The following is a 72,089-nucleotide window of genomic DNA, read 5'->3' as shown; positions in this document are numbered from 1 at the left end:
ATTTATGTTTGCAGAGTTAGAACTTCAGATTTATTTTTTAGGTATACATTCAGTAGTAACCATTTTCTGTACTAAGAAAGTTTAGTTTTTCTTTAAAAAGTTGTAATTTGTACATAAGATTTTCTTTGTTTGTAGACTTTTTAATTTACTTGCCAAGCTTCATTATGCATTCTTTTTTTGTTTAGTTAAGAATAAGTAAAAATATTTTTTTTAGTTTGGTATTTTATCCAATATTTTTCAAGTAAAGTTTAATCTAAAATGAAATATTATTATACTTGCTGTGTTTTCTATTAAAATATAAGTTTGTTATATCTAAACTGTAAGCTACTTTAAGTTTTGACTTTAGAGCCTTTGTAAAACTTAATATTATTTAGTCTGCTTGTTTTACATTGAGTTTTTTACTTAGTCAAACTTTTTTTTTATCTTAATTGTATTTTAAAATTCTTTAAAGTTTCTTTACTGAGTAATGTAAGTTATTCTTTAAAAAATTTCAATTTGTACACATTATTTTATTTCTTTGTAGACTTTTTAATTTACTTGCCAAGTATAAATAGGTTTTTTTTTAACTAAATATTAGTAAAATAATTATAAACAGTTTGATGTTTAATTAATCTTATATTTTGTAACTAAAGTTGAGGCTAAAAGAAATATTATTGCATTTGCTGTATTTTCTTATTATAATATTAGTCTGCTTAATCTAAATTGTAAGTTAGAGACTTCGTAAAATTTGATATTTATGAGCTTGCTTATTTTACTTTTGTGTTTTCAACTTAGTAGTTAACTGTTTTTTTTCAAACATCAACAGTTTTAATTAGTTATAAGTTGATGCTCGTTTATTTTTTTCATTATTTAGCAGTAAATAAGCAATTATTTTCTACTTAGTAAAATAAATTTTACTTAAAATAAACTTGCAGTTTGTACAAAACCTTTTTTTGTTTTGTTTGCAGACTTTTTAATTTTCTTGCCAAGTCTAATAAGACATTTATTATTTTGTTAAGTTAAACATTAGTAAAATAACTATTCTTAGTATGATGGTTAATCAAATATTTTTTAAATAAAGTTGAGGCAAAAAAGAACTAATAAAGTTGCTGTATTTTTCAATATAATAAAAAGTTGTTTTATCTAAATTTTTTCTACTGTTAGTTTAAACTTTAAAGCCTTCTTAGAAATTAATACTCATAAGTAAGCTAACATTTTTTGAGTCTTTTAAATTAATTAATTTTTTTTTTCTATTCCTATATTTATTTTAATTTTCAAAGTATATACCTTTTTTTTTTATTTGTTATTTTCTTAAATATTTTTTTTTTTGAAAAAATAAATGTTTTATTTTTTAACAAAATTTCCCAAACTTCATTAGCAACTTAATGTAATTGTTATAGAAAAAGGTTTATTTAAGATAAAAAGAGTTTTAAAGTAGGGGATTTTTTTTAAATTCTGCACCACCTAAAAAAAAATACCACGCGACGCCACTGGAAAGTACTATAGGTTAGATGTATAACACAGTATACACAAATCATACAAACTTTCTTTTTAGATATATTTTTTAAACCTATTTTCTGTTTAACAACTACCTTTAAAAATTCAAGTAGCATAGTAAAATTTTATTGTACCTAATAAACTAAACAACCTTAAAAAATTCTTTTACTTGTATAGTTTAACATTTTAGTAAATGTAAAAGTTTTATTTTTAAGTTTAGTACGTGTTCTAACACATCAATTTAAAGACGTTACAATTCAAAAATTCTGTAGCAAAAACAATCATGCAGCAATTAATTATTTAATGACTATTTTAATTGTACTTTCTTGAATACCATCTTTGATTTTAGTTTTATTATTTCTGCAACATTTTCATCACAAGCTTTTTATTCATACATAAATGTGAAAAGCCATAAAACGTAATAAAAAAAATTAAGATTTTTTTGTTTGTTTAATAACTTGAATTTTTAAGAATATAAAACAAATGTATTAAGCTACTACAACTTTAAAACATTAAAATAAGCTCTTTGTTTAGATAGTTAATATCAAAAATTTTATGATTTAATAAGAGAAGTAAGTTTAACTTTGATTTTAAGTTTTAAAAATTTTTACTTTATAGAACTGAATAACTTGAATGAACAATAATTTATTTCAATATTTATACCAGTAAAACTATTTACATGTTGGAAAAACAATATCGAGTGTTTGATTAATCTTTTTAGTTTCGTTTTTTTATTAAACTTTGCTTTATACACTTTTACACCGATGTCAAAACAATTAAAATAATTCCAAAATAAAGTTATAAATTTAGCTTGAATTTTCTACGAATCTAATGCGTATTTACTTTTAATTTTCAATTTAGTTTTCAAACTTGAGTTTTATATATTACAGAGTTATGTATACTTATAACTAAAAATGGATTATTGAAACATATTCAAATGAAAGTTTAAAAAGGTTTAGTTTGTGCGAAAGTAACGCTCAGTGCAAAAAAAAAGCTTTTATAAAAATACACTCAAGAATATACAGAAAAACGGTGCAAAAGTGACGCCGTACAAAAATGACCAACCGTGCAAAAATAACGCACCGTTAAATATTGACGCCGTGCATTTCTGACCCGCTCCGGATAAAAACAGTTTTAGAATTAAAAACTTTAATTCGGTTTTTAACAAAAATCGGAACATAAATTATAAAAAATTGAAACACTTTTGTTTGTTTAATGTTGAAACGTAAACTTTAACATTTCTAATAACCCTTAAAATAAAAGCCGACTAAACGTTAAACATGATAAAAAATACTCAAAAACTTTACTTATTACATTGAATTAAAACTAATAGCGACTTAGCTTAAAAAAACAGCTAGGATAACTAAGAAATCTTAAACTCAGTATAAAGCTATTACTTATAAAAAAGCTTTACTTTTTTGACCAGTACACTTAACATATTTCTGTTTAACTTCAACCATAGATAAGTATATCATAGCAATTTAAACAAAACAAAATATGCAAGCCAAACCAAATTCAAATGTCAAGTAAATTCAAATATTGGCTTTTACCATTTTAACGAGAATGGATAACAATACACAACAAACTTTGTTATTTTTTTAAAAATAATTAAAAATTTAAAGAAATAGTTTTTAAAAGTTTTCATATAATAACCAGAGGTAACTCAAGGCTACAGAGTAGCATAAAAACAATCAAGTACTATATATAGTTGATTTAATAATAAAGTTTAAGAAATTCTGTAATTTTAACAGCTAGTTATAAAACTTTGTTTTAAAAAAATATTAATCTTTCTACTCCGATGGCTTTGCTATTGGTTAAAAATACTCACTAGTTCATATAAATAACTACACAAGAAAAAAAATCATTTACAAAAACTAACAAAAACAATAAATGTAAAAAACTAAAACATAACAAATCATGCAACAAGTAGACAGTTGTAAAATTCACTTAAAATATAGGTTGTAAAACCAAATAAAATATTTAAAATAAAACCAGATTAGTATGAAACTATTCAAAGTAAATATTCTACTTAAATCTCCATTGGTTCACTACTTTCAATTTTTCTTCGAAATAACAGAATATGAGGTTCTAAAAAATAGGAATTACACTTTGAGTATTATTAAACTTCACTGGAGTATTTAACATCCAAGTAAAATTATGTTTAAATTAGAATAACTGTTCAAACTAAAGCCTTAAAATATATCAAAAATGTATATGATCAAAAGCTTTAAGCTTAAAACTTAGTTTACTTTGTTAACTTTAATATAATCAGCTATTTATATAGAGCATTAAAAATTATAAAGTTTGTATAATTTTTTGCTCAAATTTCAACCACTAGAAAAATAACCTATTTTCATCGAAAAATACGGCTTTTAGTGCAGTTTTATTAAAAGGATATTTATAAAATGTTAGCAGACACATTTGCTTAGGTTTTTATTAAGCGAAATAACATATTTATATTTAATGTGAAAAGATAACTGTGAAATATTATATAAAATTTATTTTAAAGTTTGGCATTTTTAAAGATTGAAATTAAATTAAATACTCTAAAACTCGCCGAACGAATAAGATTTATCTTATAAATGTTTTATAAATTTCTATTACTTTTCTAAAAAGGAAAAAAAAAATTATATAAGATATGATAACCATGTAGTTACTATAGTGAGTTTACAAATTTTGTGTTCAAAATATTTTCAATATTCAATTAGTAATATTGTTAGTTTCCAGATATTAACTATAATTTCAAACCAAACTTAATTATATAATTACTTCTAATAATATTTATGTACAAAGTCTACGGTTTAACAAAATAAGATTATTCTATCTTGTAATTATGATAAAAAACATCGTTTAACTGTGATTGAAAAAAAAACTTTAACGTAATCTCACAAGCAATCAAATCCTTTATAAGATTGTTTACTTGCAATCTGTTAAAACACAAATAGTTAGTTGACATAAATATTGAAATCTAATAAAAAAACATGCTAATTTTATTTTAATATAAAAAACAAGCTTTACTTATTACGCTAACACGATTAATGCTCTGTCATATTTCAACACACTTGGTTATTAAGCCTTCTGAATTTTTTAGTAGTTAAGGACCAAACTTATTTACAAATATACATTAACAACAAATAAAGCAAACCAGGTCCATGAATCATGTAATGAACCCACCCCATTGACTGCTGAACCCCCAAGTTTCTCCACTCTGTCTCACTGAGCAGGTGAGTCTTCGGCAGAAGCCTTGCGATCTGGGAAGGCAGAAACACATGCCTGTGGATAGAAACTTTTGTTATTTTATTACAATATTTTAAAGCTAAATATAGTTGAGTACAAACTACATTTACATAAAAGTTTCCAGTAAAACAAAGCAACAATGGTTTTTGTTTAAAATCAGGTAGATTGTGTTAATTAGAGATAAGTTATTACTTCCAGACAAGCAAAACTGGTTGGAAAATGAAACTAATTGTTTTTGTACACAAATACTTAATAAAGTACTTTTTCTGCCACTAAAGTTTAAACAGCTCTTTGGAATCTGTAAACATTAAAGTAAATTTGATGAAAGCATGGAAAATTTGTAAAGGAAATGTTTAGATTATAGGTTTTCTAGTTTGAACTTAATTTAAAAGGCTCAACACTTTATAAACAAAGCAGAGACACATACATTTAATAAACAACCAAACACTGCTTTACAAATGCCTTAAGTAAAAGTATATATTTTTTGCTCTGATTGTTATTTACAAACATCAAGAACTATAACACCTAATTTAAAAATGATATCATAAAAACTAAATAAAAACAAATTGTACAGATTCGTTAACACACAGAAACATATAATGGTACAATAAAGGAAGATTACTGTACAATTTGTTTGTATTTATATTCCAGTGAAGTAATTTCACTAGAATCTTTTGTTAGCAAACTATTAAACCTATATTTTGAACAGTTATCATAAAAACTACCTATAAATACAATTTGAATAAATATAATATAGTTTATATCTATAAGTTATCTAAATTTTAAAATATTTATCCTCCTTTATCTAAAATTTATTTAATTGAACATTGATTAAATCTATTTTACTTTAATAAACTTATTTTATATTTTATTCTTTCAAGACTTTATTATGCAAACTAAGTTTTGGTCAAAGACCTGGTCAGTGCTTACATAAAAAAATCTAAAAAGATATGTTACAGCCATGGAAAATAGTATTTAAACAATTAAATGAAAATATTATTTTACATAAAAAACAAAACAAATTAAATTCTAATCTTAAGGTTGAATTTATGCTTAAGTTTAAACTTTAGTTTAGTTTCAAAATCAAAATAACGTTAAAAAACGCATAATAGCAATAAGAATCTAGATGTAAGCTTCTTTTATTCTTTTAGTGAGTTTTCAAAACAAACATTGCTTAAATAAAAAATTAGTTATAGTAGTAAAAGAGCTTTAAGTTAACGTACATTCTAATGTAGCTAATTTTAGTTGTGACGTAGCTATCAAAATTTTAAAGAATTATATGCTTGTAATAACTATAAACTTTTAAACTTTGGTTGAATGCTTTATCATTGTTATTATTACTTATTATACGATAACAAAAGTGCTCAAAAATTTTGGTCTAAGGATCCGACGTACAAAGGAACACTTCGGTTATCGAGTCGTACACCACATGCTTGTTCAATTTCAAGTTTTTACATATTTTTTTTTATTATCTAAATGTTTAAATCTTTAGAAATAAAACAATCAATTAAACGAAATAAAAGAAAAGAAAACTAAACGAATTTAGTACTGTAACATCTCGCTTATCTACGCACATTGTGTCCACAGAAAAAGTGCGTAAAGATGCGAGAGGTCGTAAAGATACGATAGGTACTAAATATACTTACTATAATGGCTATTTTTCGATATAACTTCTTGTTAAAAGCAGACTGGGGACTTTCCTACTTTTAACAACTTGTTTACTCTATTTATAGATATGAAAACAAAAGATAAAACTATACATATATTAAAAATAAAAAATTTAACTTTATATAAAATAATTTTACTTGCAGAAAAATTTCACTAACTTTATTAATAAGTAGATTTTATCTTTATCTTTACTTATATGTAACTTATTTGATACTTAACATTTATACTCTATTCTACATAGCAAATTTAATTTATAATTAAGCATTTGTTTACAATTAAGAAATGGTGTGGTGACTTTATAAATATTTGTTTCTATAGTCTTTTACAAAAATATGCATTTGGTACTGTAATAGATTTCTTCTTTTGAACAAAAATATAAGAAAAATGTTTAATATAAATTGTTTATGTTACTACATTCAAAGTCTAAAGATATAGAGAGGAGAATTAGCTTTAATAAACATAACTTAAATTAATAATATACTATAAACCTAATTTGTGTAATATTAAAAAAAGTTAAAAATTTTATTTTATGAATTTTTAAAAATTCTAAAATGCGTAACTAAACGAGAGTGCGTAACGTCACGAAAGCGTAAAGATGCGAGAGGTTACTGTATTAAAAAATGTACTTAAAAACATGTCATATTAACATAAGAAATATTTTTTTTTCTATATAACATTTAAAATAACTTGTAAAAGGAGATAAACAATATTAATATCAAACATGTGAATACTTGAATGATAGGTTACAACTTCTTTGAAGAAGGTAAAAATTTAATACGTTGAAATATTATCAGTAATTCGTGCTAAAAGTGTAAATTTTCTTTCATATTTAATAGTTTTTCTTGAAGAGTAAAAATATTTTTCATTTGAAAAGATAAATAAACTATTGTATAATTTTTTAAAAGCTTTATAGAAGTAAATTCTACCATAACTGACCTTAACTTTTATAAATGAAAACATAAAGATAAGTACTGTAACATTTATGCACTTAATAAGAAAAAAACATTTATAATGAGTAATAATAACAACAACAAGTTTCATTCTATTTAAAAAAAAATTATATTTTGAATACTTGTCCAATTCTAAAATTGTAATAACATAAAGTAAACAATATTCGCAAACACAAATAATAAGATTTTTTTTGATTTTCTTAGAAATAAATATTTTTTAACATAAGTTTGCTTGAAACAGTTATCTTAGCTCTATATTTAAATACTTAATTTTCTCTTAAAGTATATACATCTAAACAATTTTTTTACATTGGCATGCTAAAAAAAAGAAAAAGTTTGTAAGTATTCTGAACTTAATTCAAAATAGTAGCCTTAAAAAATAATCTAAATAATAACCAGATAGAAAAATTATATAAAAAACTTTTAGTTTTCAGAAAATAGTAGCTACATAAAAACATTTTAAGAGCATGCGTAAAACTAATATTACGGACAACTTATGTTTTGAAGTGTAGTTTTTTGAAGTTGGGGTACGAATAGAAGAGTCCGGATCGTTTATTCAAGTTATCCCTTCTGTCGGCTTTGGAAATCGCAACTTTTTCCAGTATACAATACTGCATTACCATGTGGGTTTTTGGCTTTGCCTATATGATGGATTATTTCCCAGTCTATTTTATAATCAATGTTGTTATTTTTAAGTTTCCAGATGTATTTTGATATTTATGTGCTGTTTTCTTTGTAGATTCTAAAATCACTGATATGATTGTACCATTTTTTTTGAAATCTGTATGTTTCTGTATATTTATTGAACAAAAAATAAAAGCGCTCAAATTTTTGGTCAAAAGATCGGGTGTACAAAAAAACCTTTCGGTTATCGAGTCATACACCAGGATACAGTTTAAAGTCATGTCCAGGACTAATTCCTACTCGTTGAGCCCAAATAGTTTTTTGTTTTCTCATTTCATTGTCGCTTTATATATTACATTTTCAGCTAAGCATTTGTTATTGAGGGTACACTTATTTTTTGTTTGACAGTTGCAAAGTGTTTCGTTTTATTCATCAACTTTTGTTTTTTAAAATTTAAGAATTTAAAACTACAAATTTATTTTTGTATAACTTTTGTATTAATGTTTAGAAAAGTGCAGTTCATTTCGAACCTATAGCTGATGATTAAAAACAATTTTAATATTTTTATGAAACAAATGTTATGTGCTTTTTAAATTCGAACTTCTGAAATAAGTTAATTATGTATGTTTATAAAAGAAAGACATCAACCCTATTTTCACAACCAAAATGTGTATTTTAAAAGAACCAAAAATACTATTAAATAACGAAAATAGCAACAAAAGAAAACTAAAAATAATAATAATAAATAAAGCCAAATAAAATTAAAACATAAGTTAACTTGCACAAAAGTTGTTTTTAAGACTAGTAAACTAAAATAATTGAATGTCATAATGTGTTTACTTGTGGTTGTTTGAACAGGTAATGCGTAGAAACTTAAGTAATCAAAACAAACATTAGTTGATTTTTTTTGTATTATTAATATATATGTTTATAGAAATAATTGATTATTTTTAAATTTTGTTTTTTTAATGTTTATTAACCTTTATAAACTCTGTATATAATTGAAATGTAGCTCATTTTATTAAATATCAACATTTATAGTAGATATGTGTGTTTATATTCATACTTGTTTTTGTTTCAGATATTTCTTTGTAATGGTGATTGAAGTGCTTCCACATGATAAGTTTGTGGTGAGAATTGACGAAGAGAAACAAAAGGTTTTTAAGGTTGTACAACTCAGTCTCAACAAATATCGTAACGAAAGCTTTCCATGGTTGGCACAGAAAACTATCCAGATCACATGATGGCAATGTACGTCATTAGCATTCCTTATTGTACTGTAAAGGTTACAAAAGATTCAAGCAGTGTCAATACTGGTGAAACAAATTTAGCTTGACAAAGGTGAATTGAGTATAGAATAGCACATTCCCATTCATATAGTCCCAATATATAATAAGGTGATACTTGCCTTGAGTTGTTTAAAATATTTCAATGTGCCAGGGAAGCTTGAGAAAGGAGTACTCCAAAGTGCTTCAAACAGGGCTGCCAATAGTTATTTCTAAACTTCTTCCAGGTTTTTTGAATTTCTTCTAGACTTAAAAAACAAGTTTTTTGGTTAGCTTTTATTATAAAACTTAACTTGAGGTAAAAAAAAACTGTTTTAAATAGAATAACAACATTAAAAAGATACTGTAAAGCTACCTTAAATCTGTTTTTAAATGAAAATAAAATGATACAATTTATTTTAATGTTATGACATGTTTTTCATATTTAATTGAAATTTTGTTACTTCACATGTAAATATAGTTCAAAATTACAGATTTTTTAGTAACTTTTGTTTGAAATTCAAGTTATATTTTTTGAAAAATTTTTAAATCCAGTTTTTTTCAGTTTTTTTGCTTAAATTGTCAAATTCCAGGCTTTTCCAGGACTCCAGGTTGTTGGCAACTCTGTTTAAATGATTTGGAGGGTTGTAAAACAATTGAATTGTAGCTCATTTTAATATATATCAATGTTTATATTATATATGTGTGTTTATACCTGTACTTGTTTTTGTTTCAGATATTTGAACACAAGAAATTTTTCTTCAGACTCCAAAGAAGTTGTTCATATTTTATACGTAGCACAATGGTCTTAAATAAATAACTTGTTTGTGTATTACTGGTTTAAAGATATAAAATTTAAATATAATAAGTTAACAACTTTACAAGTAATATTAAGAGTACTTTTAACATATCTAAGTTTATGTTTTGTGAAAAATAACAATTATTTTATTTAGTTTTAGCATAAAACTCAAAAAAAAAACCTGTACTCATAAGAACCATCACTGTACTTCTGAGAATACAAAATTTTAGACTGAAGCTGCTGCATGTTTTTCTTCAATACTTGAAACTCAGCTTCACTCATTTTTTTTTGTTTTGTAAAACTTTATTTAACAATAAATAGTCTTGAAAATTTTTTGAGTAACTATGACTACGTATAGCTAGCAACAATATTCAAAACAATGTTTTCAATAGATAAATATTAAACAAACAAGTGCATAAAAAAAGTGTAAAAGTCAAAACTTTTAATGTATTTCGTTTTATAATATTTTGTCCTGATAAACTGTATTGAGACTATTACAAAAGCTATAATTTTTGCTGACTTGATGATTATGTTTTCATGCTCCTAAAACAACATAGAAAGACTTAGAATCACCATCCCTAAGTAGATACTCGTACAATAGGTTTCTAGAAGACTTGCCAATTATACCTTTTTTAACAGCAACTATTACTATTTTAGTGGAGGGTAATTTATAAGTTTTACTATAAATACTATCAGCAATATTTTTTTTTTCTAAATGAAAAGTATCTCATCACTCTTTTTGACTGTTAGGTGTAAGAGTGTCAATAACTTTATAGTCAACAAAATTGTCATTCTACTGATTGCTCTGAAAAGAAATATACCTGCTTTTTAGGTGTAAACAATTCTACAATCACCCTATTTTGGTGGATACCATTTGTTTTCAAATAAATAAGAGCGTTACTAGTGTGATACAGCTAAAAAATGTCAAATGAATGATTTCTTTTAACTGTAAAACGATGTTAGATATGTTTTAGCTAAGTGCAATGAATAACTCTCTGATGTTTAGTATTGTATGAGTAGGGTAGTGCTGGGATATTTAGCTACAGAACAGCTTCAATTGCGTGAAGTTGAAGCCAGCAACATCTGAAGCAAAAGACTGATTGATTAGAGAAACAGGATATTTTTAAAAACTGTCTTTATCTCTTTAGTCATTCCGTTTAACATAAATAGCATTTCATTTGGGATCGGTTTATATGCTATTTCAATACATCACTTGTTCTCTTGTATTTAACCTTCTCCAATTCAACATCCTCTCTAAAGTTTAATTTATCAACTAAGTTCTTAAATCACTTTCCCTGAGTATGTATAGAAAAAAAATATTGAGATTTGCTGGAAAATTTTAAAAATTATTTTAAAATCTATCTTCTTCATTAAGGCCATAGGGGGGGGTCCACTTTGTTTTTTACAACTTGATCTTATTTTGTAGAATTTATTCTGAGCTATCAGACACTTTTAACCGCTTAAAAAAACTCAAAGTAACTTTTTAGATATAAGCGATCAAAGAAAGGGCGTTCAATAGGTTCCTTATGGAAGGCGAAAACTAAAAACACGAAAAAAGACTATTTCACTAAAAATCTATCTCCTCCTTCATTTTTTGAGTAATCTTTCTCAAATTTTTACAGAATGTGTATCATTAAACTTTAAAGAGATCTATTGTAGGAATTTTTTTAATTTTGAGTAAAAAAAAAATATTGTCAAAAAACTACCCTTTTTTTTAGTTTTTTGTGGATAAAATTTTTATTTTTCAAAATTTCAATAATTCCAACATTAGGATTCTTCAAAATATTAAAAGGAACAATTCCTAAAAATTTGAAGTCTCTAGGTCAAAAAATGAAGGAGGAGATAGATTTTTAGTGAGTTTTAAAATTTCCGAGAAAATTGACCCTGAAAAATTTGCGGTCCATACTTTTGTATCGGAAACTTTTTACAAAAAATAAAATATCTCAAAAGTTAAATGATATTTTTAAATTCTATAAAAACAGGCTTGTAGTTTGTATTTAAAGCTTTCATATAAAAGCCAAAGTTATTTTTTGTAAAAACTGAAGGAGGAGATAGATTTTTAATGAAACATTCAATTTTTGCCCTATTAGTTGCCTTCCATAAAAAACCAATTGAACGCTCTAACTTTGGTTACTTATATTTCAAAAGTTACTTTGAATATTAACAAGCACTTAACAGTAGCCAAGTAGCTTATCCAATTATGTAAAAAAAAAGTGCTCACACCTTCTTAGTTTTTTTAATAACTTTTACTACATCAAATTTGATACACTGATACTATAAGATACTCCACTCTTACTAACAAATAAAGTCATCTATTTACAAACAAAAGTTAAACATGTACATCAAAAATAACATTATTGGTTAAGAAGTTAGTAATATCTACTTGGTACAAATAACAAAATGTACTTAAAATTCTGTCAGAAATTCAAAACCTTTAAAGCATTTAAGCTTGACTTATTGCTAACAAAACCAAACTATTATTAAGAAAAATATTCACATCCATGTTTTACTTAAAAATAAATTACTCTTAAGCTTGTTTTTTAGAAACATGGTAGTTTCCTAGCTTTTGAAATGCTTCTTCAGAAAAAATCTTTAATTTAATCATGTACTCAAAAAATAGGAGATTTTCAAAATTTTTAAATATTTAGAACTTTTTTAAACATTTGAACAGAAAAAACTGACATTCAGAAATTTTTAGGCTTCAAACTGAAAAAAAATAGTTATTTTGCTAATTTTTCTAAATAAACTGATAATTTTGAAATATATACAAAATTTACATTGTCACAAATTATGGCTTACTTTTAGAAAGAGGAAAAAACCAGATATCATTAATTTAAGTAACTACAAAAGGCTTTGGAGTAGTTAGGATATACCTACTAAGATTTTTATATCATAATGAAATTAATTTAATGTTCTACAAAACAAGCTCTTAGTAAGATGGTTTATACACTGTGAGATAATTTAAATTAGACTGTACTTAGTAGTATTTTTTTTTTTTTACTCTAACTTAATATTTGATCTTGAAATTGCATTTATAACATGTGATAAGAGTTTATACAAGATTGACTTTTTGTACAAAACATATATGAACATAACAAAAGCTATTGGTGTTTTAATTCATATGAAAGTAATAAAAAATATATAGTAAATTTAAAAAATGTGTTCTGTAAGATATTTGAAATTTGACAGGAAAAGTTGAAAAATGTATTTAACTAAACTTTTGTCAAAACTTAATTTTTTCAATGAAAAAAATTAGTAATCACTTTCCTTTTTACAACCATAATCATTTTGGAAAAGTTAAGCAAGCAAGTTATATTATGTGTAATTTTACCTAACCATTTAAAATAGAGCATTTATAAATCTAAAAACACAAAAGAGTATTATTTTAAAATAAAAATATTTAAATTGACCTTTCATTCATAAAAACATTGTTAAAATCTAGTATAAAATCACAAATGACAGTAAAATATTGAAAATAAAAAAAAGGCTGCACACTTAAAATAACAGCCAAAAGTGTGCTCACTGCCATATAGGTAAACCCACATTACAAAATAAATTTTCTACTGACTATTTACACACTACACTAAAAGATCACTTAGAGCTAGCAAAAAATAAAAATAAAAAGCCCACTTAACTTTTGCTAATATAAAAAATAAAACATAGAGTCTCAAATTAGCAGGGTTGCCACTCTTTGAGTCAAAAAATCTTCCCTAAATGACTAGAAACTTCCCTGAGTACCCTACAACTTCCTGAGTTTTCCTAAGTTTTTTTCAAAAGCTTAAAAATTTTATTATTCATTAAAAAATTACAATATTAATTCTAAGATAATTGAAGAACTAGCCACAAGGCTAAAAAATTTCTAAATAAGCATTTAAAAACAAAAACTAATAAATATTTTGAACAAAATTAGAATTAAAAAAAATTTCTCTGAGATTTTTGAAAAAATCTTAAAATTTCAATGAAATATTTAGAAAAAACAAAATTGCCCTGAGATAAAAAAAAGAATCAAAACTCCCTGAGTTTCTCTGCGATTTTTTATAACTTGAAATTTCCCTGAGTGTCAGGCAACCCTGAGTTTGTACAATATTTGACCTACAACATCAAGCTTTTGTAAAATTTAGTAAAAAAACAGTATTAAATGTTGCAAAAATTTGTTTTTTTTAATAAACGTAGAACTGGAAGCAAGACAAATTCAAAAAAAAAAGGAATTATTGGTAACTTTTTATTTTTAAAGCTAACAGACAACTTTAAGTCAATTCAAAGATTTACTGATATATAATCAATGCAAGCAATGAAGTTTTTTTAGAAGTTTTTTATAATTCTAATATTAGATTATGTTTACATTTACATATTTTGTTTATATGTTTTTGTAAACCCCTAACTTAAAAACTTTAAAAAATAACTTTGCAAACTAATGAAAACTATTAAAAACTTTACAACTGCAGCCGACCATTCTGGAGGAGTATTGTTCAAACGTAAAGATATTTCCTCAATATTTGCTGAGTTGTCAAAATAAAAAGCTTTTTTTCCGTATTTTTTTAGTTTTTAGTCATTAAAGATTTATTATTTCCTGGACAAGACGTTGAAAGGTATCCGTAGTGCGCGACTCGATAACCGTAAGGTTCTTTGTGCACCAGGTTTATGACCAAATAATTTAAAAGTCAGTTGATATTACATTGCTCACATACAGCTGTAACACACAAAAATCTTTCTATTATGAATATACAACAACAAAAAAAGTATACAAAAAGTACATTCTATTGTATTTGTGTATGTAGTTTAGAATTTAGATACTTTTAAATAATAGCTTAAAGTAGTTAAATCAGTGGCTTTAACATTGATGAAAACTTAAAGCGTATTATTAATAGAAAGTATCTACTCACACTTAGTCTTTAGTTCAACATGTACTTAACTTAAGCCAAACTTAATTTTTAAGGTTAACCTGTTTTACTGCAATGAAAAACGCTAAAACTTATAAAGAACTTCCAAAAAAATGGTTAAGCAATTAATTCTAGGCTAGTCCATTTCACGCGAAGCCAATAAAATACACTATATTAGTTTTTTTAAGTTATGACCTAAATAAACTATATAAGTATTTACAAGTTCTGAACTAATGTAAACAAGCTCTGAATTAAAAAAAATGATAATTAACTAACTATATTAGTACAAAATCTAATTATATATAGTAACTATAATATATACCTAACACAAAAAATTTGTACAAAAAGGAATAGATTCAAGGTAAATTTCAAATTATTTTTTGTTATATATTTGTATTAGTAAAAGGAACAAACTTTTTATAATAATTAAAATTATCTTGTTGAACTACTTAAATTAGAGCTTAAAGTTTATTAGTTATTATTAAATAGTGAAGAAAATTACTTTTTTACCAAAATTATTTTTACTTAGTCTAAAATAACTGATGAAATTTATAGTGTTTTGCAAGCTAGCTGCATGAAAATAAAACTTAAAACTTTTAAAATTTAAAAGCAGTTAGTTGCAATATTTTTAGTACAAAACTAATAGCCCGTTTGCAGCCGAAACTGTCTTAATAGGGCTTGTACAACCAAAAAAATAAAAAGATAAAATACAAAAATTTGATAATAATTTAATAAAATGCTTAAAGAATATTTATATAATTAAACTTGCTAAATCTAATAGTTCAAAACTACAAATCGCAAAATTGTATTACTTTTAGAGTTGTTAATAAAAGAAAACAATTAAAAATATAGTCATATAGTTTGACATTAGACCTATCCAAGCGAAAATAACAAAATTTTTATGTCGATGTCCAACAGGCTATTTCAACAATCGCGAACTTTTCTTATAGATTTAAAAAAAAAAAAAATCATACAATTTTTAATATATATACAAACTCTAGGTAAAAAATGGTTGCTAAATGAGTCAAGACAGTCTTTTAAATGATGTAATATAACTTATTAAGTATCTTAATGATTCATAAGTTTTCTTCCAAACTATCTTACAAATATTTAATTGTTGTCTAGAACATTTTACTTTATTTCTGTTCTTCTCGTTTCCCGTAATTTGATGTTAATTTTCCATAGAATTGTATCCGTATTTGATATAAACCTAAATCTAACATGGTTGATATATCTAAAAATAAAGTTTTCGACGTTTAAACTTTAAAATAATATTGTACCTTTATAAGGGAATAAGTTATAAAATAATAATGACATTGATCTAATAAGTGAATGGAATGATCTAGCAAAGAATCAAGAAGTGATCAATCGGATCATAATTTTCGTATACGAACGGATAAGATTTTTTCGGATTCGGATGCGGACGGATATTAAGTAATAAATAGTATCCGGATCCAACCGCATCCAGCTAAATCTTATTGTTATGGATCCGGTAGTTCACTGAATATACTTTGGTCATTTATTTTTTTGCTTAAAAAGGTAAAGGACATGTTTGACAGTTTTATAACTTATACTAGATATTCTGAATTTTATGATGAAGAGCAAAAAATAAAAAAAGGTCTTAGGCGTATTTTACGGTAATTTTTAAGTTTACACTAGAGATTGTGAGAAAACATGAAACTTACTATAGATATTTTGGAGTTCAGGACAAAAGTAAATAAAAAGTGTTAGGCGTATTTTGGAATAGTTTTTGAACTTACAATTGCAAAAACCTCAGAGAGTTATCGGATCTGATCGGATCAAAAATTCAAAACGAAATTTTGAATCAGATACGACCGGATCCTTTTTTGGAATGAGATTCAAATCCGGCCAAATACTAAACTTTTAGATCCGGTAGATCACTGAAATAAGGATTTAAAAACAGAATGATATTAAAAATTCTAGTTGAAATATTTAAATAAATACTTGTATAAAACACTTTTCTATTCTACAAAAATATAATTAAAGTAAAGTTGTCTTGTGTGTGCTTTCACATACCTTTGACTTCAAATATTGTTATTTAAACTGTTCAGGTCTCCGTTTTCTCAAAAACTGTAAACTCCGTGGAAACAGATTATTATTTTAAAATAGAACAAACGTATATCAGTTTCAATAAAGCAAGAACTTTGTAAATTGCTACAAATGTTATATTTAGCATAGTTATCCAAACTATTATCTAAACCAGTGCTTCTGAAATGAGGTTCCGCGGAACCCTAGGGTTCCGCGACGCCTCTCAGGGGTTCCGAGAAACTTTTCGAAACTTAAAAAAGAAATTTGAAAGAAAAAAATACCAAAAATCATAAAACTTCAAATAAAATGGAACACATAAAATGCAAAACATATATAACTATAGCATTTATTGATCTGCTTAGTATGTATCTAGCGGTAGGACTTTTAATGGGTGTTTATTATTAATAGGTGTCCTGGTTGCGCAAATTTTTGCAAGTTTTTTGAATTTATATTTTTAGTGAAGTTGTGAAAATACTGGTATTATCACTAAAGCAAACAATGTAGGAGCAATCAAAACAAATTATAAATGTTTACACAATAATACTAAATAAAAAATCTTTATCAGAAACTTATTCTGGTATATTATATTGTGCTGTAAAAATGCTTAAAAAGATGTCTATTAGCTTGATTTAAAATTTGTTATGTATTAAACTTATTTTTTACTTAAAAAATGATACAAACATTTAAAAAAAACTCTGGTCAGGCGTATAAAATTCCAACAGAAATTGAATTTTAATTAGTTTTTTAGATACACATGATAAAAAATGATACTCTAATTTTTAAAAGTCTTTAAAATTTTAACAGAAATTGATTTTTTGGTAAAATATTATGTAAAATTAAATAAGGGGTTCCGCGGAAAAGTTGAACTTTGGAAAAGGGTTCCGCCACTAGAAAATGGTTCAGAAGCACTGATCTAAACAATAAGTTTGTTTTTTGATAAAGTTCATTGCAAAATTATTTTTCATAACACTTATTTCAATTTTCAAAATAAATTACTCTAAAATTAATTTACTAATGCACTATAATAATTAATAATCGTAACTCTTATTTTAAGTTTCAAAATAAATTATTTTAAAAGTTCTTTATTAATGTAATATAATTACGCATTTTAAAATATTCAAAACATATTTTAGTTAAATGAAATTAAATATCATAATAAAATAGTTTTAAGTCAGGTAGTTAAAGACTATAAATTGTATTAATACTAACAAAAATAATTATGTATAAGTTTTTTAACAAAAATTAGAAAGTTTTTAAGTAAGATTTTCATTAAAAAACTTTTAAAAATGAAGTTGATCAAACTACTTTATTTTAAAAGTAAAGTCAGACCCTTGGTTTAAAATAAAGTTGAAACTTTAAGGTATAAAATCCAAAATCAATCAAGTACTCAGTTTGATTGATATTTGAAACTTACTATTTATTTCCAGCAGTTAAAAGCATTTTAGTTGAAAATGTGATTAATAAGACTTTAAATACTTTGAAATGCAGACACCATTTTAGATAGTACTGCATGATGCCATCACCAGAAGTGCTTAAAATACTTAGCCAAGTTTTAAACATTGTAGTACTTACTATGATTTCTGATAAGTTTTATGTTACTAACAGGTTAACACAATTTAAGCAGACTTACAGCATTTTAAGATTTATCAATAATTATTATTTGTCGGCAAATTAATACCATTCAGAAAAGCTTTCAAGAGTATACAAATCTTACTTATGACAAATTAAAAGTGTAAACAAACTTAACATATTATAAAGTAAATGCAATTGGCTTAAAAATATGTACAATGAATAAGTAATGTCTTAAAATCATAAAATCGTCAACTAAAATATAATTCATTAAACTAATATAAAAAACTATAGTAAGCTAGTTAAGGTGCGTAAAAATCTCAATATATACAAACTATTTTACTTTAACTAATTTAAGCTAATATTGTGGTAGGTTTTTGATCTGAATATCTTCATAGAAAATGGCTGACAGAAAGATTGAAATCTTCCCTTTTGAAGTTCGTATGCATAACATTAGTAACAATGATAATTATAATGACACATTTCTGGTACAAGGAAGGACGATGATTGTCGATTTGATGACCATGGCACTTGACAGTTATAATGCAAGTAGAAATTCCGCAGCATCTCTTCATCCTGATTCTCCGTTCATCTTATCAGCAGATGGGTCTCGCTTTCCACCTAAAGGATCGACTGTTGCAGTCATGCAAACTTGTAAGGAGCTTGCTGAGCATAGGAGAAGAGAGAACCCAAAAAGTAATTTTACCCGTGTTAATGCTCAATTAATCGCTGAAGAAAAAAAATAATAAAGTATTCAGTTGCTCTACTATATTGTGTTTGCTTTGTAACTAAATTTTGTTGGTAATTGTTTTTTTTTTGTTTATTTAATGCTCAGTTTGAAGTTTTGTAATTCGTTAATAAATTTATATTCTAGCTAATTATTGTTTTTGTATATAACTCAAATTAGTAGCTTAAATATTTTTTCATTGAAAGTGCATGCAAATAATAGCCGTAGATTAAAAGTCAACAATTAAGTTATGAAAAATACATGTAAAACTTAAAGCTATTAAAAAATCAAATCCGTATTATAAGTTTTCTTCGAAAACTAGTCATGGCAGTTGAACAAATATCTATAAGAAAAATTCGCGATTGTTGAAATAGCCTGTTGGACATTGATGTGAAAATTTTATTATTTTGCTTGATTAGGTCCAATGTCGAACTATATGATTTCATATCAAAATGTTATTTTTAATAACGACTCTAAAAGTAATACAATTTTGCGATTTATAGTTCTGATCTATTAGATTTAGCAAGTTTAATTGTAAATATTCTTTAAGCATTTTATTAAATTATAATCAAATTTTTGTATTTTATCTTTTTATTTTTTTGGTTGTATAAGCCCTATTAAGACAGTTTCGGCTGCAAACGGGCTATTAGTTTTGTACTAAAAATATTGCTTCTAACTGCTTTTAAATTTTAAAAGTTGTAAGTTTTATTTTTATGCAGCTAGCTTGCAAAACACTTTTATCAGTAATTTTGGAGTAAGTAAAAATAATTTTGGTTAAATAGTAAAATTCAATATCGTAAATTATAATGGTAAATTTATAAATATAATTTAATAGTATAATTTAATAATATTTGGTAAATAAATAAATTTTAATATCATACTAAAACAGTTTAAAGTTAAGTAGTTATAAACTGTAGTGTTAATATCAAAAATAATTATACTTAAGTTTTTCTATAAAAAGTCGAAAGTTTTTAAGTAAGTTTTAAGAAATTTTAATAGAATATTGTTTATTAGCTTTGCAGTTTTTAATATGGAATATTAAAATAAAAGCTTTTTAAAAAAATATATAACTTATTTAAACTGTATTAAACTTAAAATACAGTTTAAATTTAAATTAAAAAATACTATCTTCGAACTTAAATAACTAAATAATTGATAGCATATTGATACTAATGATTATTAAAAGTTACGCTGGTAAAAGAAATATATTTTAAAAGTCAATAATTTTAGTGTAAAACAAGTAAAATGAATTTTTGTGTTTTAATAAGTAAAAAGAGCTTGCTTTTTAAAATGTTTATTTGCTTTGAAGACTAAAAGTTATCTAAGTAAAATCAAATGTAAGTAAATAAAAATAACTTAGTTTATAATAATAATATAAAACTCTCTAAAAAAATACCCCTAACGCTGTAATTTTGCAATAGTATTAGAGATGCTGAGTTACGACTGCTAATCTTCGGAAAATAGTTATCATTGAAAAATTTGATCGGGCAACTGATACGTTTGCAAGGGTCGGCTGAAGTTGTAAGGTTTTCGAAACTTTTTTCTTCAATAACGTTATGCGAAGGAGGTAAAGCGATAATACAGCGATATATTAAGAACATTCACACCCTTTTTCCAAACCCACCTTTCGTAAAAACATAGAAAAAAAATTAAAAAAAAAGTTTTATTTATTAAAATTTAAAATAGAAATAAGTAAATATTAACCAATCAGTCTTGTTTGGTCCGCAGCTAACGTATTTTCTATTAAGAGTGTTGATACTAGCGTATTTTCAATGTTACAATCTTTATATGTTTCTCTTTCAGCCAAGTCTGAAATGATCTTGTAAACTTTAACTAATGTTTATCTAATGTGATTACTTTATTCCTAGACAAAACCTATAGAGCATGTGAGACGAGAGAAACTAAAAAGTCTGTCTGTCTGTTTGCACGCTTTTTTGACAACTGAAGAAAAAAGTTAAGAAATATTCTTTTAATTTATGTATGTTGGGTTGGTTGTGTTCCTAAGTTTTGTCCGATTTTTGTAAAACTCGGCTCAATGTTTTATACATTTTCAATGAATCACTTCTCAGGCAAACTGTAGTGCTTTTGTTTGATATACAACACTAGCTTATTAAGTAGTTTGATTTTTTCTCTCGTACTTAAACGAGCCATTGATAACCACAGATTTAAAAGCATATAATATTTTTTTCTCAATTAAGTCAGTACGTACAGTGCAGAAGTATAACAGCGTTAACAGTTGACTTTTAGGTAAGTCTTGTTATTTGAAAAAAAAAATCATACACTTTTTAATATATATACAAACTCTAGGTAAAAAATGGTTGTTAAATGAGTTAAGACAACCTTTTAAATTATGTAATATAACTTATTAAGTATCCTAAAGATTTATAAGTTTTCTTCCAAACTATCTTACAAATATTTATTTGTTGTCTAGTACATTGTACTTTATCTTGTTCTTCTTGTTTCCCGTAATTTGATGTTAATTTTCCATAGAATTGTGTCTGTATTTAATATAAACCTAAATCTAACATGATTGATATATCTAAAAATAAAGTTTTCGACGTTTAAACTTTAAAATAATTTTGTACTTTTATAAGGGAATAAGTTATAAAATAATAATGACATTGATTTAATAAGTGAATGGAATGATCTAGCAAAGAATCAAGAAGTGATCAATCGAATCATAAGTTTCGTATACGAACGGATAAGATTTTTTCGGATTCGAATCCGGCCGGATATTAAGTAGTAAATAGTATCCGGATCCAACCGCATCCAGCTAAATCTTATTGTTATGGATCCGGTAGTTCACTGAATATACTTTGGTCATTTATTTTTCTGCTTAAAAAGGTAAAGGACATGTTTGACAGTTTTATAACTTATACTAGATATTCTGAATTTTATGATGAAGAGAAAAAAATAAAATAAAAAGGTCTTAAGCGTATATTACAGTAATTTTTAAGTTTACACTAGAAATTGTGAGAAAATATGAAACTTACTATAGATATTTTCGAGTTCAGGACAAAAGTAAATAAAAACTGTTAGGCGTACTTTGGAATAGTTTTTGAACTTACGATTGCAAAAATTTCAGAAGTTATCGGATCTGACCGGATCAAAAATTAAAAACGAAATTTTGAATCAGGTACGACCGGATCCTTTTTCGTAATGAGATTCAAATCCGGCCAAATACTAAACTTTTGGATCCGGTAGATCACTGAAATAAGGATTTAAAAACAGAATGATATAAACAATTCTAGTTAAAATTTTTAAATAAATACTTGTATAAAACACTTCTCTATTCTACAAAAATATAATTTAAGTAAAGTTGTCTTGTGTGTGCTTTCACATACCTTCGACTTCAAATATTGTTATTTGAACTGTTCAGGTCTCCGTTTTCTAAAAAACTGTAAACTCCGTGGAAACAGATTATTATTTTAAAATAGAGGAAACGTATATCAGTTTCAATAAAGCAAGAACTTTGTAAATTGCTACAAATGTTATATTTAACATAGTTATCCAAACTATTATCTAAACAATAAGTTTGTTTTTTGATAAAGTTCATTGCAAAATTATTTTTCATAACACTTATTACAATTTTCAAAATAAATTACTCTAAAATTTATTTACTAATGCACTATAATAATTAATAATCATAACCCTTATTTTAAGTTTCAAAATAAATTATTTTAAAAGTTCTTTATTAATGCAACATAATTACGCATTTTAAAATATTCAAAAAATATTTTATTTTAATGAAATTAAATATCATATTAAAATACTTTAAAGTCAGGTAGTTAAAGACTATAAATTGTATTAATAATAACAAAAATAATTATGTTTAAGTTTTTTAACAAAAATTTGAAAGTTTTTAAGTAAGATTTTCTTTGAAAAACTTTTAAAAATGAAGTTGATCAAACTACTTTATTTTAAAAGTAAAGTCAGACCCTTGGTTTAAAATAAAGTTGAAACTTTAAGGTATAAAAACCAAAATCAATCAACTACTTAGTTTGATTGATATTTGAAACTTACTATTTATTTCCAGCAGTTAAAAGCATTTTAGTTGAAACTGTGATTAATAGGACTTTAAATATTTTAAAATGCAGACACGATTTTAAAATATACAGCATGATGCAATCACCAGAAGTGCTTAAAATACTTAGCCAAGTTCAAACATTGTAGTACTTACTATGATTTCTGATAAGCTTTATGTTACTAATAGCTTAACACAATTTAAGTAGACTTGCAGCATTTTAAGATTTATAAATAATTATTATTTGTCGGCAAATTAATGCCATTCAGAAAAGCTTTCAAGAGTATACAAATTTTACTTATGACTAAATAAAAGTGTGAACAAACTTAACACATTATAAAGTAAATGCAATTGGCTTAAAAATATGTACAATGAATAAGTAATGTCTTAAAATCATAAAATCGTCAACTAAAATATAATTCTACAAATTTTACAACTTTTTAAGGTAAATTTGTAAAACTAGCCTAGTACTCTAGAAGGAGTCCGGTTGAAACATTAAGGTACTTTCCCTAATATTTTCTCAGTCAGCAATTTTTTTAAAGGTTTATTTTTTGTACTTGTACCCTTATCCCTAACTAATTTTACCCAAGCACATAAAAAAATAGTTTTTGAACTAAAAAAAAGACTTTTAAAATATTTGGTCATAAACCTGGTGCACAAAGAACCTTACGGTTATCGAGTCGCGCACTACGGATACCTTTCAACGTCTTGTCCAGGAAATAATAAATCTTTAATGACTAAAATTTAAAAAATCACGAATAAAAAAGCTTTTTATTTTGGTAACTCAGCAAATATTGAGGAAATATCTTTACGTTTAAACAATACCCCTCCAGAAGGGTCGGCTGCAGTTGTAAAGTTTTCAATAGTTTTCATTAGTTTGCAAAGTTATTTTAGTTTTTAAGTTAGGGGTTTTACAAAAACATATAAACAAAATATGTGAATGTAAACATAATCTAATATTAGAATTATAAAAAAACTTCTAAAAAAACTTCATTGCTTGCATTGATTATATATCAATAAATCTGTGAATTGACTTAAAGTTGTCTGTTAGCTTTAAAAACAAAAAAATACCAATAATTCCTTTTTTTTTTGAATTTGTCTTGCTTCCAGTTCTATGTTTATTTAAAAAAAACAAATTTTACCAACATTTTATACTGAGTTTTTTTACTAAAATTTACAAAAGCTACATGTTGTAGACCTAATTTTTGTACAAATTCAGGGTTGCCACACACTCAGGGAACTCAGGGAAATTTAAAGTTATAAAAAATCGCAGAGAAACTCAGGGAGTTTTAATTCTTTTTTTTTTAACTCAGGGCAATTTTGTTTTTTCTAAATATTTCATTGAAATTTTAAGATTTTTTCAAAAATCTCAGAGAAAATTTTTTTAATTCTAATTTTGTTCAAAATATTTTTTTTTTTGTTTTTAAATGCTTATTTAGAAATTTTTTAGCCTTGTGGCTAGTTCTTCAATATTCTCAGAATTAATATTGTAATTTTTTGATAATAATAAAATTTTTAAGCTTTTGAAAAAAAACTTAGGAAAGCTCAGGAAGTTTTAGGGTGCTCAGGGAAGTTTCTGGTCATTTAGGGAAGATTTTGTGACTCAAAGAGTTGCAACCCTGCAAATTATGAGACCCTATGTTTTATTTTTTATACTAGCAAAAGTTAAGTGGGCTTTTTTTATTTATTTTTTGATAGCTTTTAATGATCTTTTAGTGTAGTGAGTAAATAATCAGTAGAAAATTTAATTTGTAATGTGGGTTTACCTATATGGCAGTGAGCACACTTTTGGGCTGTTATTTTAAGTGTGCAGACTTATTTCTATTTTCAATATTTTACTGTCATTTGTGATTTTATACTAGATTTTAACAATTTTTTTATGAATGAAAGGTCAATTTAAATATTTTTATTTTGAAATAATACTCTTTTGTGTTTTTAAATTTTTAAATGATTTATTTTAAATGGTTAGGTAAAATTACACATAATATAACTTGCTTGCTTAACTTTTCCAAAATGATTATGGTTGTAAAAAGGAAAATGATTACCAATTTTTTTCATTGAAAAAACTAAGTTTTGACAAAAGTTTAGTTAAATACATTTTCAACTTGTCCTGTCAAATTTAAAATATCTTACAGAACATATTTTTTAAATTTAGTATATATTTTTTATTACTTTCTTATGAATTAAAACACCAATAGCTTTTGTTATATGCATATATGTTTTATACAAAAAGTCAATCTTGTATAAACTCTTATCACATGTTATAAATGCAATTTCAAGATCAAATATTAAGTTAGAGTAAAAAAAAAAATACTAATAAGTACAGTCTAATTTAAATTATCTCACAGTGTATAAACCATCTTACTAAGAGCTTGTTTTGTAGAACATTAAATTGATTTCATTATGAAATAAAAATCTTAGTAGGTATATCCTAACTACTCCAAAGCCTTTTGTAGTTACTTTAATTAATGATTTCTGTTTTTTTCCTCTTTCTAAAATTAAGCCATAATTTGTGACAATGTAAATTTTGTATATATTTTAGAATTATCAGTTTATTTAGAAAAATTAGCAAAATAACTATTTTTTTCAGTTTGAAGCTTAAAAATTTCTGAATGTCAGTTTTTTCTGTTCAAATGTTCAAAATATCTAAAAATTTTGAAAATCTCCTATTTTTTGAGTACATGATTAAATTGGAGATTTTTTCTGAACAAGCATTTCAAAAGCTAGGAAACTACCATGTTTCTAAAAAACAAGTTTAAGAGTAATTTATTTTTAAGTAAAACATGGATGTGAATTTTTTTCTCAATAATAATTTGGTATTTGTTAGCAATAAGTCAAGCTTAAATGCTTTAAAGGTTTTGAATTTCTGATAGAATTTTAAGTACATTTTTTTATTTGTACCAAGTAGATATTACTAACTTCTTAACCATTAATGTTATTTTTGATGTACATGTTTAACTTTTGTTTGTAAAGAGTTGACTTTATTTGTTAGTAAGAGTGGAGTATCTCATAGTATGAGTGTATCAAATTTGATGTAGTAAAAGTTATTAAAAAAACTAAGAAGGTGTGAGCACTTTTTTTTTACATAATTGGATAAGCTACTTGGTTACTTTTAAGTGCTTGTTAATATTCAAAGTAACTTTTGAAATATAAGTAACCAAAGTTAGAGCGTTCAATTGGTTCTTTATGGAAGGCAAATAATAGGGCAAAAATTGAATGTTTCACTAAAAACCTATCTCCTCCTTCAGTTTTTAAGCTTTTTTTTATTTTTTTCAGAGTAGTCTTTGGTAAATTTGGAACAACTTGTAGAAAACAAATTTTAAAATTTTTGTAAAAAATTATATTTAATAAATAAACAAAATAAAGAATTTTTAATATTTTGGTTATGTTTTTTTTAGTATTTTTTAAGTCTGCTTCAAATTTACCTTATATTTTACCTTTATTTCTCAGTTTAATCTGAACTAAATAATAAAAACAATTTCATTTCTAAGAACTTTTTTCTATTTTTAGTTTTATTATTAATGCTTACAATAGAATTTTTTCTACTGCTGCAAAAAAACATTTTCTAAAAATTGAAGTTAATGAAGAAGATAGATTTAAAGTTAATTTTTAAAAATTTTGAAGCAAATTTCAATAAATTTTTTTTCTATACATACTCAGGGAAAGTGATTTAAGAACTTAGTTGATAAATTTAAACTTAGGAATAGATGTTGAATTGGAGAAGGTTAAAAACAAGAGAACAAGTGATGTATTTAAATAGTATATAAACCGATCCCAAATGAAATGCTATTTATGTTAAACGGAATGACTAAAGAGATAAAGACAGTTTTTAAAAATATCCTGTTTCTCTAATCAATCAGTCTTTTGCTTCAGATGTTGCTGGCTTCAACTTCAAGCAATTGAAGCTGTTCTGTAGCTAAATATCCCAGCACTACCCTACTCATACAATACTAAACATCAGGAAGTTATTCATTGCACTTTGCTAAAACATATCTAACATCGTTTTACAGTTAATAGAAATCATTCATTTGACAATTTTTAGCTGTATCACACTAGTAACGCTCTTATTTATTTGAAAACAAATGGTATCCACCAAATTAGGGTGATTGTAGAATTGTTTACACCTAAAAAGCAGGTATATTTCTTTTCAGAGCAATCAGTAGAATGACAATTTTGTTGACTATAAAGTTATTGACACTCTTGCACCTAACAGTCAAAAAGAGTGATGAGATACTTTTTATTTAGAAAAAAAATATTGCTGATAGTATTTATAGTAAAACTTATAAATTACCCTCCACTTAAATAGTAATAATTGCTGTTAAAAAAGGTATAATTGGCAAGTCTTCTAGAAACCTATTGTACGAGTATTTACTTAGGGATGGTGATTCTAAGTCTTTCTTTGGTGTTTAGGTTGTTTTAGGAGCATGAAAACATAATCATCAAGTCAGCAAAAATTATAGCTTTTGTTATAATTTAATTACATTTATCAGGACAAAACATTAAAAAAAGCGAAATACATTAAAAGTTTTGACTTTTACACTTTTTTATGCACTTGTTTGTTTATTATTTATCCGCTGAAAACATTGTTTTGAATATTGTTGCTAGCTATACGTAGTCATAGTTACTCAAAAAATTTTCAAGACTATTTATTGTTAAATAAAGTTAAAAGAGTGATGAGATACTTTTCATTTAGAAAAAAAATTATTGCTGATAGAAATTATAGTAAAACTTATAAATTACCCTCCACTAAAGTAGTAACAGTTGCTGTTAAAAAAGGTATAATTGGCAAGTCTTCTAGAAACCTATTGTACGAGTATTTACTTAGGGATGGTGATTCTAAGTCTTTCTTTGGTGTTTAGGTTGTTTTAGGAGCATGAAAACATAATCATCAAGTCAGCAAAAGTTATAGCTTTTGTAATAGTTTAATTACATTTATCAGGACAAAACATTAAAAAAAGATTACATTAAAAGTTTTGATTTTTACACTTTTTTATGCACTTGTTTGTTTAATATTTACCTGCTGAAAACATTGTTTTGAATATTGTTGCTAGCTATACGTAGTCATAGTTACTCAAAAAATTTTCAAGACTATTTATTGTTAAATAAAGTTTTACAAAAAAAAAAAAAATGAGTGAAGCTGAGTTTCAAGTATTGAAGAAAAACATGCAGCAGCTTCAGTCAAAAATTTTGTATTCTCAGAAGTACAGTGATGGTTCTTATGAGTACAGGTATATATTTTTTTGAGTTTTTTGCTAAACCTAAATAAAATAATTTTTATTTTTCACAATACACAAACTTAAATATGTTAAAAGTACACTTAATATGTTTTACTTGTAAAATTGTTAACTTATTATATTTAATTTTGTTATCTTTAAACCAGTAATACACAAACAAGTTATTTATTTAAGACCATTGTGCTACGTATAAAATATGAACAACTTCTTTGGAGTCTGAAGAAAAATTTCTTGTGTTTAAATTTCTGAAACAAAAACAAGTACAGGTTTAAACACACATATATAATATAAATATTGATATATATTAAAATGAGTTACAGTTCAATTGTTTTACCACCCTCCAAATCATTTAAACAGAGTTGCCAACAACCTGGAGTCCTGGAAAAGGCTGGAATTTGACAATTTAAGCAAAAAAACTGAAAAAAACTGGATTTGAAAATTTTTCAAAAAATATAACTTGAATTTCAAACAAAAGTTCCTAAAAAATCTGTAATTTTGAACTATATTTACATGTGAAGTAACAAAATTTCAATTAGTTATGAAAAACCTGTCATAAAATTAATTTAGAAAATTTAGAAAATTTTAAAATTTCATTTAAAAACAGATTTAAGGTAGCTTTGCAGTATCTTTTTAATGTTGTTATTCTATTTAAAACCTCAAGTTAAGTTTTATAATAAAAGCTAACCAAAAAACTTGTTTTTTAAGTCTAGAAGAACTTCAAAAAACCTGGAAGAAGTTTAGAAATAACTATTGGCAGCCCTGTTTGAAGCACTTTGGAGTACTCCTTTCTCAAGCTTCCCTGGCACATTGAAATATTTTAAACAACTCAAGGCAGGTACCACCTTATTATATACTGGGACTATATGAATGGGAATGTGCTAATCCTTATTCAATTCACCTTTGTCAAGCTAACTTTGTTTCACCAGTATTGACACTGCTGGAATCTTCTGTAACCTTTACAGTACAATAAGGATGTTAATGACGTACATTGCCATCATGTGATCTGGATAGTTTTCTCTGCCAACCATGGAAAGCTTTCGTTACAATATTTGTTGAGACTGAGTTGTACAGCCTTAAAAACCTTTCGTTTCTCTGCGTCAATTCTCACCACAAACTTATCATGTGGAAGCACTTCCATCACCATTAACAAAGAAATATCTGAAACAAAAACAAGTATGAATATAAACACACATATCTACTATAAATGTTGATATTTAATAAAATGAGCTACATTTCAATTATATACAGAGTTTATAAAGGTTAATAAACATTAAAAAAACAAAATTTAAAAATAATCAATTATTTCTATAAACATATATATTAATAATACAAAAGAAAATCAACTGATGTTTGTTTTGATTACTAAAGTTTCTACTCATTACCCATTTCATCAGAACAATAATAAAGCAAATGATAAAATTTTTTAAACAACCACAAGTAAACACATTATGACATTAAATTATTTTAGTTTACTAATCTTAAAAACAACTTCTGTGCAAAATAACTTATGTTTTAATTTTATTTGGCTTTGTTTATTATTATTTTTAGTTTTCTTTTGTTGCTATTTTCGTTATTAAATTGTATTTTTTGTTCTTATAAAATACACATTTTGGTTGTGAAAATAGGGTTAATGTCTTTCTTTTATAAACATACATTATTAACTTATTGCAAAAGTTCGAATTTAAAAGGCACATAAAATTTATTTCATAAGAACATTAAAATTGTTTTTAATCATCAGCTATAGGTTTGAAAAGAACTGCACTTTGCTAAACATTAATACAAAAGTTATACAAAAATAAATTTGTTGTTTTTAATTCTTAAATTTTAAAAAACAAAAATTGATGAATAAAACGAAACACTTTGCAACTGTCAAACAAAAAATAAGTGTCCCCTCAATAACAAATGCTTAGCTGAAAATGTCATATATAAAGCGACAATGAAATCAGAAAAAAAAAACTATTTGGGCTCAACGAGTGGGAATTAGTCTTGGACATGACTTTAAACTGTATCCTGGTGTATGACTCAATAACCAAAAGATTTTTTCGTACACCCGATCTTTTGACCAAAAATTTGAGCGCTTTTATTTTTTGTTCAATAAACATACAGAAACATACAGATTTCAAAAAAAATGATACAACCATATCAGTGATTTTAGAAACTACAAAGAAAACAGCACATAAATATCAAAATACATCTGGAAACTTAAAAATAACAACATTGATTATAAAATAGACTGGGAAATAATCCACCATATAGGCAAAGCCAAAAACCCACAAAGTAATGCAGTATTGTATACTGGAAAAAGTTGCGATTGCCAAAGCCGACAGAAGGGATAACTTAAATAAACGATCCGGACTCTTCTATTCCTACCCCTACTCAAAAAACTACACTTCAAAACATTAGTTGTTAGTACAGTGCTTCCTCGCTAATCCGGCCAAGTTGGGCAAGATTTTTTTGAAAATACGGTCGGATTTGTCTTTGGCCGGATAAGAACAAAATATCGCTTTTTTTACAAATTATCTACCTTAGTTATATTATGAATGTATATAACAAAACGTACTATAAAATTTCTGTTAATTTAATTTATTTTACTTTATTCAAAGAAAAAAGAATTAAAGCAGACAAAACTAAACGAAACAAAATTTTATAAGTTCTAAATTAGTGGAAAAAAACTACACTGTTAATACTTTTACTAAATTAAGATTTTTTTGAAAAAAGAAACAATGGAAGATTGTTTTTCAGTGCTTTCTCGTTTCTTAGCAGAAAACTCACGGAGGCTTTTTCTAATAGTATTGGGCCAGTTATTGGACAATCCTTTCCACGTTCCTGACGAAACCAAATGTGAAGGGCGCTGTCTAGCTTGTCAAAGACGCCTCCCTCTACTTTTTTTGCCGTTTTAGCAACTGCAATTAGTCCCAGCTCCTCCTTTTCGGCTTTAAACTTTTTGAACTTTTCTTTGCCTCTCAAAATGTCATTTAAAGTTGACTTACCAATGTTAAACTGGCTCATTATAACAGCTTTAGGCACATTATTGTTTGCCATTTCGCAAACTTTTAACTTGTTTTCAATTGTTAGTTGAACGCCTTTTCTTTTCTTTGCTGTCTTATCCATTTTTTAACCAGATATGTTGATTGTAGTATATTAAAGTGTAACTTGCTTAGCAAAGACAAAAAAAATTGCAAATGAATAATAAACAAGTTTGTTACAACTGAGCGGGAAAAGTATAAAAAAAAAATTTAGGATTATACAAATGATACTTTATTATGACGTAACGATACATTGCTTGCATACTTATAAAACGTAAATTGAATACTTTTTCGAAGTAAAATGAAATTAAACGCTATAACGCTAAAGTATATTTAGTGACTTCTCGACTAAAACCGGCCGGATTAGCGAGGAACCGGATTAGCGAGGAAGCACTGTAATATTAGTTTTATGCATGCTCTTAAAATGTTTTTATGTAGCTACTATTTTCTGAAAACTAAAAGTTTTTTATATAATTTTTCTATCTGGTTTTATTTAGATTATTTTTTAAGACTACTATTTTGAATTAAGTTCAGAATACTTACAAACTTTTTCCTTTTTTTTAGCATGCCAATGTAAAAAGAAATGTTTAGATCTATATACTTTAAGAGAAAATTAAGTATTTAAATATAGAGCTAAGATAACTGTTTCAAGCAAACTTATGTTAAAAAATATTTATTTCTAAGAAAATCGAAAAAAATCTTATTTTTTGTGTTTGCAAATATTGTTTTTTTTTATGTTATTACAATTTTAGAATTGGACAAGTATTCAAAATATAATTTTTTTTTTAAATAGAATGAAACTTGTTGTTGTTATTATTATTCATTATAAATGTTTTTTTCTTATTAAGTGCATAAATGTTACAGTACTTATCTTTATGTTTTCATTTATAAAAGTTAAGGTCAGTTATGGTAGAATTTACTTCTATAAAGCTTTTAAAAAATTATACAATAGTTTATTTATCTTTTCAAATGAAAAATATTTTTACTGTTCAAGAAAAACTATTATATATGAAAGAAAATTTACACTTTTAGCACGAAATACTGATAATATTTCAACGTATTAAATTTTTACCTTCTTCAAAGAAGTTGTAACCTATCATTCAAGTATTCACATGTTTGATATTAATATTGTTTATCTCCTTTTACAAGTTATTTTAAATGTTATATAAAAAAAAATTATTTCTTATGTTAATATGACAAGTTTTTAAGTACATTTTTTAATACAGTAACCTCTCGCATCTTTACGCTTTCGTGACGTTACGCACTCTCGTTTAGTTACGCATTTTAGAATTTTTAAAGATTCATAAAAAATTTTTTTTAACTTTTTTTAATATTACACAAATTAGGTTTATAGTATATTATTAATTTAAGTTATGTTTATTAAAGCTAATTCTCCTCTCTATATCTTAAGACTTTGAATGTAGTAACATAAACAATTTATATTAAACATTTTTCTTATATTTTTGTTCAAAAGAAGAAATCTATTACAGCACCAAATGCATATTTTTGTAAAAGACTATAGAAACAAATATTTATAAAGTCACCACACCATTTCTTAATTGTAAACAAATGCTTAATTATAAATTAAATTTGCTAAGTAGAATAGAGTATAAATGTTAAGTATCAAATAAGTTACATATAAGTAAAGATAAAGATAAAATCTACTTATTAATAAAGTTAGTGAAATTTTTCTGCAAGTATAATTATTTTATATAAAGTTAAATTTTTTATTTTTAATATATGTATAGTTTTATCTTTTATTTTCATATCTTTAAATAGAGTAAACAAGTTGTTAAAAGTAGGAAAGTCCCCAGTCTGCTTTTAACAAGAAGTAATATCGAAAAACAGCCATTATAGTAAGTATATTTAGTACCTCTCGTATCTTTACGACCTCTCGCATCTTTACACATTTTTTCTGTGGACACAATGTGCGTAGATAAGCAAGAGGTTACTGTACTAAATTCGCTTATTTTTCGTTTAGTTTTCTTTTCTTTCATTTCGTTTAATTGATTGTTTTATTACTAAAGATTTAAACATTTAGATAATAAAAGAAATATGTAAAAGCTTGAAATTGAATAAGCATGTGGTGTACGACTCGATAACCGAAATGTTCCTTTGTACGGGTGCACGACTATTCAAATTCGGACAACTCAAATTCTGACAATTCAAATTCTTAAAAAAATGTTGAAAAGGCCAAAATTAAAAAAGTAATGTATATTTGTTAAACATAAAAAATATATATGCAGGTTCTTTTAATATCTACAAGTAGTTTTTTTCTTTTTGCAAAACATTAAATATTTTTTGAGATATGGCTTAAATAGAATAAAATACATAGTTATTTTTAGTATATTTAAAATATCTTAAAAAATGTTTGAAATTTAGTAAAAAAGAAAAAGTGGCTTGTTGATTTTAATAAGATCAACATAGATAGTTTTTATTTTTATCAAATATAGTTTACTTTTTAAGATATAGTATTTTAAATATTTTTTTGAGAATTTGAATTGTCGGAATTTGAGTTGTCATGTAACCCCTTTGTACACCGGATCCTTAGACATAAATTTTTGAGCACTTTGTTATTGTATAATAAGTAATAATAACAATGATAAAGCATTCAATCAAAGTTTAAAACTTTATAGTTATTACAAGCATATAATTCTTTAAAATTTTGATAGCTACGTCACAACTAAAATTAGCTACGTTAGAATGTACGTTAACTTAAAGCTCTTTTACTACTATAACTACTTTTTTATTTAAGCAATGTTTGTTTTGAAAACTCACTAGAAGAAAAAAAGAAGCTTACATCTAGATTCTTATTGCTATTATGCGTTTTTTAACGTTATTTTGATTTTGAAACTAAACTAAAGTTTAAACTTAAGCATAAATTCAACCTTAAGATTAGAATTTAATTTGTTTTGTTTTTTATGTAAAATAATATTTTCATTTAATTGTTTAAATACTATTTTCCATGGCTGTAACATATCTTTTTAGATTTTTTTATGTAAGCACTGACCAGGTCTTTGACCAAAACTTAGTTTGCATAATAAAGTCTTGAAAGAATAAAATATAAAATAAGTTTATTAAAGTAAAATAGAGTTAATCAATTTTCAATCTAAATTAAATTTTAGATTAAGGATGATAAATATTTTTAAATTTAGATAACTTATAGATAAAAACTATATTATATTTATTTAAATTGTATTTATAGGTAGTTTTTATGATGTCATTTTTAAATTAGGTGTCATAGTTCTTGATGTTTGTAAATAACAAACAGAGCAAAAAAAATATACTTTTACTTAAGGCATTTGTAAAGCAGTGTTTGCTTGTTTATTAATTATATGTGTCTCTGCTTTGTTTATAAAGTGTTGTGCCCTTTGAATTAAGTTCAAACTAGAAAACTTATAATCTAAACGTTTCGTTTACAAATTTTCCATGCTTTCATCAAATGTACTTTGATGTTTACAGATTCCGAAGAGCTGTTTAAACTTTAGTGGCAGAAAAAGTACTTTATTAAGTATTTGTGTACAAAAACAATTAGTTCCATTTTCCAACCAGTTTTGCTTGTCTGGATGTTTAGGATTTAATAACTTATCTCTAATTAACACAATCTACCTGATTTTAAACAAAAACCATTGTTGCTTTGTTTTACTGGAAACTTTTATGTAAATGTAGTTTGTACTCAACTATATTTAGCTTTAAAATATTGTAATAAAATAACAAAAGTTTCTATCCACAGGCATGTGTTTCTGCCTTCCCAGATCGCAAGGCTTCTGCCAAAGACTCACCTGCTCAGTGAGACAGAGTGGAGAAACTTGGGGGTTCAGCAGTCAATGGGGTGGGTTCATTACATGATTCATGGACCTGGTTTGATTTATTTGTTGTTAATGTATATTTGTAAATAAGTTTGATCCATAATTACTAAAAATTTCAGAAGGCTTAATAACCAAGTGTGTTGAAATATGACAGAGCATTGATCGTGTGCTTTAGCGTAATAAGTAGAGCTTGTTTTTTAATATTAAAAAAAAAATTAGCATGTTTTTTTTATTAGATTTCAATATTTTTGTCAACTAACTTTTTATGATTTAATAGATTGCAAGTAAACAATCTTAAAAAAGATTTGATTGCTTTTGAGATCACGTTAAAGTTTTATTTTTTAATCACAGTTAAACGATGTTTTTTATCATAATTACAAGATAGAGTAATCTTATTTTGTTAAACCGTAGACTTTGTACATAAATATTATTAAAAGTAATTATATAATAAGTTTGGTTTGAAATTATAGTTAATATCTGGAAACTAACAATATTACTAATTGAATATTGAAAATATTTTGAACACAAAATTTGTAAACTCACTATAGTAACTACATGGTTATCATATCTTATATAGTTTTTTTTTCCTTTTTAGAAAAGTAATAGAAATTTATATAACATTTATAAGATAAATCTTATTCGTTCGGCGAGTTTCAGAATATTTAGTTTAATTTCAATCTTTAAAAATGCCAAATTTTAAAATAAATTTTATATAATATTTCACAGTTATCTTTTCACATTAAATATAAATATGTTATTTCGCTAAAAAGAAACCTATAGCATATGTGTCTGCTAACATTTTATAAATATCCTATTAATAAAACTGCACGAAAAGCCGTATTTTTCGATGAAAGTAGGTTATTTTTCTAGTGGTTGAAATTGGAACAAAAAGTATTCAAACTTTATAATTTTTAATGCTCTATATAAATAGCTGATTATATTAAAGTAAACAAAGTAAACTAAGTTTTAAGCTTAAAGCTTTTGATCATATACATTTTTGATATATTTTAAGGCTTTAGTTTGAACAGTTATTCTAATTTAAACATAATTTTACTTGGATGTTAAATACTGTTCCAGTGAATTTTAATAAAACTCAAAGTGTAATTCCTATTTTTTAGAACCTCATATTCTGTTATTTCGAAGAAAAATTGAAAGTAGTGAACCAATGGAGATTTAAGTAGAATATTTACTTTGAATAGTTTCATACTAATCTGGTTTTATTTTAAATATTTTATTTGGTTTTACAACCTATATTTTAAGTGAATTTTACAACTGTCTACTTGTTGCATGATTTGTTATGTTTTAGTTTTTTACATTTATTGTTTTTGTTAGTTTTTGTAAATGTTTTTTTTTTCTTGTGTAGTTATTTATATGAACTAGTGAGTATTTTTAACCAATAGCAAAGCCATCGGAGTAGAAAGATTAAGTTTTTTTTAAAAACAAAGTTTTATAACTAGCTGTTAAAATTACAGAATTTCTTAAACTTTATTATTTAATCAACTATATATAGTACTTGATTGTTTTTATGCTACTCTGTAGCCTTGAGTTACGTCTGGTAATTATATGACAACTTTTAAAAACTATTTCTTTAAATTTTTAATGATTTAAAAAAAAACAACAAAGTTTTTTGTGAATTGATATCCATTTTCGTTAAAATAGTATAAGCCAATATTTAAATTTACTTGACATTTGAATTTGGTTTGGCTTACATATTTTGTTTTGTTTAAATTGCTATGATATACTTATCTATGGTTGAAGTTAAACAGAAATATGTTAAGTGTACTTGCCAAAAAAGTACAGCTTTTTTTAAGTAATAGCTTTATAACAAGTTTAAGATTTCTTAGTTATCCTAGCTAATTTTTTAAGCTAAGTCGCTGTTAGTTTTAATTCAATGTAATAAGTAAAGTTTTTTAGTATTTTTTATCATGTTTAATGTTTAGTCGGTCTTTTATTTTAAGGGTTATTATAAATATTAAAGTTTACGTTTCAACATTAAACAAACAAAACTGTTTTAATTTTTTTATAATTTATGTTCCGATTTTTTGTTAAAAACCGAATGAAAGTTTTTAATTCTAAAACTGTTTTTATCTGCAGCGGGTCAGAAATGCACGGCGTCAATATTTAACGGTGTGTCATTTTTGCACGGTTGGTCATTTTTGTACGGCGTCACTTTTGCACCGGTTTTCTGTATTTTCTTGAGTGTATTTTTATAAAAGCTTTTTTTTTTGCACTGAGCTTTACTTTCGCACAAACTAAACCTTTTTAAACTTTCATTTGAATATGTTTCAATAATCCATTTTTAGTTATAAGTATTCATAAGTCTGTAATATATAACACACGAGTTTAAAAACTAAATTGAAAAATTAAAATTAAACACGCATTAGATTCGTAGAAAATTCAAGCTAAATTTATAACTTTATTTTGAAATTATTTTAATAGTTTTCAAATTTAAGTACTTAATTGTTTGACATCGGTGTAAAAGTGTATAAAGCAAAGTTTAATAAAAAAACATAACTTAAAAGATTAATCAAACACTCGATATTGTTTTCCGAACATGTAACTAGTTTTACTGGTATAAATAACGAAATAAATTTTTGTTCATTCAAGTTGTAATTCTGTGAAGTAAAAATATTTGAAACATAAAATCAAAGTTAAACTTACTTCTGTTATTAAATTTTTGATATTAACTATTTAAACAAAAAACTTATTTTAATATTTTAAAGTTGTAGTAGCTCAATACATTTATTTTAGATTCTTAAAAATTAAAGTTATTAAACAAACAAAATAATCTTAACTTCTTTCATTACGTCTAATGGCTTTTCATATTTATGTATGAATAAAAAGCTTGTGATGAAAATGTTGCAGAAATAATAAAACTAAAATCAAAGATGTTATTCAAGAAAATACAATTAAAATAGTCATTAAATAATTATTTTCTGCATGATTGTTTTTGCTACAGAATTTTTGAATTGTAGCGTCTTTAAATTGATGTGTTAGAACACTTACTAAACTTAAAAATAAAACTTTTACATTTACTAAAATGTTAAACTTTACAAGTAAAAGAATGTTTTAAGGTCGTTTAGTTTACTAGGTACAATAAAATTTTACTATGCTACTTGACTTTTTAAAGGTAGTTGTTAAACAGAAAATAGGTTTAAAAAATATATCTAAAAAGAAAGTTTGTATGATTTGTTTACACTGTGTTATACATCTAACCTATAGTACTTTCTAATAAAACATAATTTACTATTGTAAGTGTAACCACCTGACCTGATGGTATTATAGCCAAAAGGACTAGGATTAGAACCAACTGGTCTAATATGGTTACGTGGGGAAAATGACATGTTAAGGACAATTGGGGAAAGTTAAGTGTAATAATATTATTATTGCCTTACTAAAAACTATTTAATTTTAAACGTGGTGTATTGGCTTATAATCAAATGGTGTTAGGTCTTGGTGGCAAAATTTATATAAAACCAAAATTTTCTAAAAATAAGTAAACCAATAACTTTTTAATAGTAATAGAAAATTCATAAATTTAGTTTTTGATCTTCTTAATAGTCTGTTTTGAACTTAAACGAAGTATTTATGTTACGATTAAGTTCAAAACGATTGAACAGGCATACAAATTCATTACTAATATTTAACTACTAAGTTTGATATAGCGTTTATGTTAAAATTAAATTCAAAACGATTAAACACACACACAAAGATATTTTGCTACTTTTTAATTACTAAATTAACTTAAAAAATGTGTTACGTTACAATTAAATTCAAAACGATTAAAAACACAAAAATTCCAGAAGAGAAACTACAAAAAAACGTTACTAACTCTTTACACAACGATTGGAAGTTTCGGGATAGGACCCGGAAATGAAAGAAACAATCAGATATTAGATCTGGACAATGAAATAATGTAACACTGGCCGAATATAGAATGGTTGCTGCTAAGTCCAGCGAAAATTTGTACTTCGACAGAAACAATGAAAAAGGCAACGTAACAATATCAAAATAGCAAGCTTCTTACTGAAATGATAAAGCAGATAGAAAAACTTTGTAACTTAATAAATTATTTATAGTGGTTTTTTGAACAAAAACGAAAAATTTATTGAAAATGTTTTTGCTTCAAGGACCTGGATACGCAAAAAGACCTCTCGATCATCGAGTTGCACACCCAACCTAATCGAAATTATAATGAGCTGCAAATAAAAAATAAACTTCACAGTCAAAATTTGAACTCTAAAACGAAAAACTCAATGAAAAATTAAAATATTAAGCTTAACATCATTAAAAATTAAAAAAAAAATAATTATAGAGATACAATACTGGCAACTTTGCCCTTTACATTATGGGAAGCGCGGTGCATTAAGCAAAACTAAGCCTTGACGCAGAAATGATTCGAGAGAATTTTCTTTTTTCTCGGAAAAATTTTTATTTGCGGGAAACCTTCTATACTTTAATTAAGTACTTGTGTAAAACAAACTTCAAGGCTGGAAAAAGTAATTTTTTACAAAGATGGTAAATGTGACATACTCGAAAGAATATATACTTATTAAAAAGACAGGTTGAGGACACTGTCCTTACATTAGGAACTGTATAAAAATAATTAAGACTTAAGTTTATTTAGAACTATTTTGTTGTAAATTATGTCTTGCGTGTTTTAAATGTAGTTTTTCATAAATACGGATCTAAGCTACTTTTGTAGTCAACTGGGTAGATTTACTGAAAAAATTAAAGTGTACGAACCAAGGAGTCAATAAAAAACTTGTCAAATTCAGTTGTTTTTACAATAACAGTGTTTTGAAAACAAGACATTTGTTATGCCTTTTAAAATCATATTATATGGTTTATAATTTTGTATAAAGTAAGAATACTTATTAAGCGTAATTTCTATAAATCAACAAGTTTTTTTGGAGTAACTTAAAAACATAAGTTAGAACATTTATTATTACCTTGTGTAAAATTGACGCCGTGCAAAATTGTCCCTTCGTGCATATTAGATTTCTACCCATTTTTTTCAAATGTTAATTCATATTACAGGATTTCCTAAAAACAATTTTAAGTAGAATTTGATAATTTAGGCACTTTAATTTAAATTTTCTTAAAACTTAAATTTCGATCAAAAATCCTTATAATTTAAACTAACTTTACATGTAAAGTAACAAAATTTAGATTAGATACGAAAATCTATGAAAAAAAATATTTAATATTTATTTTTTTTTCATTAAAAACACACTTTAAGTTGCTTTACAGTACCTTTTCAATGTTGTTTTAATGTTGAAAACTGTTTTTATTTTTAACTTAACTTTGTCTTAAAAATGGACTAAAAAACTGAGATCTTTAATTTTTTTAAATTATAGGAATTCAAAAACCCAGGAAAAAAATTTACAATAAGTCTTTGACAACCCTGTGTTTGAAACGTGAAAACATAAACTGAGAGATGAATGTTTCCTTCAGAACTTCTTTGAAACTTTCGAAACACACATGACATTTGTTTTCTTTTAAAAACGTCATTGCTTCACTGTTTTCATCGAGTGTTTTCATTTTGAGCTTAACATTTTCTTGTGAAATACCGTTTTTCTTTATGGAACTTATCGTAGCAGGGTAAGGGTTGCGATGATTTTTGCAGGAAACGTGAGTTATTCGCAACGCTTGCTCTGTAGAAAGCACAACAATGTTTCGTGACGTTCCTCTGTAAAGAAAACCTCTGAAACCGAGGAATCCAAACTTGATATATTTATTTGTAAATTCTAGATATGGAAACTTTTTGTAAAGATCCCGTAAAAGTAAATCTTGTGCTTCAGTAACGTTTCGCTTGTAGTTGTTGTTGGACACTTTGATACTTTCAATTAAATCATTTTATCATTTTCTAGGTATAAACTTAGATTTAAACTTGTCCAACTATCATAGTCCATAGTTTTGTATATTTTTATGTGGTATCCAGAAATTTCGTTGTAAAGTAATAAAGCTTCAAAAAAAAAAGCATCAAAAATTAAGAATAGTTTTTAATATGACTGTCAAACTAAATTTTAAAATTAGTTAAAAATAATATCAATAACAAAACTAAAACTTATACTAACAACTTGCAAGTAGAGTGTGTATCTTTTTACAGCTACAAAAACACATGAAAATTTGCAAATTAATACAATAAAACAAACATTGTAAACTACTTTTTTTAAACTTAACATAAGAAGTAAAATAAATAAAACTAAAATTAGTACTAAAAACTTGAATAGCTGTTACTTTTGTTTTATTATATAAGTTTTTCTTTAAAAAGAAGGTTTAATAAGAAAATGGTTTCGATTTTTTCATTTAGTACAGCCATTATGATAAAGACTTACACTGTAATAGACTAGCTATTTGTTTAAGATATCATAGTCAAAGCTGTTACCATTATTTATATTTTTAATACTAGCTATCTATATTTAACTAATAAAAAGTTTTGAGAAATTAATATATTTAATTAGAATATTAATTTCTCTAAACTTAAACATAAACTATTGACTGGATTATCTTTTTAAATTAACATATGAAATATGCAAAGTCATTACAAAAAAAAAACAGCGTTAAATTTTTTTTTAACAAATATAATTTATAAAGAAACGTAGAATTTGTTAACGTAAATAAGTTTTTAAAGAAAACGTTAAATATCACTATTTTTATGACATGGTCAATATTAAGTGAAACATAAGAAACAAAAATTAAAAAAATAAATAACGATACCTAATTTTTCTTTTTAAATAAATGATTAAGAATATACTTTAACTTAACCAATTTTTTTGATTTATCTAATTTTTTGTCTCAATTGAAAAGCACATAACTTATAGAAACTTTATTTTTGTTACAACCACTACTAAATTTACTATCAGCCGAATCTTACAAAATTTTCTTGCTAAACAGCTTATAAAGAAAATGATAAACTTAAGTTAAAAAACAATTCCTTTTGTATTACTGTAGGTTGGTAATCACGCTTGTCTAGTTTATCAAGTGTTATGAAAAAGTGATGTTATTTTTTAAAACTATTAGCATAAGTATTTACATTTAACCGGGTACACAAATAAAACACTCTATTTTTTGTAAATATTAGTATTTTTATACTATTACATTATTATTATTATTGATAAAGTTATACAATTATATTTAAATAATATTTTTTATGTTTAGTTTCTACTGTAAATTTTTGACGACAAGTAGGGAAATATACTAAACTTCTTATATTAGAGTGTTATTTATTTGTACCTGAATATTATTTTATATTCGTCGTCCTAACTTAAAATGTTTGATTTTTCTAAAAACTTTTTAAGTCTAAGACTAATTTAAGGAAAATTATAAACGTTCTTTTTAACTTTTACATGAAACTATTTTTAAGTTCTCAAGTAAACTAAAAAAGTTTGTTAGTAGTCTTTAGTAACTAATACTAAAACATAAGCAATGTTGTTAGTCGTAAACTTGAAAAAAACTTTTGATTTAACAATTTAAATGTTAATAAGCATTATTGTAAAAAAACTACTTATGCAGTTACTTAAAGTTACAATAGTAGATTTTGCTTACAATAATAAGTTGATTTAAAGTTGCTTATAAATTCGTAAAACTAAATAATGCAGTTTTCCGATTTTAATTTTTTTTGTGCTTTTTTAAATTTTGATAAAAAAATTTCTTCTTTTATACTGAAATTCTTACATAACTGAATTTGATAAGTTCTATTAATCACAGAACATAAAATGAATTTATAATTAAAAAACGTAAAATAAAAGTTAAAAAGCATCTCACTAATACTTTGACTATATGTTAGTACTTTTTATTTGTGTTGTCTTCAAAAACTCGGTAAAAATTAAACAGTTTTAATTTTTAAGCCAATTTAACAACAACAAGTAAATTTTTAAATATTAACAAGTTGGATTAAATTAAGTATATAAAACTTCTGTTAAAAAATATCTAAAGTAGTGATAAAAAAAAACATTCTAATTCTATATAAAAGTAACAACTTATTAATATGCATACATATTATCTAGTAGCGAATTTGTACCAGCTTGACAAAAAAGAATTCCAACTTGTGAAAAACTTTAAGATTTACTGTTAAACGGTACTACGAATTTTATAAATAATTTAACAAATAATTAATAAGTAACATTAGTTAATATAAAAAATATCAAGTTAGAAAATACTTAGACAACACAAACTACTACTTAAAAATAAGAAATATGAAAAAAAAACTTCGCTTTCTTCAAATTAATAAACTAATTAAAATTTATTAAGTTAGTTTTAGACTTAAAACTTTTTGGATTACCCAAAGATTTAAAACTAGGAAGACAAAAACAAAATAACTACTTTCTATTTATCAGTAACCTTCTTTTAATAATTATTTCTTAATTTACGTTACATAACAGAAGTAATAAACTAATTAAAGTTAAACCACACATTTTAATTATAGAACGGAGTAAAAATTAATTGTTTATGATAAAATTGAAATAAAAACATGTGTACTTAGGTTGTTATTATAAAAATGTTTTAATCTAAACTAAGATAACTATGTTGGTAATCAGATAACTCCATGTTAACTACTACTAAAACAGAAGTATAGTGGCTTATCGTAAATTTAAACTAAAACTTTTAATTCGACAAATTAAATAAATGTATAAAATATTTTCGTTAATAAACTTATATAATAATGCATTTTATTAAATACAGTCATATATTTTACAACTGGTTAAAAGTTGCTTACAAATAATAAAAACTTAAAAAGAATTTAGTTTTCTATATAAATAATATCCCTTTATACTTGAAAAAACCTTGATACAGTTTTTCTTATTTTATACTAAAGTTCTTAACAACATGAATTCTATTGATCACAAAACAAAAAATCAATTTGTATATTAAAAATAGAAAATTGAAAACTCTTGCTTATACTAAGACTATATGTTTTTTTTTAATATATGTTTTTCCAAAGTTCGTTAAAAATTCAACAGCTTTAATTTATAAGCCACTATGCTAGTTTATAGGCATAACAAAGTTATACTAAATTTAATATATGATACTATACTTCTATTTCTTTAAAATCTACAGTAGTAAAAGAAAAAAAGAAAACAAAAATTTAAATTAAATATTCTAACTCTATCTAAAATGTTTTATAAATTTAAAATGTACGTTTACATATTGTGTATTATATAATTTGTAGAAGCTAGTGCAAAATTTCAAAATTTGATAACTTTATCATAATTTTGATAAACAAGTAATACATGTATTAAATAGTTAACACATATAAATAAACAAAAAACTATACAGCTAATTAATACAAATACAATGCAAATTAAAAAAAGCATAAAAACGCCGTTTTCGTCATACTGATATATTGAAAACTTACGCAGGTACATTCAGTAGTACTTAAATTAAACAGAGCATTTTTAATATACTCAATTTACTTTTAACTTTTTATAAAAACCGTCAAAAAATGTTACTTTAAACTCACTAAAAACACAACTGCAAACGGAATTCTTCAGAGCAAAAATCACCAATGAAACTCAATAAATACCTGCTCATATAAAATTAATGAAAAAATGAAATTATTGAAAAATCTTGTTGTTTTACAATCAATAAGTGGGTATGGTCCTGTACCACCTCTTATCATAACGCCTCGTGTCAAAACTTTTGTGCGACGGGTAAATTCCGGTTTTCCCCGTTCTCGCGTTCCGCCCCAACGACCACCCCGTCAGCAGGTTCGTCTTCCTCTTACCGTAATCCGACCCAGGAATGGTTATGACGTCACCAACCTTCAACTCGATTTCCTTACTGCCGATTGGTCGGTGGTCGTAAACAGCGACCCGGTTGGTTGAAACAAACCAGCCCTAGATGGATGGATAATTATTGTTTTTATTTGAGTTTACTTAGCTACTTTATTTTAGGAAACAAACTTAAGCTTTTTAAAGGTGATTTTACTTCGATTCTTTCCCTAAATTTTATCTAGATCTAGTAGTTATAATTTTACTTGTATACTTTTAGTAATTTAACCTGAATGTAGTAGTAGTACGCTTCGTCAAGCGATTGAAGTTTTGAGGAGAAGTCGGCCTCGTTTGAAGTTTGCATCAGTTCATACACCATCCTGCATACCTGTGAAAAAATCAAAAATATTTTATTTTATTCAAACCTTGTTAAATTATATTGAGAAAATTTTTAAAAAGTAATTGATTTATTAATCCATCTTTAAACTAATCCTGCATTTATGTGTGAAAAAAAAGGTTTGTTAATAAAATTATCAATATTTATGTGAAACTAGTTAAAATAATTTTTAAAGATAAAACTTAAAATAATTGACTTCATGTTGTAAAATTTGGTCCTTACGAGTTGTAACACATATTTCATGGTAGATATCATATCATGATAGATATTAGAAAACTTGTTAAGCTTTTGTAGATGAAAATGTAAGTAAAAAAACATTAACTAACACATCATACATAAAACTAGAACAAATTTGTAACAAACTTGTAAAAAATACGTTTAAATTAGTTAGTTTACCGTAAAACATATTCAATTTTTTGTTTAAAACCTATGCACATCACGGTAAACACACGCATTTTCAGTTAAATGTAAGCTCATAAACAGTGTAGAAAAGTTCAAACAAACATTAGATGAAAAAGTGCAAACGACGTAATCAGATTGCGAAAGAATTTCTATGTCGCTTACTATTTGCTCCAATCCGCTGTCACTACGTCTTTGGTAATTTTCGTCAGTAATAAATTCGTATTCTGAATAACTGTTTCAATTTTTTTTAGATTTAAATTTTGAGTCCCAACAAACATACTTATGTTGTTTAAGTACAAATAGGTGGTAAATTTATAATATTTGAATCGAAAATATACTATTTTATTTAATTAATTTGGCAATGAACTTGAAAATATTTTATAACCTTTTAGAAAAAATGTTTTTATATTTAGCTAGTATACTCAAAGAAAATGACAAACCATTTGTAGTTTTTTTGATAAAATAATTTTAAAATATATTAACTAGTTAAAGTTACTTTTTCTCTAGCTCAGAAATTATGGACTTTTCATCAGTAGCCAAAAACACTCTTTTAGTGATCTTCTCGTTTGTAGAACCGTTAGCATTAAGTTTAAACTGATAATCTCTGTACCATTTTTCTACATGCAACATGTACTGGTCAATATCTACGGCTTTTGCTTCGTGCAAAGTTTTATCAGTTCTACGGACATGTAAACTACAAAAGTACTTTGATGTTAAGCAGGTTCGACTGAGCTACTTATGTTGTAAAATATTTTACCTAAAAACTAAGCAAGTGACTCATTTATTGTTGCGTAAATGAAAATGAATACAAAGTTTCATTGGTAATTGATAACAAAGTTTTTATTATTAAAAACTCTATGTTTGATCAAACCTTTTTTTTTCATATAAATTAGTTGATTTAAGTATAACACTTTAAACTAAATGAAAAATTTAATCAACTTATTGTTTAGATTGAACTTTGTTTTTCTTTATGTCACGGTAAACTTTATTAGTAGCTAATTAAGTTGAAAGCACGTTTAAAAGAAAAAGAAAATCTTAATTTGTTTTCAAAATAAGTATATACGAAAATGACATATATTTTTTAACATTTAGTGTGTCTTTAACGATCCCGATTTACTAATGTTATTACTTATACGCGATTCTTTTTATTACCTGACTCCGTGCGCGTTGTAACACTATCGGTGATGTTATTTAAATGTTTACAAATGACTTAGCTAAGTCGACTTAATGAGTTGCGAACTAAACTTAAACTATCTTTTAAGCTTAGCCTAATTAAATAGTTAGATTGTAAGAATGCTTTAACTAATTATATATAAAGAAATCGAGTTCTATAAATAAAAGCTGTATTATGATGAATATAAACTGCGATAAACACATTAACAAAACATAGCAAACTATACAAATAACTACTTCAATTCCCAAGCTCATAAAAAACAGTCGCCTTCGTACAAGAAGTACGAGGCGAACACAACCTTTTAAGCACGATATGTTATTATTACAAGCTAAAAACTAACTGGCTAAAAAACTAGCGCTTTATTGAGTTTAGCGCATTTTTAACTTTGAGAGAAAAGAAAGAAAAGAACTGTGCTAGCTGTTACATGTCTACTAACTGTACTGACACAAATAAAACAACAGTATTTTGTTAAGAGGTACAGTTTAACAACTTTCCTCAGTGCGTAAATTATACAGTTGCAATGATACATACATCATTCCTAACAATTATATCTTTGGTACAATCAATAGCAATCACTTCAAATCAAGCGGAACTTCATCAACAAATACACAAAAGAAAAACTTACTAATAAATAGTTCACACATCACATTTTGGAGAAAATTGTTGAAATATAATTGTGAAAAGGTTATATTGTTTATTCAAGTTACAAACTTATTTATCCTGTTTTGCTTTTTGAATTCTTTTATCTCTTATAATACAAAAAAAAGGTTTTAGATACATTGTTCTTTAGATAAAAGCCGATTTCACATTTATTACATATTTTTTATCAGAAAAAGTCTTAAACTAAATCCTTTTTAAAGTGATTTTGACGGTAACAATGAATAAATTATAGTAAATACAAAAGGAACTGATGTTAAATTATGTAAAAAAATATTCATTTGAATTTCGCAAAGTTTTAGCTGAAACAGAAAAAACTTCTTCTATGTTCTATAAACAAACATGAGGTAATTTTAATTTGAAAAAATTTGGCTATCTTAATTTAGCTCATATAAACAATAAGCTGGCTATGTATTAATAATTATCTTAAATACTTAGAAAAAAAAATACAAAACTAAATCAAAGCAAAATTTCTATTTTGATGATGTTTTACTCTTAAAGTGTAGCAAAAAACATTGAAACTTACAAAAAATTAACGTCTTTATAGGTTTTTAGAGTTTAAAAGAAAGGAAACAATTTCTAGATAAATAAGTTATATTTACTGATCCACTACTTTATTATACTTCTTTCCAAAAAAATACATTATAAATGTTACAATGTTTAATTAAGATAAAATAAAAACTTTAGTGAAAATTTACAGACATATTTTTTGCTTAAGACGAACAGAAAACACTCACCCGACAAACGGATGTTTAATTTTCGCGGTCAATTTATCTATTCTTTCCTGTAACTTCTTTTTGGGTCTCATCATGTACATCAGGAACTGGCCCATCCACCAGAGGGCAGGGGCGTCGTGCAGTTTTTCCAGCTTAACCAAAATATCAGCCGGTACATCGATGGGCGTATGAGGGGGATGATCGGCGAAATTTCCGTGTGGCGGCAGTTCAAAAACTACATTTCCGTCTTCATTTCCTTATAAATTAAACTGTTAGACTTTTTATTAAACAAAAACCTTAGTTTTTTAACGAATTTAACTTATCAAGCACAGATTGGTTTTATACGCTTACTTATAACGCTTTTAAAGTGGGCTTTTAAAACAGTAAACTCTTTACTAATTTTTTATTCATTTTTTGTTTTATATTTTTTTTACATTTTTTAACAAGTGTTGCTAATTTAACGTGTAATTTCATGCTTAAGTAATAAAAAACAAAAAAATTATTAGTAAAAGTTAAGCTAGTGTAAAATATACTTAAGCTTTATCTCAAGCTGCATTTAAATGTTATAAACTAAGTGAACTAAGGAGGAATTTTTACTATGTGTGAAAAACATTTAGTTTTTGCTTAACATTAAAAAAGGAAAAGTTTAAAGACATATTTGAGCTTATTAAGTATTTATTTCTTGTGTTTAGTAACAAAGTTAAGTGTTGTGTTTAAATATTTAAAAACCGTTAAACCACAATTTAATATGAACTAACCAAACAGCTCATAAACAAAATAGATAAATGTTGCTTTTGGTGAGTAAAGAACTTACTTAATGCATCAAGTACTATGTTAAAAACTTATTGCTGTTTAGATTGTTTTTCAGCTTTGTTTTTAAACCACTCTTCCAATTAAAACAACAAAACCAAAACACGCGAACAACTTTTCAACAAACCAGTTTCAACTTTATCCAAATGCCGGCAACTTTCGCTGAGAGGCATCAACGCCGCCGACCATCCTTCTTGGCTGTAGTCCTTCAAAAACCCGTTGCTGGGCACAAAGGTGCGACCGGTGCCGAACGAGATCATGAAGCAGTACAGCATCCAGTGCGCGACACACCCGAACCCGCATTTTCCGTGGGGCCTGCAGGTCATGCGCCTCGCAATAGTGCAGTTCTGTGGGTTCTGTTGAAAAAAATTTTAGTTTCAACGCTTTCATACGTAAAAGTTCAGTAACAACATTTGAAGTATCATGTACAGTTAATTCTAAGTAATGAAAACTTAAGTAGTATAAAATTCTAATGTAGACGTATGTGCTAAAATGAAAACTTTTGCGAGTGAAACTTGCTATAAACAAAAAGGGTTTTTGCGCTTGATTTGAAGTATTGTTGTTTTCAAATTTGTTAAAATCTAAAAATTTTATTTGTATTGTAAAAACTTATTTGCGTAAAGAATACGTTGGGATTGGAAACATTGTTCAACTTGTTGTTTTAGAGTTTTCATAAGAAGAAACTAAACTTTTGTTTAACATTTACAATTTAATTTTAGAAGCAGCATAAAATAACAGCAGTTTCTATGTCGTTTGTTAAGTAAAGGTTAAACAAATACACACAAAAAAAACTATACAAAAACTTTTGTACTGGTTTATTACAAGTTTAAACTAAAATTATCAGTTAAACTGTTTGACAAACCTAGAAAAAATTTGTGTGCAAATTTTGAAATGCTAAAATGCAATAATTTATTGAAAATACCAAGAAAACACTGAAACTAAAATAATGAATAGAAAATGAGTTAGTTGAAAACGATCTTTTTCGTTCGCTCGACAACAAAAAAGTTACCTTGACAGCACACAATACGTTTGAATACACATTTCGAACAGGTTCAAAGTAACAGCAAACAAGTTTTGTTTAACGGCTTTATCACATTTTGTTTCCTAAGTCTTTCTTTTATTATTAATAGAAAACTTTAAAAGTATTTTTTACTTTGAATATTTAATATATTGTATAAGTTTTGGTACAAAAGATAGTTTAAACATATAACTTGTTTATTAAAATTTTAATCAGTAAACATAAGTAATAAAAAAAAGTCTCTACTTCTAGGGTAGAATAAGATAATTTATTCTTTTGAGTTTCTTATCAGTAAACAAAGTTTCGCTCAATGAGCTCATTAATATTTGCATTAAATATTTATTCAAACAAAAAGTAAGTACTAATGAGCTCATTGAGCAAAACTTTGTATACTGCTTAGAATTTTTTTAAAATAAACTATATTACTCTGCTCTAAAAACAAGATATCTCTACTTATTGATTTTTAAAACATTAAACCGTATAATATACTAATTTTAACATTGTAAATATTAGAAAAATGAGATGAAAAACTGCTGGATGATCGTAAAAACGATTGATATTCCTAAATTAACAACATTCAGTTAATAAAATAGTTCATGATGAATATTATTCAACGACACTTACTTGGATACTATGTATTTTGTCTTGTACAATCTTGCTAAGTTTTTGCAATTCTTCTTTCTTCAACATACTTTCTTTTTCTATTAATTCTTCAACCGTTGCAGTAGCAGCACTAGGAAATTGTTAATTTTAGCATCAAACTAAAAAAATATCTAAAGGTAAACTCAAAATTAAAATGGTAAGCTTAAAAGTCAAAAAAACCTCATGGTAGTTTTTTATTAGACTGATCTTCGTTTTGTTGTATTTTATTTCAAGTTTTATAGTTTACATGCCTATTAAGTATAAATATAGTATAACAAATTGTTACAACAAGCACTAAATTTTGCAATTTTTTAAAACATAAACAAAGTTTATTAAACTTTAAAAATTTTGCTAAAAATAAAACTGTTGTAAACTTTTACAATTTAAGTTAGACTTTTTACTTTTTAAATATATTTTATAATACTATTCAAAGACTACTACTTCAACAAAACAGTAAAAAACAAAAACCTTTTTATACACTTTTAACAACAAGTTATAAAATGTAGTGAAAATAAAATATTATTTTAAATAAAACACAACTTTCGTTTATATACTTTTAGATAAGTTTTTCAAACAAAAAAGTTATCAAACATACTGGAATATTTTTCTTATTGACTTAAGTGATAAGTTAATCAAATGTAACACACTGATTGTAAGACATATATTCTTTTAATTTTGAATAATGTTGTTTGAAAGTCTTTGTATTATTACCACATCGTTCAAAATTTACAATTTTATTTTATTCGGAGAATAAATTGCTTACGATTCAACTATTTACAGCTTAAACTAAAGTAATAAATATGTTTCACTAGTTCTTGTTTATTTTTACTAGTCCTTTCAAAGTTCTTTCTTGAAAGGTTTAACTGAAGTTTGAACAATTTTTATTGTAAATTGTGCAGAAAACTTGGAAAAATATCAAAAAAATTTAAAAAGTGATCGACTAAAAATAAATTTTATTTTAACACATTTTGCTACTTAGTTTTAAATTTTTGATTTTTTTTTAAATACCGACATTTAAAAAAACAACTTCACTTTCAGTTTCAATTGTTTTTGATGTTTGAGTTGTGGTTTAATAAGGCCAATTATTAAACTAAGTTTGAAACTCCTTGGTTATCAAACCAGTGATTTGATATTTAAAGAAATAAAAGCTTAATTGTGTAAATAGTTTTTTTTGTGTATATATATTTTAACATGTAATAGTTATATTTTTAGAATGAAAAAATATTTTTATACGTTTAGACATACTTAAGCTGAAAAACTCAAATATAGAATTTATTTTGACTTTGTAAAGTTATATAAACAGTTCAATAGTCTGCTACTTTAAAAACGTACAAAATAAACGAGTTTTGATGTTATATAGTATACAAGGTTTCAAAAAATAAAGTTTATATGTATTATTCATATTAACAAAACTGGTCAAAAAAATATGAAGTTATTCGATTTCACGTTTATTGAATTATTGTGAATGAAACTGTTGTTGTTTAAAAAATCTACGTTTAACAATATTAAGAAAAAAAAAGTATTTTTTAATAGTTTAATATTGCTTTTTGCTAAACCTCAATTGCAAGTCGAATTTTTCCAAAAAATCACTTTTTTGGTTGTTGTTGTGAACGAAATAAAACAGCTCCTTCAGATCGTTGTTCACTTTTCTCATCATGTATTCAGTTTCTATCTGATTATCTGTTTTGTGGTTTGCGTTGCTACTTAGCTTATCATCGTGACTTGTTTGAACGTTGACATCTGAACATTTACAATGAGAATAAACACAGTTGGCAAGCTGTAGTAAGTAAGGCAACTGTTTTTTTATTAAGTTAAGTTATCATTGTACTGATATTAATGTTTTAATTAAAAAAGTTATAAAATGCTGGTCTAAAAATTTAAATAGTTTTTTTTAATAAAAAAAAAACTGTTTCTTTTTATTGGATTTTTATAGTAAAAAACCATCATTATTACTTTAAAGTCTAAACCCTGAAACAATAAAAACTACACGAATAGTTAACTATTTAAATTTTTAGACCAGCATTTTATAACTTTTTGAATTAAAATATTAACATCAATACTATAAAAAGAAACAGTTTTCTTTTCAAAAAACAAGTCAAACCTACCTTTTAGAAGGTTTTTGTTCAATTTCAGGTAGTTATTCTCATTTCTGTATATAAAACGTGTATAAGTTATGCATGTTGAAATAAAAAAAAAGAAACTTTAAATAAAAGAAAAACAACTTTTTTTATTAACTTACGTCCCAGGAGTTATAAATAAAAACATTTATTTTTATTTAAATTATATTTAAATACCAGCTAGTTTGACTAATAACTACCTATAGAGTTTTATGACACTTATTAGTGCATTAATTATAACGAATAGTTTTAAACAAAATTATTCACTGTTGACTAAAGGTACATATTAATGTACAACAACTTTCATTTTTAAGGGATAAATTAGTTGTCTTGTTATTTTTAAATCAGCATATTGTCCTAAATTTAAAATCTATATTTTAACTTTTATTAAAACTAATACTACAGTTAATAAAGTTTAAAATATGTATTATTTTTTAATTTATCACGCACGGTAGTTGTAGTATAAATAAATATAAAGACTTTTGTACAAAATACTAATACACCAGTCTCAATTCACCTTTAAGTTTTTGTATAGTATTTATCATTATTTATCCTAGTTAAATATCATTAAAATTAAGTAAATTTATCTATTTTTATACAGTATTTTAGAAGTTTTTAAACTCAAAATCATACATTTAATTTATCGGTAGAAATATTAAAACAAAACTTACATTAAAATTTCTTTTGCAGACTTGTTTGTCAAATAGTAGCATACGAATGACAAGCATATTAGGAAAGGTATAACAAGTCTTTTAATATTCGAATTCATTTTCTTCATTTTCTTTGAAGTTTTGACTTGCATTTTTTTCATTAGATTTTAAATATTCTAAAACACAACTTAAAGCTCGTTGTTATTGTAAAATTGATATTAACTATTCTATTTTTAATTAAAGAAATCATTATATTAATATACTTTTTTACATAATCTGCAAATTTTCATTTTAGTTTTCGAAAAAAAAACGATATAGAAATGTTCAATAATATAAAATAACAAGTGTACAAACTAACTACAGATAAGTATCGACTGTGTTTTTATAGTCTAGTGAAGTAATACTTTAAAAACACTGAATGAAAAAAAAAACTTTTGAAATAAAGTTTAACACCTTGAATTGAAACTTATAACACGTGATTTCAATCTTACATACAAAATCGATAACACCCTTAACTTCACACAGTAAAAAAAGAATTAGCTATTCAAACTTTTAGATGAAATTAAGAGAAATAACCCTTATCAACTACTTTTATAAGAATCTAATTTTAAAATAAAATTTGAGAAAGTAAAATGTTATAGGCTTCATTGGAAAATACTCAATTAATGAAATTTTGCTTAATTTTGTTAAGTGAGTGTTTTTTTGAGTTTATAACTTATAATTATAAACTGTCAACCTACCTCTAATTAACTTTGCTTAGTTTCATTCTTGGATTATTTTCTGATGAAACCTTTAAGTTTTTACTTACTCATAATTTATTTTTGAAATTAGTTGCTATCAAAAGTAGTTGAATAGAGTTAGCTAAAATCTATTTTGATTGTTTGCTCGATAAAAATGTTTTTGTCTAACAATTTTGCAAAACAAAAGATGAGAGCTCTAATTAGCTAAACAAGGATAATGAATAATCAAACTATTTTTATCATTATCCTTGTTAAGTTAATTAGTGCTCTCATGTTATATTGAATGTTATATTTATGTTTAAATTTTTTTTTAATATAACTTAAAACTCATTGTTATTGCTAATTTGAAATTAACTATTTTATAATCTAGATTAAAAAAAAATATATATACTTTTGTACATAAACTGCAAATTTTTATTTTAGCTTTCAAAAATAAACCTTAATAAAAATAAATATTTACTAATATAAAATAACAAGTGTATAAACTAACTACAGGTAAGCATCGACTGTGTGTTTATAGTCTAGTAAAGTACTTTAAAATATTATTTATTTAAAAATATAAACGTTATTTTAAAAACACTGTATAAAAAAAAACTTTTGAAATAAAGTTTAACACCTTGAATTGAAACTTATAACACGTGATCTCAATCTTACATACAAAATCGATAACACCCTTGAATTCATACAGTAAAAAAAGAACTAGCTATACAAAATTTTAAGATGAAATGTAGAGAATAAATCAAGGTTTTTAGAACAAAATTATAACTATCGCAGACTGGTAATAAATAAAACAGTTTATTTACACTTTTATTAACCAATCAACAACAGCTAACAAAGTTACAAAAACTTTAGTGTGTATCGCTGAAACAGCAGAAAAAACTTTCTGTTTTTGCAAACGTCACGTTTTCTAAGTTAGAACAGTTTCATGAAAATCTAAATTTCAAAGCAGAATTCTACTTAAAGTATACATAAATAGTGCATACAATTTCCTAGACAAGCATTATGCATCGCTTTTTTTTAAACTTGCATGGTTTTTGCTAATCTTATTGTGTTTTCATTTCTATTTATTAAAAAAAACCAAAACAAAAAAGTAAAACAATTTAAAAAAAAACTATAGTTGTTAATTTATGTTTTAATACTTAATTGTTTTCGTAAAATCATTATGATAATAAGAAAAATGTAAAAAGTTGATTTCAATTTGTTTTCAATAGAAAACACAGAACTAAATAGTTCAAACAACTCAAGTACTTGATTAATATTTTTAAAATGTTTTAAAAAAAGTTTCTTTCTTTAACTAGTCTACAAAACCTAAAATTTTAAAAACTAAACAAACATAAGTAAGAAATAACTTTTTAGTACTACAGATATTAAATAAAAACTTGATACAATTTTCATTAAAAAAACACATTATTCAGCAAACAAGTAGAATATATTTCAGCTAACTCTTATAAACTACTTTTGTAAGTAATTGATTTTTAAAATAAATTTTGAGTAAGTAAATAGTTATAGATTTAATCAGAAAATACTCAATTAATAAAATAAAGCATAATTAAGCAAATTAATTAGATATAGATCAGGGGTCGGCAAACTGCGGCCCGCGGGCCAACTGAACAGTAAATCTGCGGTACGCGAGGATGTATTTAATTTAAATTGAATGCGGCCCGCGAAAGAAAATGCTGCGGCCCGCAAAAGAAAGATCTGCAGCCCGTTAGCATGTAAATGTGGCCCTCGAACATATAAATTTGGGCCGCATGAAACTTGAAATTTGGCCCGCAAGAACAAATAGCCTGCCGACCACTGGTGTAGAATAACAGAGTAGTTGCCAACAATACTTTTTTTTATTTGTATTTAGTTCTTGATATTATAAACAGGCTGCTATAAGTTTTAGCATTAGTTTTAAATTCATATTGATCTTCTTATAATGATGTAATTAACAGTTCTGAAATACTTGCCTTACGAGCAGTAAAACAAACAAATCCTGTAAACCGTTCTGTCTGAAAACACATTTTAAATAAATTTTTTTAGCAATGAAATTTTGAACTATAAACACAAAAAAAAGTTTTTTGTGCAGCTGATCTACAAAACTTAATACTTCATTTAATCTTTACATAACTTGCGAACTAGTAAGGCTGCTTACAACACAAATCGTAATAAAAATGAAAAAAAGCTTATTGTGCTTACAAGCAGAATGACTAACTATTAACTTCATAAAAGCTTCCTGCTTATTAGTTGCTTGGCAATGAGCAAGTAGGTAGGCGTAAAGTGAACAATAAGTGCAGCTTACTTCCTTTGTTTGTTTTAAAAATAAATAAATTCAGTTTTATTTTGATGCTTTTAAAAGCAGCAGACCGCCTAATTTTCTAAAGATATGTACATTAAAAATGAATTTCTGTACAGTGCAGACTAAAGCATTTACAATAAAAAATTTAACTAATTATGAAAAGATAATTATACCTAGTTTATATATACAATATAAAGTATTTTGAAAATTACTTTCTGCTTCTACACTACACACTTCTTGGTTGTTCTATCCATTTTTAACCGTGTTATACGTATTTCATTTGCTAAAATAAAACTAATCCTATAAGTTTTATTTTATTGAAAACTGTTTGTTCACTTAAGACTTGTACAACTTTTGGCTTAGAATCATGCGGCTTAGACAAATATTGAAAATTATTTTGTTGATAAACCTTTTAATTAGTTTATTCTGAGTAAAAATAAGACTTTTAACACTTTTAAACACTTGAAAACTTAAAAGTTTTAGAACAGATATATAACTTTGTCACAGTAAAATACAAACAAATTTTTAATCTTCAAGATAAGTTCGCTTATTTCTGCTTACTTTTTTTGATAATTTAAAACTTAAACTTTTTGCATATAGTTCTTAAACTTAAAACTATTCTGTTTATAAATTAAATATAAAAATACGACAACGAGACAAAATTTAGTGGCGTCAATATTGCACGGTGCGTCACTTTTGCACGGCATCACTTTAGCACGGTGGGTCACTTTAGCATGGCATCAGTATAGCACGAAGGATCACTTTTTCATAACTTAGGTATGTGTAAAATTTTTATTTAAAATACTTTGAATAAATCTTCGAGTTCTCAGAATAGTTTTTATGACTTTGTTGTAGTTTATTAGTTGTAATTTTGTTCTATTCTAGTTACATATTTTTTACTTTTTTATAATTATGATATTTTAGTTAGGTATTTAAGGTCGACTAACAGCAACGTTTAATAAACTTAGGCTGGTTTGATGTACCTCAGACATTTTTGCTCTAAAAAGTGGCAACCATGTAAAATGCTATTTGATAAACTAATAAGGTTTTTTTTGAGCATTTATTATGTTTAGAAAATAGTTTTATTTTTTTTACATCAGAAATAAGTATTAATTTCATTCAATTAACAAATAATTAGATTTTTTAAAAGTTTAAGTTATTTAAAACGCAAAGAATATTGTTAAAACTTAATATTTTTTTAAAGTAACCTTTTTTTCCAGCTTGGTGAGAGTTAGGTTGTAAACAAAACCATTTAGTTGAACTTATTAACTGTTTAAAGAATACATACTAAGAATTAATACGAATGAATTACTAAGACTTAAGTATATTAGTCTATTTAAACTTTAGGCTGATAAACATGTATAATTCAAAAAGGTTTTGTATGTGTAGCTAAATGTCATTTAAAATAATAAACTGAATAATAGTAAAACTTTTTTTTAGTATTAAAACTATAACTAAAAGATTATTTAAATATTACCAAAACTTAAACTTCGGCCCGCGAATATTTTGAAACTTGAATTTCGGCCCGAGAGCATCAACTGCCTGCCTACCCCTGTTCTAAACTCTGATTCATATGTATTATTTTAGTAAAATGTCGAGACGTAGATAAATTAATACACTCTATTAACTTAAAACTTGTTAGTTAGTTTAATTTCGGAAGTTACTGCTAATGTATATAAGCTATCAAATCTTTGTTTTAATATTTGTGTGTTTAAGTTTTATTTTATTACTAAAAAGTTTTTCGCACGAGCTAGATAATGTAATGTAACAGGAAATTAAAAATAATAAAGATAAAACGTGTAACAAAAAATTCAAAACATAATAAGAAAGAAAATCTTTTTACTCTTTAAAACATTTAAAGCAATTTCTATATCATTTTAGTCTTATTTTTTAATCCTTGTGTTATAATATAAAACGAAAACAAAATTAGAAGTAGAGTTATTCTGCTATAACATTAATTTACTTTATTTGCATAATGTTATGAATGAAAAAAAAAGTCTAAAACCTTACAAGTGCAGCTGACCCTTATATAACATGTCTTCCGGTCCGTCAGTTAAATTTTTAATGGATTGACAGATATTTTCAAAATCTTAATAAAATACTCATGACGAACCTATTTTCAGTGATTGGTCGACTATTTTGATAATGCAAGAAACTTCAAAAATAAATATTTTCTATTCTATTAAAAGCTGGAAAACTTGTTCCAGCTATAAATGTTGGATTGGAAACATTGTATGTAAAAAAATATAAAACCTTGTTTGCATATCAAAAAAAAAAGTGTTTCACCAATACAGATATTGACATAAAATACTGAGTTTGTACACTTTTAAGCTTTTAATTAACCGTTGACAACTAACGTTTTTCTACTGGTACTAAACTTTATTATATTTGTGAAAAACTTTCATAGCTATAAAATTAAGGAAAGACGAAAAAACTAATACAGCTAAACTAGGTCAACAATGTCTTTCAATGTTAAAAACAAAACGGACTTTTCAGTCTGCATCAAAAATAGTTCTAAACCAGAGGTCGGCAAACTAAGGCCCACGAAGTGTAAATCTGCGGCCCGCGAGCATGTTTTTATTTAAATGGAATGCAGTTCGCGAAATAAAAAGCTTCGGCCCGCAAAAGAAAAAAAATCTGCGGTCTAGGAACATGTAAATGTGGCTCTAGAACATGTAAATTTGGCCCGCTAAAAAAAATATATTTTTTAAATTGATTTTTTCGAAAAAAAAACAGTATTTTTATTAGTTTTGTTTTTAAGTACCTGGATATCATTTAAAAACCGTTTATTATTTTCACTGCTTAAGCTTAAATATGTGAAAAAAGATAGATAGTAGTTCTAGCAGTTTTTTTAATTTTAGACTTTGATTTTCCTTTCAAATAATAACATCTTGGAGAGAAAAGTTTTTTAGCTTAAGTAAGTTGACAATGCAATAAGTAATTTTATTTAGTATAAAAGTTTTTACGTGTACAAACACTGTGCATACAATACTGTGTTTTACTAACATGTCAATTCTTTATAAGTTAGGTCTTTGCTTTGACATGTGGTTATAGAAATATTCATTTTATAATTATTTTATTACTATATTAAAACTTGCATAGAAATATTTCAAAGAAAACAAAAACTATTTACTAAAACTAAAGTATTTTTTAATCTGTTGATTATTATCTTTTAAATGGCAAAGTTTTTGAATCTTGGCTTTTTTACATATTTTTATCTTTTAAAAACACTGACTGATTTGATGTCACTGATTGTAACTTTTTTGTTTAAAAAGTTGCAACCACGAAAACTTTAAATAGATTATTAAAGTATTCAAGGGTTTTAAAAGAAAAACTTGGGCTGTTTAAAATTGAATTAACAAAATAAGTTTGTTTGTATTTTACTTAACTTAAGAAAACAACTAAAACTTTAAATATGTGATGTGCAATGAATTAAATAAATAAAGTTTATTTTTAACAACTTAAAATAAAAACTAAATAAATAAAAGTTGATTATTTAAAAAGTGTACAAAGTGATCTACATCTATTTTTTGATCTTAGTTTTTTACAGATGTCAGTGAGAGTTGCTTGTAAATTACTGCATGAAATGGCTATCTAAAAAATGCAAAAGACTAAAAGAAAGAGAAAAAAAACACTATATGAAAACAACACTATAAGAAACCGAACTAGAATAGGAAATGAATATCAAATTTTATCAATTGTTTTACTGCATCACTGTGTTTGCAGTTGATCTTTTATTGTTGTGTATCGTGTAATTTTTTTCATACACAAAACGTCTGATAGATTGCTTATTTAATTGTTAAAGAGTTAGGTGGTAATGAAAAAAACAAAATTGTTATATTATTTAAATAAACATATAAATAATGAAATAAACAATATTAGGACATAAGTATTATATTAAATATTAATTTTATGCTATAAAACAAAATATGTTTTAAATGGGCCAGGCCAGACCCTTATAAGTAGCTAAATGTGACTAAAACCGATTAAAAATAAAAACTGACTAAAATTAAAACTGCAGCCCGCGGAAAATTTTAAAACTTGAAATTTGGCCCGCAAAAACCAATTGCCTGCCGACCCCTGTTTTAGATTATAAAATTAATATTTAATATAATACTTATGTCCGAATACTATTTCTGTCTTTGTTTATATATTTATTTAAATAATATAACAATTTTGTTTTTTAACTACTACCTAACTCTTTAACAATGAAATAAGCAATCTATCAGACGTTTTGTGTTTGAAAAAAAATTACACGCGATACAACAATAAAAAATCAACTGCAAACAAGTGATGAAGTAAAACAATTAACAAAATTTGATATTCTTTTCATATTCTAGTTCAGTTTCTTATAGTGTCGTTTTCATATAGTGTTTTTTTTCTCTTTCTTCCAATCTTTTGGTTTTGTATATAGCCATTTCACGCAGTAATTTACAAGCAACTCTCACTGACATCTGTAAAAAACTAAGCTCAAAAAACAGATATGGATCACTTTGTACACTTTTTATATAATCAACTTCTATTTATTTGGTTATTATTTTGTTTTAAGTTTATGAAAATATTCTCTATATGTTCAATACATTGCACATCATATGTTTAAAGTTTCAGTTATTTTGTTAAGTTAAGTAAAATACAAACAAAACTTATATTATTAATTTAATTTTGAATAGCCCAAGTTTTTTCTTTAAAAACCCTTAAATACTTTAATAATCTATTTAAAGTTTTCCTGGTTGCAACTTTTAGAAACAAAAAAGTTATAATAAGTTACATCAAATCAGTCAGTGTTTTTAAAGGATAAAAAATTGTAAAAAAGCCAAGATTCAAAAACTTTGTCATTTAAACAAAGTAATTTACAAATTAAAAAGAAAAGATTCACTAAATAGTTTTTGATTTTTTTAAATGTTTCTTTAAAATTTCAATATAGTGATAAAATAATTATGAATAAAACATTTTTATAATCGCATGTCAAAGCAAAATACCAAAATTATAAAGAATTGACATGTTAATAAAACACTGTAATGTTTGTGCACATAAAAACCTTTCTACTAAATAAAATTACTTATTGCATTATTAACTTACTAAAGATAAAAAAATTTTCAATTCAAGTACGTAAGCTTTTGTATACACTCCAAGATGTTGTTATTTGAAAGGAAAATCAAAGTCTAAAAAAACGTTTCAAATGGGCCAGGCCAGACCCTTATAAGTAGCTAAATATAACTAAAACCGATTAAAAATAAAAACTGACTAAAATTAAAACTGCGGCCCGCATGAAACTTGAAATTTTGCCAGCGAGAACTAATTGCCTGCCGACCAATGGTGTAGAATTACAGAGTAATTGCCAACAAGACTTTATTTTATTTGTATTTAGTTCTTGGTATTATAAACAGGCTGCTTAAAGTTTTAGCATTAGTTTTATTCATATTTATCTTCTACGAATGATGTAATTAATGATTCTAAAATACTTGCCTTACGAGCAGCAAAACAAACAAATCCTGTAAACCGTTCTGTCTGAAAACACATTTTAAATCAATTTTTTTAGCAATGAAATTTTCAACTATAAAAACAAAAAAAAAAGTTTTTGTGCAGCTGATCTACAAAACTTAATACTTCATTTAATCTTTACATAATTTACAAACTAGTACGGCTGCTTACAACAAACAAGCGTAATAAAAAAGAAAAAAGCTTATTGTGCTTACAAGCAGAATGACTAACTATTAACTTCATAAAAGCTTCCTGCTTATTAGCTGCTTGGCAATGAGCAAGTAGATAGGTGTAAAGTGAACAATAAGTGCAGCTTACTTCCTTTGTTTGTTTTAAAAATAAATAAATTCAGTTTTATTTCGATGCTTTTAAAAGCAGCGGACCGCCTAATTTTCTAAAGATATGCACATTAAAAATGAATTTATGTAAAGTGCAGACCAAATCATTTATAATAAAAAATTTAACTAATTCTAAAAAAATAAATATACCTAGTTTATATATGCAATATAAAGTATTTTGAAAATTACTTTCTGCTTCTACACTTCTATTTTTGTTCTATCTATTTTTAACCATGTTATACGTATTTCATATGCTAAAATAAAACTAATCCTATAAGTTTTATTTCATTGAAAACTGTTTGTTCACTTAAGACTTGTACAACTTTAGCTTAGAATCACTTGGCTTAGACAAATATTGAAAATTGCTTTATAGAAAAACCTTTTAATTAGCTTATTCTTATAAAAATTAGACTTTTTACTTTTTTAAACACTTAAAAACTTGAAAGTTTTAGAACAGTTATATAATTTTATCACAGTAAAGTACAAACAAATTTTTAATCTTTAAAATAAATTCGATTATTTCTGCTTACTTATTTATAATTTAAAACTTAAACTTTTTGCATATAGTTTTTAAACTTTAAACTATTCTATTTAAATATTAAACATAGAAATACAACAGCGAGTCAAAATTTGATGGCGTCAATACTGCACGGTGCGTCACCTTTGCACGGCATCACTTTAGCACGGTAGGTCAGTATGCACACCGTCACTTTAGTACGAATCGTCATTTTAGGATGCAGCGACATTTCTGCACATCATCATTTTATCATAAAGTGTCTTTTTAGCACGGTGGGTCAGCTTTGCACGTCGTCCGACTAAAACTAAAACTGCGGCCCGCGGAAAATTTTGAAACTTGAAATTTGGCCCGCGAGAACCAATTGCTTGCCGATCCCTGTTTTAATATGTTTTTAATAAAAAAATTTTTGATAATGAGAAATTTTCCTTATTTATATGATAGATTTTTTGAGTAAAAATGAAACTTTACTACTGAACATGTGAAAATTGTATAAATTCCAGGTTTTTCCATATTTTTTTGCCTAAATTGTCAAATTCCAGGTTTTTCCAGGTAAAGTGGCAACCCTGCTTTTAGCCATTTATTATGCTGAAACGTTTCTGAGACAAGGTTTATATTTCTGTAGCATAAGTTCTTAAACTAATTTCTCTTCCAAGACTGCGGGACACACGAGTTTTAGTTCATAAGCACATATGTGCTGGTTACTTTTCTGTATACTGTTGTAAAGAACTTGTTGTCTTTTGTTCCTACTTGTGTTTCCAGATATAGTAGTTTGTTTTCCTGACAAGTTTAAATTACAAATTTCATGTCGTTGTGTATTTTAAATTTTTCGTGAAACTGTTGAGTTTAAGATTTGTTTTCAAAATGAAAAGTAAGTTGTATAAATATATATTTGTTTAAAAACATTTGAAGTACATCTCGGTCTTTGCTTTTCAACAACTTAGTACCACAATCAAAACTTAAGTTGTTTAAATTTTTTTTTACTTTACTTTAAATACTCTTATACAAAAAAAGTCAGTTCCAACAAAGCACATGATTATCTTCAGTAACTACAGACTGATCAAAGAAATTGTTGAGGCAAACTATAAAGTAGCAAAATTAATTACTATAAAGAAGAAACCGTTAAAAATTTTGATTTTTTTTTAAGAATTTATTTTGGCGGAAGTAAAATACTTTTGTTTACTACTTCAATGACAACAAGAAGTCGTGTTTACGAAATGCCTGAAAATTATAAAGCTGCATAAATCAAATTAGGATTTTAATCAATATACTAGTATGAGAGAACTGATACAACAAATATTGCTTATCTGAGAGTTTTTTAAAGAGGTGTTTTTACTAACTTTGACATCTGAAAAGAATTTCTAGGTTTAGTTCCAATGCAAAGCACAACAATAGGTAAATACATTTTAAAAGCAAAGGTGCAATGCACCAATATAAAGTTTTTGAAAGTACAAATTTAATCTTTTATTTTTAGTATAAAATTAAATTAAAGGTAAAAAACTGTCTTAAATATTAAATCAATACTAAAAAAATACTGTTAGACTATTTTAAATGTGTTTTTAACAAAAAATATTAATATGGTAGACTTTTTGTGTCAAATCGAAATTTCATTACGTTACATGTAAAGATCTTTTAAAATTCTTTATTTTTCAAAAAATCCCAAATTTAAGCTTTTTCAAAATTTTTTAAGCATAAGTTGTCAAATTCCAAGCCTTTCTGGGATTCAAATTTTTTGCCAACACTGATTGTTCACACTAATAGATATACAATAATATAAATACTATTTCAAATAGTATCAGCTGCAAGACTTAAAATTTTACTTATATTATAATTTAAACCAACACTGTTACTTGAACAAAACATTAATTGTAAGTTTAATTTGCCACTCTTTAATGAAAAAAGCCAGTCTGAGAGAAGAAAAACTGTCCTGATATTTTCGTAAACGAAAAGATTCAAGCCAAAAACCGAAAAAATGACTAATATGGCCTGAGACTTGAAGTCTTCATATAGTCATAGTCTGAGTGTGTAGCAATGTTTAGTTGTTTAATTGTTTGATTTTGAACTACTCTGATTAACAATGTACACACTTGATAAGATTACCATTTCTAAATCTAGTTTTCATTCAATAGGTAGTTGCAAAAAAAAATTGTGATGTAAGTATGCAATGCTTAAAAGTAACTTTATTTGCCATAAAACATTGTTTAAAAAATTAAATGTATACCTAACAAAAACTTTTTAAAATTATGTTATATATATTGTTTTATATGTGTCTGTACACACTTAGACATTACATGTAGAAACAATAATGTTAAAAGAAAATACATAAAGTAAACTTAATCTTACTTAGGTATAAAATAAAAAATGGTTTAAAACATTGTTTATTGAACGAAAAAAAAGCGCTCAAATGTTTGGTCCAAGGACCTGGTGTACGAAAAAACCTTTCGGTTATCGAGGAATAATAAGAAATCATATCGAGGAATCATGTCGAGGAAAACATAAGTATCTTTATACACTGGTGTACATAGGAATTGTTCAAAGTGCAAAGAAAGCTACTAAAAAATCAAAATGTGTCAAAACCAAATTCAAATAAACCTCATATCTTATTATTATGTTATTTTTAATGTTTTTGTGCATTCTCAAGTACAACATTTAGCAATAAAACATCTATTAAATAAACTTAGGTATAAAAAACATTTAAAAAGACTAAAGAAATGATATTTTAGATAATTACTGTGCATTAAATTTGTACAAAATAGAAAACATTTGCATTTAGTTTATTTACTTAATAGATAATGTATAACTAGTTTACTAAATATAAGCACTCGTTACACTATTTATTATGATAATTACTTGCTGATGTATGAAGAAAGTTATTATGAAAATGAGAAAAAAAATCCTGTTAGAATGCTGATCTGTCTTTTTTACATTTTTAAGCTAAAGTAGTCAAGTCTTTTAACTATTTTAAAGATTTATACAGGGGCTAAAAACGAAGTTTATCAAACTAAACGAAATTACCGAAAAAAAATTCACTTAAAATGTAATTTTGCTCAGCGGGCCACATTTACATGCTCGCGGGTCAAAAAATTTTCTTTTGCGGGCTGCATTCCTTCCAAAAGAAAAAAAATGTACTCGCGGGTCGCAGTTTGCCGACCCTTGTATTAGACGTATATAAGTATTTAAGAAATGCTAGAATTAGAAAAAAATCATTTGTGGCAGCTTGTGAAACCGCTTCTTATACATGCATGTCAGCTAAACATATTTGTTTACCTTTTACATTATAATACTTGACAAGACATAATTACCAAAGGAAGAACGATACATTAATATAATATTAAACTTCATTTAGTAATTTTTATGACTATCTTCTTTACTAGCGGTTTCAGAACTTTTACTAGCAGTCTGTTTTCTCTAAATTCATTTGAAACTTTAAGAAGTGTTCTAAAAAACCTGGCCAAGGAAGGTCCTGAATTTGGAAATGGGTAAATATTGCACGAGATTACTAAATTGCACCCGGAGACAAAATAGCACGAAGAAAATTTCGCACCAAGGGTCAATTTTGCACGTGTTATAATTTTGCACGGAGGGTCATTTTGCACGAGAGTAAAAAAAAAATGAAAAAATATAAAAGAAACAGAGAAAAAAACTACAAGATAAATTTTTAAAAGAACAAAAAGAAAATAAATTAACCGAGGGTAAGGGTTGCGGGTAACAGTAATAGTAAAAATTAAAAAAAAAAACTTATAAAAACTATTATAAAAAAGTTAGAGAATAAATATAAATAAAATAATTAAAAAATAAAAAATAAAGAAAAATAAATAAAAAAAAGCTACTGACTAAAAGTAAAGGTTAGTTAGGGGTGACAGTGATAGTAAAAAAATAAAAAAATTAAAATTAAAATTTATAAAAATTTATAAAAAATAGAATAAAAAAATCAACCCGTGCAAAAATTTAATTGTGGAATTTTGTCCCCTCGTGAAGTTTTGTCAAATCGTTCCATTATGTACGCTCGTGCAAATTTGACAGCTACCCCCTGAATCCAGGTCCAATTGACTAACAAAAATTAATAAACAAAACGTCTTCAGTTTACTTAATAATCATATTAAGCTTATAAAAAATGTTTATTTGATAAAGAACACAAACAGACCACCATCCATCAAGTACAAATAGATTTAAAGTACTATACTAGGTGCTTTAACAAGCTGTAATTAATATTTTTTGTTGTGGTTTACATACATTAAAAATATATATTTTCTAAATACTGTAAAACTATTATAATATTAAGCAAAGTTTGAAATGCATATGTTTCATTTTTTTTTTCTTATTTTGGAAAAAAAAACCAGTTGGTTTATATACTGTCTTCATTTTTTGGTTTGTTTTAGTTTTTATTTTCGTATTAATTTTATTTTTATGTACTTTCTCTTTTGTTATTTATTCTTTGTTAATTCTTTTTAATGCAAATATTTTAACATGGTAAAAAAGTAACTTAAACTATACGTATTTTTTAAAGTCCCAAACCAAAACTTCCAACAAATGTATATGATTATTTTCTTTATTGATAAAAGTTAAAATTAAAAACAAACTGAAGTTTGAATTTTTAAGACTTCTGGTCACCCAACCATAACAAGCATTTGTGTTAATGCAATAGTATTTAAATGCTATTTATTATTTACCAAATATACTATTATAAATAGTTTAGTTAGATCATGGCTATACACTACTAAAATATTTTAGTTTGTTCTTGCACCCCTTTTAGTACATGCAACAAATTGATAACTTTAAAGAGAACAATGAAGGTGTGTATAATATGGTCACATATTGACTCGATGACAAGATGGCTTAATGACCGAAAGATCTTTCTCCACACCAATCCATTGACCATAGTTGTGAGCGTTCACATTTTTCTGACTAAAATTTGATTGAGATCTTAATTGGCTAAGATTTTTTCTGGCTAAGATTCATAAAAGGTCTGAAAACGTTCTGCTTGAATATTTTCATCGCGGCTAATGTTGGCTAAAGTAAAAACTGGCTAATGTTGGCTAAAGTAAAAGTTATCTAAAGTAAAAACTTGGCAAATATTGGCTAAAGTATTACAAACTGATGAAAGTAATTAATAAAAAGTTATCTAAAGTAAAAACTTGGCTAATATTGGCTAAAGTATTACAAACTGATGAAAGTAATTAATAAAAAGCTAAAGTATTAATAAAAAGGCTTACAAACTGATAAAAAAATAAAAGCAAAAAACTTAAATAAAAAAACTCAGTTTTAACTAATTTAAAACTGGAACTAAAAAAGTTAAATGATAACAATTTGAAAAAAGTTCTAAACAAAAAAACTTAAGTTTTTAAACCTTATTAAATAAAAATACTGTTGATGGTTATTATTTATTAAACTAAAAAAAGCTTTAAGAAAAATTGTTTTGAGAACCTTGCATATGAGGCAATCGAGTCATACACTATTGATGATTTTAAAAATAGTAATATAAAAAGTAAAGTATTTTACAAAGTACCTTTTATACATGAAATATCTATTATTAAAACTTGGCGATATCTGTAAAAGTATATGTTTTAGAGCATAAAACTGTTCTTGCATGTAGAGTTTAAAAAGTAAGAACTTTATACAAACTACTATTATAAGATAATAAAGTTTTTTTTTTTAAATTTAATAGGTTAATTATATCAAAGTAAAATTAATAAAAATAAACTGTTTCCATACGCCAGTTTTTATAAATTTAGCTACATATACTTGTATCCTTTGTTTGATATAAACGTTTATTACCTAACTTTTATAAGTTAAGGTTTTAAATCTCTTTATATCTTGTATAACTGAACACATAATTTTGTTTCTAAACAACTTAACAACTATTCTAAGTAAACGTTAAAGGTTAAAAAAAATATATATAACTGTTACATAAACTCAAATTACATAATTTAATCAGTTCAGCCTTTGACAACCTTAAATTTAAATTCGACGAATTTGAATAAAAGTTTTATTTAAAGTATTTTAAAACATTTATAAAGCAATTTTGGAACATATGTTTTTAAAATTACCTTTGTTACATGAATAATCTGCGTTTAAAACGTAGTGCTGTATTAAAAAGAATTTGTTCAAGAACTAAACACTGTCCTTGCCATGTTCATAACTTCCACAGTTTTACTTGAAATCTTGTAAAACTTTGTAAAATCATTCTTAAATGTTACCTAACTTTACCAATGAAACAAAATGATTTTATATGTTGTACTTGAATAGATATAGTCTTTTTTAAATTACCTTTTTTACGTGAATGATCTGCGTTTAAAACTTAGCGCTGTAACAAAAAGCATACATTTAAGAACTTAACACTTTTTTTCCAAGGTTCATAACTTCTATACTTTTACTTGAAATCTTGTAAAACTTTGTAAAATCATCCTTAAATGTTACCTAGTTTTACCAATGAAAAAAAATGATTTTATATGTTGTACTTGAATAGTTATAATCTTTTTTAAATTACCTTTTTTACGTGAATGATCTGCGTTTAAAACTTAGCGCTGTAACAAAAAGCATACATTTAAGAACTTAACACTTTTTTTCCAAGGTTCATAACTTCTATATTTTTACTTGAAATCTTGTCAAACTTTGTAAAATCGTTCTTAAATGTTAACTAAACATCCCATTTATACAAAATTTATATATTTATTGTACTTCAAAATTTATGGTCTTTTTTAAATTACCTTTTTTACGTGAATGATCTGCGTTTAAACTTAGCGCTGTAACAAAAAGCATACATTTAAGAAATTAACACTGTTTTTCCAAGGTTCATAACTTCTATATTTTCACTTGAAATTTTTTCAAACTTTGTAAAATCGTTCTTAAATGTTAACTAAACATCCCATTTAAACAAAATTTATATATATATTGTACTTAAAAAGTTTAGGTTTTTTTTTTAATTACCTTTTTACGTGAATGATCTGCGTTTAAACTTAGCGCTGTAACAAAAAGCATACATTTAAGAACTTAAAAAAAAATTTCCAAGGTTCATAACTTCTATATATTCACTTGAAATCTTGTCAAACTTTGTAAAATCGTTCTTAAATGTTAACTAAACATCCCATTTAAACAAAATTTATACATTTATTGTACTTAAAAAGTAATAGTATTTTTTAAAATACTTTTTTTACGTGAATGATCTGCGTTTAAACTTAGCGCTGTAACAAAAAGCATACATTTAAGAACTTAACACTGTTTTTCCAAGGTTCATAACTTCTATATTTTCACTTGAATTCTTTTCAAACTTTGTAAAATCGTTCTTAAATAATAACTAAACTTCCCATTGCCTATGAAAAGCATAGAAAAATATTTAAATGAAAAAAATCAATAACCTTTCGATATGTTTACTGCGGTTCTACAAATAACTACTGCTGTTGTTTTCTTGCTAAAAAAAATATCTTACACAGAAGTTATTTTTTAAAGGAGGTCCCTAAGTTTATTGAACTTAAATTGATAGTAAAAATGTGTTATTTTTTTTTGCTTAAAAACTTGCTAATAAACAACCTTATTGTTTTGATTATTTGTTAAACACTTTAAAACTGCAGTAAACATACCGATAACTTATTTTTTGGTATTATAAATAAATGTATATAATATACTCTGGTTATTTAATATTGAAATTACATTAAGATCTTCTGCGAAACAAAAGAATGCAGGCGTTGGTTTCATTTTGAATGCTTAGATTTAAGAAAGAAACCACATAAGACTAAAAAGTGGATTTGCAATATGTGCAAAACGAGAAGATAGTATTTTAAAAAAGAAAAATTCTTTTTTTTATTTCGTTTAAGTAGCATAAATTATAAATTATAACTTAAAGTTTGTATCAGGTTTTTATATAAATTGAGAAGTTTATAGTAATCTATTTTTATTTGATTGACGATCGAGAATTTTTAGCATAAAAATAGTTATTTTTAGTTTTGTGTTTTAAATGAAAAAAAAAACTTCTCAAAGAGTGTTCTATAAAAGTATTATTTTACTAATGAAAGACGTTCAAAAGCTAAATAAAATTACAAAGGTTATATAAAATAATCAATAATGTTACATGATATACAAAAAATTAAAGTTCTAAAAATTACTATTTTTGCAAACACAGCTAAGTTTTAAACACAGATTATTCATGTAAGAAAGTTAATTTTAAAAGGACAATAATTATTTAAAACTCAGATAATTTATGTAAAAAAGATATTTTTAAAAAGACTATAACTTTTTAAGTACGGAAAATTAAAATATTTTGTTTAAATGGGAAATTTAGATAACATTTCAGAACGATTTTACAAGGTTTGACAACATTTCAAGTAAAAAATATAGAAGTTATGAACCTTGGAAAAACAGTGTTAAGTTCTTAAGTGTATGCTTTTTGTTACAGCGCTAAGTTTAAACGCAGATCATTCACGTAAAAATAGTAATTTAAAAAAGACCATAAATTTTTAAGTACAATACATGAATAAATTTTGTTTAATTGAGAAAGTTAGTTAACATTTAAGAACGATTTTACAAAGTTTGACAAGATTTTAAATAAAACTGTTGAAGTTATGACTATGGCAAGGACATAGTCTATCTTTTATTCTCTTAGTATGTTTTTAACTCTATAACTCTTTTAATTTAACGTTTGAAATAGTCGAGAGTTAATCTGTTTCGGTTATTATACTATTAAAAAATTGTTTTTTTAACAGTATAAATTTATTATAATTATACTGTTACGGTACTTTAAATGTGTTAAAATTATATTAGTTAAATTTATTGTTATGAATTAAAACTCTAATAAATATTTATTTATTTTACTTGTTAAAATTCTATACCAAATTATATTCTGTTTCACCAACTTAAAATATAATATTTTATAGGTTGTTGTTCTGCTGATATTTCAAATTTCAAACCATTTTAAGATACAGCGTTAAAGAGCTACTCTCTCTATTTCTTACATCATGAATACCTTTTTTACTGAGGTTTACATTGAGTAATAAATTCTTTCGAATTAAACTGTTTAATTTTATAAATTAAATGTTATTAATGTTTAATTTTTATTGAAAGTTTATACTTTAGCCAACTTCAGCTAATATATAAAAGAGATTTGTA

The 72,089-nt window shown here is 25.3% G+C and overlaps 2 protein-coding genes across 2 annotated transcripts; both read right to left on the bottom strand.

Moving 5' to 3' along the window:
* Positions 1 to 3,505: 3,505 nt before the first annotated feature.
* On the bottom strand, positions 3,506 to 10,265 carry LOC145833545 (cyclin-dependent kinases regulatory subunit 1-like). The gene is made up of 3 exons (XM_082940713.1): positions 10,201 to 10,265; positions 4,622 to 4,749; positions 3,506 to 3,564 (listed from the first exon to the last, which is right to left on the bottom strand). Exons 1-3 carry the CDS (start codon positions 10,263 to 10,265, stop codon positions 3,506 to 3,508), a joined length of 252 nt encoding a protein of 83 aa, XP_082796839.1.
* Positions 10,266 to 44,924: 34,659 nt separating this feature from the next.
* LOC145833544 (alpha-(1,6)-fucosyltransferase-like) lies at positions 44,925 to 63,222 on the bottom strand. Its single transcript, XM_082940712.1, has 9 exons — positions 63,138 to 63,222; positions 52,426 to 52,609; positions 50,852 to 50,960; positions 49,337 to 49,565; positions 48,421 to 48,655; positions 46,349 to 46,546; positions 45,955 to 46,084; positions 45,343 to 45,441; positions 44,925 to 45,179 (listed from the first exon to the last, which is right to left on the bottom strand). The coding sequence occupies exons 1-9, from the start codon at positions 63,220 to 63,222 to the stop codon at positions 44,925 to 44,927; spliced, it is 1,524 nt and encodes a 507-aa protein (XP_082796838.1).
* Positions 63,223 to 72,089: the final 8,867 nt, after the last annotated feature.

Source organism: Thalia democratica, chromosome 4 (genome assembly GCF_965202585.1).
Source record: "Thalia democratica chromosome 4, ktThaDemo2.hap1.1, whole genome shotgun sequence".
Taxonomy (NCBI): Eukaryota; Metazoa; Chordata; class Thaliacea; order Salpida; family Salpidae; genus Thalia; species Thalia democratica.
This window is presented reverse-complemented; position numbering and strand designations above follow the sequence as displayed.

Coding starts and splice junctions, on each gene's coding strand:
- LOC145833544 (XM_082940712.1), bottom strand. CDS start 63,222: ATGTCGCTGCATCCTAAAATGACGATTCGTACTAAAGTGACGGTGTGC. Junction 52,610..63,137: donor TAAAGTGATGCCGTGCAAAG/GTGACGCACCGT, acceptor GTAAATGTTCAG/ATGTCAACGTTCAAACAAGT. Junction 45,180..45,342: donor CGTACTACTACTACATTCAG/GTTAAATTACTA, acceptor CCATCCATCTAG/GGCTGGTTTGTTTCAACCAA.
- LOC145833545 (XM_082940713.1), bottom strand. CDS start 10,265: ATGCAGCAGCTTCAGTCTAAAATTTTGTATTCTCAGAAGTACAGTGAT. Junction 4,750..10,200: donor GATGGTTCTTATGAGTACAG/GTTTTTTTTTTG, acceptor TTCTATCCACAG/GCATGTGTTTCTGCCTTCCC. Junction 3,565..4,621: donor TTACATGATTCATGGACCTG/GTTTGCTTTATT, acceptor CCTATTTTTTAG/AACCTCATATTCTGTTATTT.